Source organism: Leiobunum rupestre, chromosome 8 (assembly GCF_980474605.1).
Source record: "Leiobunum rupestre chromosome 8, qqLeiRupe1.1.hap1, whole genome shotgun sequence".
Classification (NCBI taxonomy): Eukaryota; Metazoa; Arthropoda; class Arachnida; order Opiliones; family Sclerosomatidae; genus Leiobunum; species Leiobunum rupestre.
Genome location: NC_143391.1, coordinates 53,947,954 through 54,010,516, shown reverse-complemented (window position 1 = coordinate 54,010,516; position 62,563 = coordinate 53,947,954). Strand labels below are relative to the sequence as shown.

The window sequence follows — 62,563 nt, the reverse complement described above, 5'->3', positions numbered from 1 at the left end:
TCTCTCTCTTCAAAGCTGCAGTAACCAATTTTCAATAATGTTTTAAGGGCTGCTGTCATTTCGGGTTGGAAAAATTGAATGGCTCTTAAAACATTCATTTTTTCTATATTTGTTGGGAACACCATCTTTCTTGTTAGGTATCGCACTGCTTTTATAAGTGAACCCTTCTGGAGGTCATATAATCTCTTTACAAATTTTGCGGAGACAAAGAGTCCAGCAAACATAAAATCGCGTAGTAGGAACTGGTTTCTGAGATTCTTTAATAAATGGCATTGGTCGAAAGCTAAGAATAATTTCCGACTGCTGTCCACAGGGTGAATGACTTCATGCTGAAGCTGATTATTTGAGAATAATTTGTAAGAAGCCACATTTGATTTGGCATTGTCTCCAACTAGGCGAACAACACTAAACCCAGCTTTCTCAACTTCTTGAATTACTTCTAGAGTAAATTTGTGAAGATTTGCTCCACCCAATCTTGTGACGAAGAAATACGCAACAGGAATTCTTATATCCTTTGCGAGGCCTTGGAATATGAAGCATAGAAGGTGCGTAGCTAACAAGGATGAGACTCCAACTTCTTCTGGGGTGATATCGTTCTCCCCAAAAAACATATCCAAGCGCCTATCGTAGAAGTATTGGGCTTTGATTGCCATTTCATCGATTACCAACGAACCTACTTTTTCATATTCATTTGATAATTGGTTGAATTCAGCTTTCAACCTGCATTTTATAAGAGACGTTATACCGCTTTCTCCGGTAGTACACCCAAGATAGCGTTTCAAGGTTTTCGGATGGGGTAAATTAAGGACCCCTAAATCTCTAATGCACCTATAGGCAGAAGGTGACTTCTGGTTCCACATAACACTGACTTTAAGGGTTGACTCTTCATATTTTTTAATCTTCTGTCCAAATGACTTCAGTTGTTCAATTAAGAAAATAGCTTTTAAATTTTCATCGTCGCATGCTGTTTTCAATTTGGTTAGCTGAGATTGAAGATTACTTCCATTAATGGTTGTCTGCGCTTTTAAATCCAATATTTTTATACGTAACTTGGCAACTTGCTCCTTTGTTTTTTCCAATTTCTTCTTTAATTTGGTTATTAATCTTCCCTGCTTGCGGGTTGAAAGTGATATTTTCTTAGAGTTATATTTAATTCTCTCTACTGACACTTGGATATTTTTATCTTGGAACCGAGGAGTATACGTGTTGCAGTTTGAGTTTTTTTCCAATTCTTCGTCAAACGGTATAGAATTAGTAGACCAGTTTTCCAGAGGTAAACCGTCTCTAAAATTTTGATCATAATTCGTTTGATTATCTTCATAATGGGTACTTTTGATATCTTTAAGAATATTTTGGAGTTTAGGTGTTTCTGTGGATATATTTATGTCAACATTGGCTTTAATTCGTTTTAAACTCGGCGGGCTTAAAACAATTTCACTTTTTTCCACTAAGACTTTCTGAAATAATCGCCTTTTCCTGGGCAATGTTTGGATTGATTTAGCCTGATTTCCTATTAACTGTAATGGGCTTCTTGGAGTTGATGTCTGTAGGGGGCTTCTTTGTAGAGTCGGTGACTCTAGTGGGCTTCTACGTAGAGTTGACAACTTTACCAATACGTTGCTAGTTGATGCTGCAGCTGTTATCTTTGATGTAATGCACCGTCTCTTTTGTGGACTGTCGACGCGTATATTTGATATGTTACCATGACTACATGTATTAGAAATAGTAGGCACTACTTCCGGAAGTAGTCGTTTCAAGTTATTTGTACTTATTGAGTAGTCAGACTCTTTGAAATGAAGGCTGCAAATACGAGCAGACTCTGGAAACTTCACTCCAAAAAAGTCTTCCCATTTTTTCCTTATGTGAGGGGTTTTTGGTTTGTATGAAGGGTCACTTTACTTCCTTCCTTTTCCTTTAAACATGCTTTAATATAGCAGACTTTAACCATAGTGAATGTCGTTTAAATTAGTTGTTTTCCTAGCATCCTAAATGGAAAACCACGATTTATTATAGCAAAGGCCTAAAGAAACAGGTGAATAATCTCACTACAAAGCTAACATTACAAATTTAAAGTTAAATAAATTAAAGCCACAAGATTTATAATATGTATAACGTTACAATAAATGTATTTTGTAACTAAATAAAAGAATTAACATACCTTTCGTGACGAAGTTCCCAGTAAACAATCCACCAACTCCTCTCCGCTACCACAGCAAAATATTGCAAAAAAAACGGCCAAGGACGAAAAAAATTGTCTAGTCCGTAGCCTTAGTGTCATATATAGTCTTTGGTATACCCCAGTTGAGCGCCATCTAGCGTACAACGCCCGCAGATCCAAAATGTCGAATAAAAACCGTTTTCCCCTGTTGTCTAGGCATAGATTTTAGAAGGCTATGGTTTACCAGTTTCAATTTTCAATCTGTCAAAATTCTGTAGGGTGGAAAAAGACATTTTACGACGAAGTAGGGTACGCGACGGAAGCTAATTTATATATGATTATGAATATTAACGGAACGGTTTAATTGTTTGGTCTAATTTATTTAGAATGTATTATAACAATGCATAATGTTTTATATAATTTATATTTCATTAAATTGAATGATATTAGGGTCGCGTTTTGGACTTTTGGTTTTTCGAGTGGTCATAATTTACCCACATAAAGGCCTAGTACTAGAGAATGCACAGTATGCCTATGCTGACATTTCAACCCTTCAATGTGTGTTTTTTAGGAAATTAGAGTGTAGGAAAAACTACACCGTCATGCAATGCCTTCTTGCTAGGGTTTTGGATATTTATCGTCGGTCTTACAGAAAGACGTTTTACATTTCTAAAAAAATGCAGGAAAGATACTGAGGTCTATATTTAGTACATTAAGTTTAGAACCTCACTGGCTTTCAACATGGTTTCCGAGACTGTCTGGTTTAAACAGGGGCGGCGATAAGCATTTTTCCCAAGTGTTGGAGGAATAGTCGCTGGTTCTTTTCAATTACACGACTCCCTCGAAACTCTAAATCATTGTTATAGATTTTCTTATTTGCCGCCCCCTCCCCCTTCGATCCCTAGAAGCGGATTGAAATGTTGTTGATTCCCACCCCTCTTTCTATCCCTTGGAGCGGATTAGAAATGGGGTTGATTAGCACCCCTACTTCCAGCCTTTTATGTTTTTTTTTTTCATAAATTTACAATTTTCAACCTCCCCCCTCCCCTTGCGACTCGTCTGCATGGCCCGGACTATTCGTATTGCTTTTATGGAACACGTGCATTGAAGAATTTTATGGGTGCTCCTTTAATTTTGAGCGGTTTTTAAGCATTTAAAATATCACAAATCGAAAATGAGAGGAGCGCAAATTTAAGCGATCCAGAAAGAGTGAAATGTTAGGATCAACGATTTAGGCGCTAAAAAATCTGCGAGAATCAGCAGATCTCAAGCTAGTGAAGTGAGCGAGCGAGATATAGCATAAGTAACATAGTAAAATAAGTATGACACTTCCCATTCATTCAGTGCAAAATTATTAAATGATAGTCGGTTTCGCCAATGCAAGGTAAATCATTATGTGACAAACATTGTAAGGACTAACGCTCGGGACTAACAAGCTTCTGAGAATTGCTCCTTGTGTTCGGAAACTGCCAAGTAACGAAATCGCGGCTTGATGCAGCTAAGGCTCAATGAAAATTTAAATGCTTTTAAAACTGTAATGATGCATTATTCGCTGAAGTTTTCACGCCACTTCTTGAGTGTGTAGCGTCTGCTAGAATCAAAAATGTGTAAAGCTGGCACTCAATGCTGTTCTGTTTTGAATTGTAATAATAAAGCAATTACCTCTTAATGTTTTCTTCTGCCGTTAAAGAGGTCGTACCCGTAGTTTTCGGTTGCGAATTGAATCGTAATATAAAAAATAACTAAACATTCGTTTAATTTCAAAAGGTACAGGAAAAATAGGTTTAGACCCGCAACAAATTAACACAAAGCTGAAAGTTTCCTACTTTATAGATTTTGGGACGCTCTTTCACATGGTGTGGTCTCCGGTGTTCTTCCATTGGTGTTATTTCCGCCATCTTAGAAAATGGCGGCCAAAATTCAGTAAAAATTCAATATCTCTCGTATGGCTTATCTGATTTACATGAATAAATACTTAAAATGTTCAAGGTATTTAGTCATATTATGCACCGGAGGTGCGTAGTTATGCTTGATATGTTAGGCCACTTGGAAAGAATTGTGATTTATTACTTTTTAGAAGTTACGTAAACTATCAAATTGCACTTATTATTTTTAGGCACAATCCTGGCAGTATGGAATTATTTACATATAATGCTAGGGTATAATTTTGTGCATTGCTCACACGTCACGTGTAGTCCGACCCGCCTTACTCGCGAATCGCGATTACGCTTCAACCGATCGTACTTTATAATCGGAGCCTATTTTCGATTAGGACCACTGTTAATTGAAAACTATCTTTTAAATAGTTTGGCATAATTTTATTTCCGGTTGTGTAATTACTTCGTGTGACCCTACGCAAGGGAGAAATACTTGAATTTCTCAGCTGTTCAAAAAAAACCCCCTTTTGACAAATATGGACACGACGACCTATCTCCGAGCTGTTACGACCTACGGCTTTTTTCAATCTTCGTACGGGTGTTCGCCGAAACGACCTTGGAGGTGAGAGGGCATCGAAACACTGAAATTGGACCTCGTACCATAAAGAAAACAAAAATAATTGAGTTCATTTTTACCTAAGCATGTGTCAGTCGCGATCGAGTTTTAGCAGAAGAAATATGTTAAAACGATAAAATATTTCGTATTTTTCTTCATTAAAAATGGATAATAAATGTATAATCTGTGACGAGTTATTAAATAGAAGAAAACCTACATTAGTTACGAGCGGATTACCAACCCTCGTTAGTGCAAGTTTAAGAAGGAAAGACGGGCTGCATGAAAAACTCCAAAATCTGTCCAAGGTTCGGTTACATGACAACTGCAGAAGGGAATATACTCGTGACGATAATATTAAAAAAATAGAAGAGGCCAGTACGTCTACTGAAAATGAGGAAACACATTTAAGATCGAAGACTTCAACTTTTGACTTTAAACAATATTGCTTGTTATGTGGTGAAGATGTATCTAGATCAGTTCGAAAACCATTGGGAAATAAAGGAAAAGTACATTTGGTTGAAACTTTTCAAATAAAAACAACTCTAGAAAATCGTACAGCAATTCGAAGTGATGAATGGTTAAGAGCAGTGAAATTACGATTGGATAGCACCATAGATTGGAAAGCTTATACTCGATACTATGCCCACAATAGATGAAAGTCTAGAGGAAAATATCAAGCGTAAGCACACGGAGTAAATGTTCAATGTAATAACTACTGAGGAGATGCAGGAGTGTTATGAAGTACGAAAAATATCTTCAATTTTTGAGACTCTGAAAGAAAACATAAGCAAGACAAGTTGAATAGCTAAATTATGGGTATTGTGATTGTTTGTTAGAGCCGAGCGGAGTGGACATTGGTCTTTACACTTATACTGTGTTAAAAAAATGTTGCCTTATTTACACGCTTCGGGACATTTAGCTTACGCCAAATCAGCTCACCTATACCTACAGCAAATTTCTAAGCTCGAAAACTCAATGTCGTTGGAAGAGTTTAACAATTTCACTAAAAATGGGTATTTTACCGTTAGACGCTCAAATGAATATTGGTCCGGAATCTGGTCTGACATGACTATCGAACAAGTTCTGACGCGATCTATGAAGGTGGTGGGTGGGCTTACATGTGGACGTGGTTTAACTGAAAGTACAATTGCTAGATTGGTGTTAACAACTCCAGTATGTGCCCTTATAAGTAAGGCCCTAGAAGATTATTGTGACGTCACTGCAACTACATCTGAACAACACGTCAAAGTTAGAGACTCTAGACAAGCACGTGACGTGAAAGACTCGTCAAAACTTTATGGATGGTTAAGAGACGACTCGCCATTTAAGATAGAGTCTTCCCTGGTGTCTCTTGCTTCAGGTTTAATTAATAAATAGTGATTCAGCTTTAGAAGTAGATAGTGAATCCATAAAGCGAATGGTAGGAAGGACGTTTATTGAAGTGAAGCTACGAAGAAATGACAAAGTAAAACCATTAGCAGCTATGAAAAATTCCGTTCGATTTGACGAAGACGAGGTAATTGTAAACCCACAGCAACTTTTTGGTAGAATTGCCAGTGCCTTACAACGTGGAGAAAATTTAGAGACATATCTTCAATTTGAGCTGTCATCAATCGCCCCGGCACTCTTTGACGAAATTTCGTTTAGGAAAACCAACATAGCTACTCTAGCCAACATACTAGAAGAAAATAGTTCATCAAACCAATCGAACTCAGGATTCAATCATTTAGTCGTAGACGGTGGGTTTCTACTTCAACGAGTAGTGTGACCTCATCCATTCACGGTGAAGTTCTTTCCCTGTATTTAGAATTTGTTAAAACACATTATGGTGCTAATGCCACTATAGATTTTGGTGGATACAACGAAACACTAACGACAAAAGGTGAGGAGCAACGTAGGAGATATTCTAAAATTATGGCTACTGACATGAAAATAGAGGACAATATTCAAGTGTCGACATCTCAAGAAACATTCGTGAAAAATCCTCTAAACAAGCAGTCTTTTATTGAGAACTGGTTAATCAAGTTCCAGAAACACAGATTCACAGTAAAGCAAGCGAAAGATGCCGATACCCTTATTGTTAATACTACAGTTGAATTAGCGCTTGAAGAAATTCACGAAAATATAGCGCTGGTCGGAGAAGACACTGACTTACTGGTTTTGCTAATTAAGCTTTCGCGTCCCACGTTTAAAAGTAATATTTATTTCGTAAAGCCAAAACACTCAAATAAATCCGATAAAATTATTAAAAGAAAAGACGTTCAAGAGACATTAGTTGATGACTGGCTGCGACACAACATCAGCACTTTATCGACAAGGAAAGAAAAGGGCGTTTAATATTTTAAAGAAGAACGAAGAGCTTCGACAAGCAGTAAAAATATTTTGCTTGCCTAGCTCAACCCATGACGAAGTATCTAGAGTCGGTGAAATGTTTTTGTTGAGACTTTATGGAGCAAATGAAACGGATACATTGGACGGACAACGGTTCCACGCATTTACAAAAGCAACCGCTAGGTCTTCTATTATTTCCAATTTTGAGCTAGCATCACTACCACTAAATAGCGCAGCTGCGAAACAACACTCATACCGTGCGTGTCTTTCACCAAGTTCAAACTTGGCTAGTTAACGGCCTCAACGCAAGAGATAGGAGTTGGAAACAGGTGGGTAGTGAACTTCGTCCCATCATAACCAATCTTGAACCAGCACCGGCCGAGATTCTTCAGATGATATCTTGTAAATGCGAAGACGTCTGCGATTTGAAATGTGAATGCCGAAAGATTGGTCTAATCTGTTGCTCAATTTGTAGGCGATGCAAGGGAATATCTTGTATCAATGAACGTAGAGATTTCGATACGGAACTTTTAGACGAGGATGCCGATGAATAGATATTTTTCATAATATCTTTTAAAAAATAGTTTGTGCTTGATATGTAAGTTTTATTTTATAACGTTTTCTAGAATCTTTACTAGACAATATGAAAGTTAATTGTTCCAAAAATATTTCTTAAATTAATAAAACCAAAGTTGATGTCACATTTATTTTTCCCGCCATTATATAAAATGGAGGAAACTATAGACATGCTTATAACGTTATATTATGCTTATAACGTCGATAATTACCAAATTTGTGAAATTGGTCTTAGCTTCCGGCTCAAATTACACACTTCCGGTGCATAATATCACTAAATACCTAAGAACATAAAAGATGCGACATATTCATGTAAATTGGATAAGCCATACGGAAGATATTGAATTTTCACTGCATTTTGGCCACCATTTTCCAAGATGGCAGACATTCCACCAATGGGAGAACACCGGAGACCACACCACGTGAAAGAGCGCCCCAAAATCTATAAAGTAGGAAACTTTCAGCTTTGTTTTAATTTGTTGCAGGTTCACCTAAATTTTGAGCTAACTTTCCTGTACTAATAAACGTGTTTTTGCTCGTATGGATAACGATCTGAAATCGGCAGCTATTTTGCTAACGGAAAGTACGCAAAAACGTACCTGACAGACTATCATTAAAGGGAGTACCTAGTAAATAAAAAAATCGTCTGCTTAAACTCGTTTTTGGGTAACTAGCGCCAAGCACTCCTAGCTTTGTTAAACCTGGTGGCAGACATGCAAAATTCGTTGATCAACCATAAACATGGAACTACGTACTCCCTTTAAAAACAATGTTCAGTGCGACTTTTAGCTCTCACTATATTTATGTTTATTCAGAAAACAATTAATTTATTTCATATTCAGTAAGAATAATAATAATAATAATCAGCTAGGCTAATACCCAAGGCACCACCTTAGGCCTAAGTCATCATGCGACTTTTGAAGCCCTTAATTCAGGTGGCCGGGTTACAATGCGTAGGAGGGTGGTGGCAAGCCCTGCATGTCACGAGATCGAGCCAACAGCTCTCTACACTAACTATTACCGTTAGCCTTGACAAGTTTTTATGGAAGGGGAAACGGAAGAACTCGGGGGAAAACCCCTTAAACCAGTGGGGAGAGAACTTGCAAACTCATTATTAGAAACATAACGATTCCAAAACGGGTGTAGTGTAATCCAAACTAAAACTTTTATTCGTCTGTCCCGGATTACCGGAAGAGTAATATTATTCGAGATAAAGTTCGTTGGGAATTTATCGCTTCATGTCTCTACTCTCTAAGGTGAAAACGAAAAATAATAATTTGCAAAAAGTCAGTTAAATGGTTAGTATTAATGGTTCGATAAGTTTGCTTCTTTTTCTCAATAATACACGATTTACCATTAAAATTAAGGTTTAGTAATTTTTTTATAAAAGGAAAGTTTTGGCCGGATTAGACGACTCTCACTGGGCTGGATAAATCGGCCGAAACTTTTACTACGTACGGGAAAATGTCGGCCGAATTAGCTGGTTGCTGATGGACGACTATTCCGGCCGGAATAGCCTCCAACAATTCGTCAGCTATTCCGGCCGGAATAATCTGGGGATAATGCGACCGGAATTTTCGGCCGGTATAGCTTTGGCCTTAATAAATACATATTATTTCTAAGTAATAGTTAATTTCAAAGTAAATCAAAAAGTCAGTCAGCGCCACATGATAATGTACAATTCAAAAATGGCGCATTTAATTTACCAAAACAGTCTTAGATGGCGACAACATAAATAGACTAAAAATAAGCTCTTGAAAAAAATTCAACTGAACCGAACAGAGCTGAACTAGCTCCTTCAGCGTAGCCTAGATGGCGATAGAATTCATAGGGCCAAAAATAAGCCGAACCTAGGTAGCAAAACACGAGCTGTACTGAACAGAACTGATCTAGCTCCATTGGGGTTGCACATATGGCAGATACAACGAGTACATGTTGATCAGTTTAAACCGAATGAAACCACTAAGAAAAAGTCTATTCAGTTATCATTGGGACAATTTTTTTTGAGATTAGAAGCGAAGCACGGACTTAGTAAAACTACACTTAATCATATAGCTACTGAATTGGAACTGTTACTGAATGAAGTAGGATATATTTTGCGAGAGGAAGTTTGCAAAACATTAAAAGTTAATCCAGATACTGACTTCTCAGATGCACTCCATAATTCAACTTTTGATTTTAGCTCAGTGGTGAAAGAAATGTTAAGTGACCCCAAAAGATTAAACTTTTTCAAAGATAACTTCAATCTTTTAGATGTTAACCCAATCTATTTTGGTAAAACATTGAAAAAAGTTAAGGGTAAACTGTGCCAAAAAAGTTCTTATGGTTATAGTGTTCCATTTTTGGACAACTTGAGATCCCTTGTTAAAACACCTGATGTTGATTTCTGGTTACTGAATAACCACAGTAGTGGAAATATGGTAATGAAAGACTGGTGTGATGGTTCTTATTATAAAGAACATCAAATATCTCGTTCAGATATTTGTTTACAAATAGTGTTACATGTTGACGATATAGAGACTGTAAACCCAATTGGAGTGCATCGAAAAATACATAAGTTAACAATTTTTTCGTACGAGCTTGCGAATGTACCTCCTCAATTTAGGTCACGATTACATACAAAACAGTTATTAGCTATAGCGAAGTCTAAAGATGTGAAACAATTTGGAATTAAGCCTATCTTAATGGAGTTTATAGAGGGTGTTAATGAGTTAAAAAGGGGAATGCATTTACTTGGTGATGAAAAGAAATATAATGGAATGATTGTTGGAACACCTGCTGACACTCCGGCTTCTAATCAACTCTGGGGTTTCAAGAAGGTGTTTCTTTCGCTAAGAAAAAGTGCAGGACATGTCTGGCCGAAGAACCCAAAATTTTTGAAAGTTTTAAGGAAAATGATTTTGTTAGAAGAACTACAGAAGAACATTTAGATATGTGGGAAATTCTTGAAGAGATAGAAACCCCTTCTACGAGAAGAACGTGGAGCACCAAATACGGTGTAAATAACCGTAGTCCCCTTTTTATGATTGACGGTATTTCCATAGATGTCGCTGTACATGATCCAATGCATGTGCTCTTAGAAGGAATTGTTTTATTTGAACTCAAAGAAGTTCTCTATAATTTTATTTGCGTTGAGAAGTTTTTCAATTTATCTTGGCTGAATACCCAAATCGATTTATTCGATTATACTTATTTAGAAACTAATAGTAAAACAACTCCAATAGATTCTGTAGTTTTTTCTAAAGGTGGGAGTATTTCGATATCAGCTTCGGCGTGTCTAACTCTTCTTGATATTTTACCGTTTATATTATCAACTAAAGTACCCCATGACAATCCAAAACTTTTAAACTTTATTCTTCTTATTAAAATTGTTTTACTTTCAACATCACCATATGTGGTTGAGAAAAGTGCGACAGAGCTTGCGGAAGCAATTAGTATTCATCATGAATGTTTCTTGCGTGAATATCCAGATGTCACTCTCAGTGGTGCATGAGGTTTGAAGCCAATTTTAACGTTCTTAAAGGTAGAAAATGGGGATCCTTCAAAAATATTGCATTAAGCATGAGTCAGTTTCATCTTCTGAGGAGCTGTTTTTTTTTGAAAATAATATCTTGGGATTGCCTAATGAGAATTTCTTATACAGTTGCGATAAAACTAAGCCTCTTAAAGAAATTTCAGTATCGTCACTAGACCCAGAAATTAAAAGGATACTTCGCCCGTATCTCATCGAAGAAAATTTGAGTGCGGAAAATGATACTTTTTGGATTTTAAAAGAACTCAAATCTCATGGTCATTTGTACAGACCTGGACTGACGTGTCTTGATGTATCAGCTATTCTAGAACCAAAACCAGAATTTGCACTGATCGAATTAATTATAGTTTTGAAAAATCGACATATATTTGTCCTAAAGAATACAAACTCTTCATATATTAATTATTTAAACTCATTTATGGTAACATTTGACACGGGTTGACAGGCAATAGATAAAATAATGTTAGAAAATCCTTGGCCACTTTCTTTGAGATATTTCCATGGTTATTATTATATCGCAAATAAATATTCGTGTTATATATCTACCGTTTAAAGTGACAATGTGAACCTTATTTTTACGTTTTAGTTTGTGTCTCCATGTTAAATAATTTGATAGTCGATTTACAAGTGTATATAATTTCATTATTTTGATAATTTATCAGCAATATGCTGGATAAGAGAGGTATTTTGAGAGGTGCGTGCAAAGAATGTATTGGAGAATGTGAAGAGTATGAAATTTCAACAAATCCTGATGACAGCAAGTGCGTCCACCAACAAAACATGAAAAAGGTATATAGTCAAGTTAATTATGCCTTTATATATTTCATATATTGATAGTCAGTTTATTTTAGTTTTAAGTTTAAATTTTTTAAGTTATATTATTTTTTAAAGATCGTCACATTTTGGAAAATGTTAAAATATTTTCTACGCAAAAAACAAATCTATATAGTCGAGGTATAGTGATAACATAGATTTCAACTTTAATTTATCTCGATTGTAAGTCGTTAACGAAACATAACTGGGTTCACGTGGTAAATTTATGACTAAGCTACTGCATATATTAATAAAAATATATATCCTTTATGCGTATATGTGTATTACTCAATCTGAGCTACAATTAATATACCTTATCAAATGATTATATTTAAGGCCTAATTGCGAATAAGCCCATGGATGCGGAAAAGACATCTGATTCCATCAAAGAAAATCAAAATGCATCAGTAAAAGTTACTTCAAATGAAAGAGACACAGAGAATTCAATATCTAATTCTGAAATAGTCAGTTGTAAGTATACTAATGTAAACTTTTTGATTGAATTTACTCGCATAAGGTTTAAAAATTGGTACATAAATAATTGAACCTATATAGTTCTTATTTCATTTCAGCAGATTTGGAAATTTATGGTTCTTTAAGTTACTCAAATCTGATTGTTAAACAGGACCATGATATAGAGGTGGGTAAATTTGTTTTTACACTTTGTTCGAATTCTATAGTGTGCTCTGTTTCAGTCTCCGGAAATACCATATCCAAAGTTTTCTCCGCTTGTTTTGAGTGCCCTACAAAATGGATCCTTAGTAACTAAAGGTTACTGGAATACATTTGTGAAAGAGTGTGCATTGCATTATGTTAATTATTCAATTCGCACTCAATGTGATTACGCGCGGGTTGGTCAGTCTTTGATTTACAAATTCCCTTGTTTAAAAATGTCTGGAAATACTGAATGGGTAAGTTAAAAACATTTTCTCATCATAATCTTTACATCAATTTCTTCATTATTATAGCGTGAGTTAACCAAATGTCTAAGTCTTCGAATTAGAAAGTTACGAATGAAATCAAAAGTTCAGAAGAATGACCCCAAAGGATTATATTCTATTGCTCACGTCATGGTTATTCCTGATAAGTCCAGCAGTTCTAAGGCAATTAATGATTCTGAAAAACTGGGTGATTCAGAAACCACCATTGGTTCTAAAACCTCAAGTGGTTTAGATCCGAAGACATCTGCTAAAAGAAATGCCAAAGGATCATTGTTGAATGTCAAACAGATCAAGTGAGTATGAAAATAGTATATATAGCCATAAATTGAGCAAAAGCGTTTTGAAAGTAAATTAAAATTAAAGACAGAACCATGAAATAAGGGGTGAAAGTTAAATGGAACCATATAGGGAATGTTGAACACTGTTCATATATTACATGTAATAACGGTACGTTACGAAATTTAGGGGAAGAGGTTCGTCTCCAAGTGACGAAGGGGAGGGAAGGTTTGCGTTTGGTGTTAAATGAGGGTACATTTCATTAACCTAAAGTATGGAAAAATGTTAAGCAAAATGTTAAAATTGGACAGACGAAAAAATTAAGGTATTGTACGATAGGCATAATAACAATTGTGTACGTCACATTAAAAGGCGTTTTCCAGGGGAATGCATATTTTCGAATGACGTATATGAATGCTCTCAATTTCTAAAAACTAAAATCGCCTTGTTATATTCATTTTTGTTTTTATAGTTTTTCAAGATCAAGCTATAGCGGTCGAAAGGTTAGTGAAGATGAAGAAATTGAAATTATTGAAAAATTGAAGAAACAATGGACTAAACCAAAGAAAGACTGGGGTCAGATTAAAGCATTTTTGAAAGAAACTTATTGTAACAGGACTGACTTATTTGACAATATTGGGAATGATTTACTTCCTCTTATTGAAAAATATCCCTGTTTTGAAAGTGCACAAGCAGTAAGTAGTATACTTGTATATTTAGGAATATCAGTCTCTACGTTTCGTTTATCTATAATAATGATAATTTATATAGTATAGAAATATCTATATTAGATAAAGTATTTTTTCAATTAGATAAAATTATGCATGCATATAACTATATAATGATATTTTAAATCGTTTTTGAAAATGCTTTTATTTTTATTTTTAGTGGCTTTATGAACTTCGATTAACAATCAGCACTCCTCTTTATAACTTTATCAAAAATATTTCGAAATTTATTGGGGCGATTTTAAGTGTTTTTGAAGAGCAAATTAAAAATCAGGTTCTTTTTCAATTTAACTTTTCAACCTGTGTAGTAAATTTATGATTATGTAAGGTGAAAAGAGGAAATTTGAAGCCTGGCAAATTATGGTAACGAAAATTGGTGTGGGGAAATCTGAGGTGATCAAGCATGTTGAAGTAGGACTTTATTTGCGATTCAAAAATCAAAATTACTTTCTTATATATATTTGATTTGTAGAAGGACAATTTTCAAGAAGAAGTTAGTAAAGTTGGTTTTGGACACCCAATGGCTCTAGTGTCATTTAGAGGAGATGAGCTCAAAGAAGCAGCCATAACTGGCCTGAACCACATAATATTTTTACCAAAGAGTCATTTGGACCTTGAAAGCATATTATCAATCATTATAGCAATTTACTATTCTATGGAAATAAATTACCCCAAAGAATACATCCAGCCCATTGGTTTATTTGCAAAATGGGTTCTTGACCATAAATATTATAAATTGTCATCCAAAACTGTAAAAGTGGATTATCAAATCGCTCAAAATTTTTAAGAAAATATTTTGCGAAAGAGTTTCTAGTATTTCCTTTTTTAAAACAAAAACGTATAAAACAAGTGCTATGTTAAAAAAATGTTAAAAATTAAATAAAAACGATGTTTTAAAATTGAATTGTTTATAATTTTCATAAAAAAGTGTTTTGTTTTAACAAATGGTCAAAATGTAATAAAGTTTTACATTTATCTGAAACTAAACCTGGATATTGATAAATTTTACTGAACACTGAAAATTAGAATCTATAACAGCTCTTTTCGTGCTTGACCAAAATAATTCTCTAAATCAGCCCAATAAAGTGCTGTTTAATATTAGAGCACTAAAAGATCACCAGCGCAACAAAATTGGCTCACCTGTTCACTTAAAGAAATAAGGGCACACTGCTATTTAAGTGTTTACTATGTTTCTTTAATTGAACATGTGAGCCAATTTTGTTGCGCAGGTGATCTTTTAGTGCTCTATTTTGAACTATTTCTGAAACACCTTTAGAATGTCAAAAAAGCACTACAAGATCACTCAGGAACACTAAAAACACACCTAAGAGCACTTAAACAGTAGTGTTCTCTTATGTGTTTCCTAAGTGTGCTTTACGTGAGCAAGTGAGCCAATTTTGTTGCCCAGGTGATCTTTTAGTGCTCTATTTTGAACTATTTCTGAAACACTTTTAGAATGTCAAAAAAGCACTACAAGATCACTCAGGAACACTAAAAACACACCTAAGAACACTTAAACAGTAGTGTTCTCTTATGTGTTTCCTAAGTGTGCTTTAAGTGAGCAAGTGAGCCAATTTTGTTGCGCTGGTGATCTTTTAGTGCTCTATTTTGAACTACTCCCGAAACACTTTCAGAATGCCAAAAAGCACTACAAGATCACTCAGGAACACTAAAAACACACCTAAGAACACTTAAACAGTAGTGTTCTCTTATGTGTTTCCTAAGTGTGCTTTAAGTGAGCAAGTGAGCCAATTTTGTTGCGCTGGTGATCTTTTAGTGCTCTATTTTGAACTATTTCTGAAACACTTTTAGAATGCCAAAAAAGCACTACAAGATCACTCAGGAACACTAAAAACCCACATAAGAACACTTAAACGGTAGTGTTCTCTTTATGTTTCCTAAGTGTGCTTTAAGTGAGCAACTGAGCCAATTTTGTTGCGCTGGTGATCTTTTAGTGATCCACCTGTACACACTTTTGAATTGCTTAAGAACGTATTATTCACGCTTGTAGATCACTATAGTACACTAGTTACACACACGAAGTACTATGTTCCAAATGTGACCTCTTGGTGTATAGTGATCCGATTTTGTTGCGCACTTTTAGCGTGCTTTTAGTGATTTACTAGTGAACGATTTATTTGCAGTGTAATGTTGTAAAACACCAGTCTGTGCTAAGGGAATCAATCAACCGCATTAACAGGGCAAACCAAAATAAGGTCGATGAGACAAATATCTGCCCAACTTTTTCTTGGATAAAGATATCCCCACGCTTTTAGGGGTACACATTGAACTGAAGGCTTGGGATAATACCGTAGGCCAACACCAAATAGTAAGGTGGGAAAGTAAATGTTTTAAGGTCGGCGACGTAAAGGTCTACTGGTGGTAAATTTTTATACTGCAATAGGAAGATGAATAACAGTAGGGCTGACTAAAAAAATTACCAGCTGTCCGACACGCAAATTATTAGTTGGAAACGAGGTCAATTTGCTGTCGGCCAGTTTATGTAACTTTTCTTAGTCGGGCCAACCAAGGCTGGGTTAGTACATCCCGACTGTTCGCCAAGCATTGGAAAGACACCACACCCAATTTAGCCCTACCAGTCGTCCCTACCAAAATCGTAGCGTTCGGGCCGACTATAAAATTTCTAGCTGATCGACCAACAGATTACAAGTCGGAAATGAGTCGAATATGCTGTCGGCCAGTTTGTGTTACTTTATTTAGTCGGGCCAACCATGGCTGGGTAAGGACATCCCGACTGTTCGCCTAGTAGTGGAAAGACACTACCCTTGACTTAGCCCCGACCAGTCGTCCCTACCAAAATCGAAGCGTTAGGGCCGACTACTTTGTGCTACATGGGCTATAACACTTTTGTATATTTTGTATAGTCTTCGCATTTATTCTAGCCACTGTTTCCGCTACCAAAACAATCTATGGTGGGTTCGGAGTTACAGCATATACAAACAATTTTGAAATTTTCCTAAAAAAATCTAAATTCTTGCAGCGGCCAGATAATATTTTAACTATTTATTTTCAACTCCCTATGGTCTAACTTGACGAAATCCCATGTTTTTATGGGCGTAACGTAAACTGACCGTTTTGGACCATATTGACCACTCCCATCGCAAACTGAAAATTCTGTACCATATTGACCACTCCCATCGCAAAATGACCATTTTGAATCGAATTGACCACACCCATCGCAAACTTACCAGTTTGTACCATATTGACCACTCCTATCACAAACTGACCATTTCGGACCATATTGACCACTCCCATCGCAAACTGACCATTTTGGACCATCTTGACCACTCTCTTCGGAAACTGACCATGTTGGAGCATATTGACCACTCCCATCGCAAACTGACCCTTTTTTATCGTATTGACCACTCCCATCGCAAACTGACCAGTTTGTACCATATTGACCACTCCTATCACAAACTGACCATTTCGGACCATATTGACCACTCCCATCGCAAACTGACCATTTTGGACCATCTTGACCACTCTCTTCGGAAACTGACCATGTTGGAGCATATTGACCACTCCCATCGCAAACTGACCATTTTGTGTCTGTGTGTGAAAGAAAAAATATTAAAATGCCGTTAAAAATTTTTGGTAAAAATTTACAAATTCTAAATTCTAAATAATTTATAATTTTGTGGCAAACGACTTTTGAAGTCTTTGTTCACTAGAAAACAATATCAACATGCGTTTTGTTCGATATGGAAATCTCTGCCTGTGTTAACCGAAAATCGCCGTTTTTTCGGAAGAAGTAAAAAATATGCAGTTCGCGATAACCTGATCCAACAAACTTAACCTCAGGCGGACAACTTCGTTGAACTCTACTTAATCTCTTAAATATCATTTTAATAATCTCAATATTTAAAGGCGATTTGTCGCTACTTCCTCACTAACCATAAACTATGGTGAACTGTGCGTAAAGAATTTCATTCAACTGGTACTAAGGTACCAGAAACTTTCAAAGGCCTTCAGGCGTAGAACGTTGTTAATCTTAATCTAGTAATAGATAATTCTGGTCAGCTTTTAAACAAAAGGATTAATTACCTTTTCGATATGCCTCTGGCCTTCAACCTCTAGTCTAGATTTGATTCAGACCTCCGGCCTCTTTTCCTTTTTTACTGGTTTTACCAATACTTGTTTTGTATAAGATAACAATTGATTTCTCAATATTAATATTAAATTTATCCATGGTAATTCTCAATGAGTAAATAGTTCTTTAATTTAGTAGTTAAGTCGAAACACATCCCTGAACATTTATGAGCCAATTATCAAAAAATATCTTGTTTACTCCAATAGTGACAGTTATGCGAGTGTCCGGGACAAAAATAACTTTTTATTGTATCTATGCATATTCACATTAATTATCCTGCACTTACTCCAAAGCATAAAAAAGTCTGCTACAATTAATAGCGCACTAAAGATATACCGCAAAGGTAGTTTTCTTCAGTAAGAAACTTAGCCTTAATTTTAATCAACTTGGAAAAGTCAACCCCCTTAAACGCGGCAAACGGAAATATAATTTGAGATGCAGCGCCATCTTTCGAATAATGATAGAACTATAATGTAATCGTATGTGGAGCGCTTTTGTAATTTGTTTTTGATCAATTAGCCTTTAGGTGATAGGTCTCTGATTAATTATATTATGTTATGTAGCTTCTATTATGTATTAAAATATTTAAGTGTACATAAAGGAAAAAAAAACAACTATGTAATTTTTTATCAGGGTGAGTTGAACTAAATATCTAAAAAAAATTGAACTCTTTTTATGTGTCTACATTTCTTGTAAAAGTGATACACGTTATCATTATAAAGACTGCATAAAAGGCGTGTGGTTTATTCCTCTTCCAAAACCTGGAAGAACATTGAGTACTAGTTTAACATTTCGGCCAAGGCCGTAATATTACCTCTCCTCGTATGAGTGCGAGCTCATCGCCGGTTCCCTATCCACACTTCATCGATTACATTACCAACATTCCTACTCTCGAAATTCAATCGGTTAATATTCTTAAATTTTTCTCATTTAAGTTATAAACGTCGGTGGTTCAATGTTTCAATACTCGCCCGCAACGCAAGTGATCCGGGTTCGAATCTCAGCTCATGCAAGCAACATATTCATTTCTGCTTGAATGCAATCCGTTCATATTGTCGAATTTTTCTCAACTAAATAAAAAGCTTCGGTTGTATTTCAAATCGATAGAGATCAGGTGTATAAAATTCAATTTCCTATTAAATTAAAAAAAAACTTTAAGTAAACTCTTCAGCTTAAAATCGTCCCGCCACCTCAGCACCCCTTACAATCCGAAACGAACGCCACTTGTCTTTCTTTGACCCAAAATTCACATACGATAATTGTAATCATTTTAATTTATATATAATTAAAATATAATCAATTTCTTGCGATAAATTTTCAAATTGTTCATGCTACTTTTTATGATCGACATCCTTAAAGAGACATGATAGTTAGTTTTACTATGGCATAATAGTAATTGAACCGGAGAGAAACGAAAATCCTCTTTGAAAGTTTAAAACCCAAAATTACAAATCAATTAATTAATTAACTTTGGAAAAGTTAAAAAGCACCCCAAATGTGGTTTACGAACAATAAGATTCAATACTAGATATTTTGTTTCAGAATAATCCCAAGCGTCGGGAGAAGGGGAAGGGAGAATAAACAAAAATACACTCATGCCGTTTTCCATCGGGCTGCTCCGAGTTCTCGCCGAGCGCTCCAATTTGTATTTGGTTTTATTTTCCATTCGGAAAAACGAAAGAGAAAAGGGATGTCCTTCTGGTGAATGAGAATTTCATTCTCAATCACCGGAAGGACACAAAGAGCTTGGCTCCCGCCGTTCACCCGCGCCTATCCCGTTCCTCCCCCACCCGCGCCTCTCCTCCCTTGATCACCAGAATTTCTAATCACCAGAATTTCTAATCACCAGAATTTCTATTCACCAGATTCTCCCGTTCACGGGTTGCTTTCCCCCCAACCCCCATTCACTGGATACTTTATCTCTCGTTCACCAGCTCCTTTCCCCCATTGCTTTCACCCCTTCTAATCACCAGTTGCTTTCCCCCAACCCCCATTCACTGGATACTTTATCTCTCGTTCACCAGCTCCTTTCCCCTATTGCTTTCACCCCTTCTAATCACCAGTTGCTTTCCCCCATCCCCATTCTCCAGAATTAGTTTTCCTCGTGCAGATATCTGGAGATTAGATTTTTACCCGTTTGCTTATCACTTCTGAACCCCTTAATTTCTAATCTCTAGGTAATAAAAACAAGAAATATACATTTCCAATTTTATTTTACTTTTAATTACATGATTGCGTAAAACAGGTTCTAATATTAGACCGACAATATAAATAACGCGTTTAAATCGCATTAGATTTTTACCCGTTTGCTTATCGCTTTCGAACCCCTTAATTTCTAATCTCTAGGCAATAAAAACAAGTTATTTACATTTAATTTTTTATTTTAGAACTTTGTTTACATGTTAGTAGGTACTATCAGATATTCCATTAGATGGTTATCTTGTGCATTACACAATGAAAACAAATTAAAGTAGCTAAGTTTACAGGTTAATTGATTATCTACGAGTAAATTAGTAAAATCTTGTAGTACTTCCGAGGGTGCTTTAAAACAGCCAAAATAAGATTTTACTTGATGGTACGAATTAAATTGATCTGGGTACAAAAATAAACCCTCGAAAGGTTTTCCATATAATAATTCGTGAATTTTTTTAAGGTTTTTAACAATAGCTAAGTACATGCATTCGATAACATTTTTATGTTCGTTTAAAAGATTTATTTGAAACCGAATAAAATCAATTTTTTTTTGGAACTCACCGATTTCGCGAGCTCCCAGATCCAGAACATGACCGTAGGCAGAGTTCAATTTGATGTTGTTGCTCGTGGCGACGACGGATACGTTGTTGTCGTGATAGTCGATGATGTTGTGGGTTAGAGAGGATGCTCCGGTTTGCGTAGCGGTGAAAAGATCTCCCCAAAGAGAGAGTAGATTGGTGAAAGCTTCGGAGGTCAGGAACAGAATATTTTCGTTCGATTTTTTGAAGAAGAGAACTTGTAATTTTGATCCGTCGAAACCAAAAGAAATGTAGACTGATCCTCCTAACGTGATTTTTATGTTGATACGTCTTTCTTTGCCCCTGCGTTTGGATACGGTATGCGTCTCGGCTATAGTAAATGAAAATGTTAAGCCTTTGTCTATTGAAATAGTAATAGTATTAATAAAATAATGCTTACCAATAGATCGTTTTTCCATGTTTACGGTAGATGACGAGAGCAAAGCGGATGCACTTCTTTTCAGTTCAGCGTCTCAGAGAGAAATGACGCATGGGAGATTAATCAGTTCCTATCTTGTTGAGATTAATTCATCACGTGATCTAAACTTCAAATAACCCTCAAATTCTATCGGCTCTCTCTCTCTGAGATAACAGTTCTAGACCCTCGAAATTAAACCGTCCCGTGCTCGAAACTGCCTCTAATTATTCCCATTGACGTCACATATTAATCCACTTGGAAGAAGAAAAAAACCCATTGTAGTTTCCTCTCGAGAGCTTGTGATGCAATCATATCCTAGAAAACAATACAATTAATAGAAATTAACATAAAATTAGTATACTTTTAATACCATTTTGTGAACTACAGTGAAAAAAGTTACAATTTTACGGTAGAAACGTTTTCAAAATACCACAAAATGAACTCAAATAAGAAAATTGTAATTAAAATAATCACTACGGCTATAATTTTAGAAGGTTGATTCAGGACGGTGATTATGGCTGATGTTTGTACTTCAGTGTCCATATCGGAAATGAAGTTAAATGGAATATTTTGCGTAAATAAGTATAAATTTTAGCATAACCCTAATATATTCTCGAGAACTGAACAAGTTCTTTGGGAATAAGAGATAAGCTTACTATCTTCCCCTAGGCCCTATATAAGGGGGTGCCTGAACCGGGGGAACGTCACTCTATTGTTGTTCTTTGTGCGTCTAGTACCAGGATTTTTTTTTGAAGCGCGCCCTCTCTCTCTACGTAAGTTTATTTTGATTTTTTTTATAGTAATTTTTTGAATAAGGTTTAAGTAAATTGGCATAAAAATGAAAGGTGTACAATACCCAGAAATTAATTTAGTTGATACCCCGGAAATGATTATAATCGACTCCCCAGAATTGATTGATATAACTGATAACGAGCTCCCGGAAGTACCCATAGTAACTTTACCCGATTCTCCAGAAATGGAAATAATAGATTTAACTGATACCCAAGATCCTACCCTTTCCTTAACTACAGTAACTGATTCGCAATTGGAACGTTTAAAAGAAATGACAATGGTACGAGATTATCTTAGAGAATATCAACTAACCCATCAAATTTGTTCGCCCCCTATCGTTAATTTACCTTCACCCCTTTTAAGACCTAGTTCTATCACACCTGACGAAGTACGTTATTCGCCCTCGTATACGCCTATGGATACTCCCTCACCCTTTCTAGAATCAGATGACACGTGCCACTCTTTATCTTTGGAAGATAATTTTATTACGTCGCCCCCCAGTACGGACAGCATTCAGCGTTTAGCTGAGAACGTACAAGTCGCCCGACGGGACGCGGAGGAACTTGCAGCCGCAGCAGCAAGAGCAGCCGAAATGTTCGAGGAAGCTAAAGCGTTGTTAGCTGCTCTTACGGCTAGTAGTAGCAGGCCACATCATAATATTTCCCCTCAGCGAAATAATGACCCTATAGCGGTCGCTGGCCCCTCACGAGCTCCGCAGTATTCACCTCCACCGTCTCAGACTGCTGAGAAAAACGCGAACTCCGAGAACGCAAATTTGGCTGCCCCCACTTCGTCTCCTCCTCAAGTTGGAGGTGGGCTGGTTAACGTTCCAATAACGCCTCCATCCTTTCCTAATTTACCAGGTTCTATTAAAATATTAAATAATAATATCCAAAATTTCCCAAATTTCGGACTAACGGGACGAACTTTAAATGTCAGACTAGAAGATAATATAGAAAACGGTATTTATATATTGATGGAAACCCTATTGGAGGACTGTTTGCCTTCAGATATGGTTTCGGTTTCATTCGTGAACGTCACTAACCACGGCTTTCAAATTCACGTCAGTTTCAGGCGTCGGGACCAATTAGACTTGCAATGGTTGATGATGTATATCGAAGAAAAAAGCTATAGATCCGAGAACGATGGTAGTTTTTTTGAAGGAATAGTTACGGTTACGTTTAATCGAGTCAGATTACCGCAAGGAGGAACTAGATCAGTTGGGTTAGGAATTTCCCTTGAAAAAGAGTTTTCTTTTTATAAAAAATGCACCATAACGATAAATAACCCTGATAAAATTTGTTTAGCACGCGCTCTTGTAGTAGCCATAGCTCATAGAGAATACATGGATAATAAAAATGATGTAGAACTTAAAAGAAAATATACTACTATAAGACAGTGTAGAGGAAAAAATATTGAAACGCAATTACAGACCCGCGAAGCTAGGAACCTTTTGGTATATTCTGCATTAACAGACGAAGAATGCGCTGGTCCGGACGCTTTAACTCGCTTCCAAGAAATCTTGCCTGAATACAGTATTATCGTTTTTCGATTACACGATCCCGTACCCTTAGTTATTTTCGGCGACATCGAAGAAGAGAGGGAACTAGAAGGGCCTCTCCGCAAACGTCTTTATCTTCTAAATATTGACAGACATTTCAACGTAATTACTAACCCCAAACCCCTTTTCGCGTTTAATTACTTTTGTGAAAAATGTTTAGTAGGTTTTAATAATCTCAGTGAGCATAAATGCATTCTTTTCTGTCACGCTTGTTGTAGAAAACAAGATTGCAGGAAGGATGTAGATAAAATAACTTGCCAAACATGTTTAAGAGTTTTCCCTAATAAAAATTGTTACGATTACCATTTATCAGGACCTGAGCCCTTATGTAATAAAATTTACGTTTGTAATCTTTGCGGAAAATTTATCAGTATGTTTAAGCGTAAGGCAGTACACGTTTGTGGAGAGACCTATTGTCTTTCGTGTAGTGAGTTTAACCCCGCAGGTCATCTATGTTACATGCAACCTTTAAAGACCGTCCGTAAAGATTCTGCCGATAAAACTACTCGTTCTCGAATAAATAGCAATAATAAACGGGTCCACGACTCCGACAATGAACAATCACCACTGACCAAGAGAAGTACTCCAAAAACGGAAGTCTTTGTTTTTTATGACTTGGAATGTAAACAAACAAATCGTACTGACGCCAATGCTTTGATTCACGAACCAATTTTATGCGTTTCGCAAAAAGCGTGTAAATTCTGTTTCGAAGAAAAAGATAGTCAGTACGCATGCGCTAAATGCGGTAGTGGTCCTCGGGAGAAAATATTTCTCTCAAAAGACCCCGTCGGCGACTTTCTAGAGTATCTTCGTACGCTTAACAGAGTGGCTGATAAGATAATATGTATTGCCCATAATGCTAAAGGTTACGACGCGCAATTTATAGTACGTAAAATGATCGATTTAAAGTGGACCCCTAAAGTCTTGACAGACGGGACCAAATTCATGTATGTACAGTATAAAAAATTAAAATTCTTAGATTCCTTAAATTTTATGCCCTTTGCCCTTTCTCAATTCGTTTCCACATTTGGTTTAGATAATAATTTAAATAAGGGACATTTTCCGCATTTACTGTTTAATACCGTAGACCATGAATTTGATCCAGCCCGTTCGACCGAAACCAATTACGTACTACATAATGACATGCCTCCGATGGACGCGTACGACCCTAATCGTTTAAGCGGTAAGGCCTACGATGAATTTATCCAGTGGTATAACGATTCCCGGTCCGAAGCTTGCGGTAATTCGGACCCCAACTTTAATTATTTTGATTATAAAAGAGATTTAATCCGGTACTGTCGCCAGGACGTAAACATTCTTTTGCAAGGCTGTTTATCATATCGTTCTATTTTCATGGAAAAATTCGAAATAGACCCGTTCTTAACTGCGATAACGATTGCTGGAGTATGCAGTTTTATCTTTAGGAAACACTTTTTACAGTCCGATACGATTGGTGTAGTGCCCCCTTTCGGCTATCGTATGAACTGCAACCAGAGTTTTGTAGCGATCGAATGGCTTGAATGGATGTCTCACTTACGAGGGAAGGAAATTCAGTCTACTTTTAATGGATTTGAACCTAGAATTCTTAACATTAACGTGGACGGACTTCTCGATAACGAAGTGTTTCAATATCACGGATGTTATTTTCACGGGTGTAAAAAGTGTTTTCCTATCAATAGAAACTTAGCGTTATACGGCGACCACACTCAGACCCATAATTCGCGATACGCGTCAACCATTGCTACCACTAACCGCTTGAAACAATTGGGATACACTGTCCATGAAAAATGGGGATGTACCTTCAAAGCTGAAAGGAGTACTAACCCCGCCATCAACGCATATCTTTCTACCGAAAATTTAAAATTAAAAATTAAAGAACCAATCCGCCCCCGCGAAGCCTTTTTCGGAGGACGTACGTCAGCCTTGAAATTACATCACAAGTGTAAAGAGGGGGAGGAAATTAAATACATTGATATTTGTTCACTCTATCCGTGGTGTAACAAGTATTGCAAGTTACCCGTGGGACACCCTAAAATACATGTAAAAGCTCCTTTCCCTGACATTTCTACCGTAAACGGATTAATAAAAGCCACAATGTTACCGCCTCAAGCTCTCTACCATCCCGTTTTACCCCAAAGAATAGGATCGAAACTAGTGTTTGCCAACTGCCAAAAATGTAGTGAGTCTCGAAACCAGCAGGATTGTCCCCACGAAGACTCAGAGCGACAAATAACAGGTACTTGGGTTGCAGACGAGGTACAGTTGGCAATCGAAATGGGTTACAAGGTCATTTCTATTCACGAAATTTGGGAATACGAGGTAGTAAAATACGACCCGATATCGAAAGAGGGCGGTCTTTTCTCCGAGTACGTCAACGCGTTTCTTAAACTCAAACAGGAATCCAGCGGCTTACCCGTGGGAATAGAGACCGATGACGAGATTAAGAAATACGTTGACGAATATTACGAAAAGGAAGGAGTAAAACTTGATCCTACCAATATTAAAAAGAACCCTGGTCTTCGTACCATCGCGAAGCTTTGTCTTAACTCTTTTTGGGGTCGTTTTGGTTTAAACCCTCGCAAAGACCAATCGGCTATTATTAGCGATCCCAAAAAGTTTTTTGATTTATTCTTAGACCCTGACATAGAAGTTAAATCGGTTATTCCCTTAAGTCAAACGCATTGCGTGATCAAGTGGGCGTTTTTGAAAGATATTGATCTTGTTTACCCAAACACGAACGTAGTAATTGCAGCCTATACGACCGCAATGGCTAGGATCAAGTTATACTCTTATTTAAGGAGATTAGGCCAGCTTACGTATTATTATGATACGGATAGTTGCATTTATCTAAAAGAACGAGATGGAATAGAGATTGATACGGGCAACTATCTCGGAGACATGACCAATGAGTTGGCAAAGTACGGAAAAGGCTCGTACATCCAAGAATTGGCAACAGGTGGCGCAAAAAATTACGCCTTTAAAGTACTGAACCCTACGACCGGTAAAGTCTCCTACGAAATGAAAGTCAAAGGGTTCCGTATAAATCAAGGCATTAAAGATTTGGTTAATATGGACACGCTTAAAAGATTAATAGGTGTCGACGGAGAAACGAACGAGCCAGTAACCGTACCCCAGCCGAGGCAGATTTTGCGTCTACCTGATCATACGGTCGTTTCCGTCGACCGTACTAAAATCTATAGACCCGTCGTAGACAAGGTACGGTTACTGGACGACTTCACTACGGTACCCTACGGCTATAAAGCGAATCTAATTGCTCCTGAGGACGGGGACGTAGAGCCCTCCAATCGCTAATTCTCGTTTAAAATTAGTCTCACCACTCTAAAGTGAATATAGGTTTCAGTCTTACGACTCTAAAGTAAATATAGTCTTGCGACTCTAATGTGAATATCAAACCTATACGGGGTAAGGGACGAAATAGGTTATTCGATTATATTTTTCCTCCGCTGAAGAGTCCCATAAATTTAACCGAATTTTAATTTACATTTTCATTTGTACGCTAGTACTCGAAGAGAGATAACCATGCAATTTATTCATCCGTTTAATTGCGTAACGGCAGGCCCGAGTCAGAGTGGCAAAAGCTATTTAATTGAATCTATAATTAATCACGAAGAGGAAATGTTTGTTCCGGGTTTCAAAGAAATACATTGGTATTACGGAGAATGGCAAGCTCTATACGATAAAATGAAGCACAGGGTAGTTTTTAAAGAAGGATTGCCTGTTTTATCTGATTATGACGGAAAAGATCCTATATTATTAGTTATCGACGACCAGATGAGCGAGAGTAAAGGTCAAATTGGTGAATTATTCGTGAAAGGGACCCATCACCGTTCTCTAAGCGTTATTTTTATTACACAGAACTTATTCCATCAATCAAAAGATAGCAGATCCATATCCCTGAATTCGCATTACATAATTTTATTGAAAAGTCCCCGAGACCGTCAGCAAGTGGCTTATCTCGCTAGACAAATGTTCCCTGATAAGTGGCGTTTTGTAGTTGACGCTTACGAAGACGCGACTTCGAGACCTCACGGTTACCTAGTATTCAATTTAACTCAAACTTGTCCCGAAGATCAAAGAGTCTTGACTAATATTTTACCGGGAGAAACGTGCTACGGTTATCTCCCTAAATAAATAAATAAATAGAACTTACATTTCGTAACTTCAATCAGTTATGAATCATGTCTCGTAGAGTACGTATCGAGAGAGACGCTCTCCGATATCTCGGTCGTTGCAAACCCGTTCAAAGAAAAGCCATTTTAGCTAAAGCCGACAAATCCCTCATAGACGCTATCAGTGAATGTATTCATAACACTTTAATTGGTAACGTAAAACTATCAAATACCCAAAAAACCAGGTTATCTCGTCATAAAAATACCCTTCGAAAACTAGCTAGTAAGCGGGTAGCTTGGAAAAGTAAAAAGAAATTGTTAGTTCAGTCTGGGGGCGGATTTTTCTCGTTTCTTCTACCCGTCGTTTCAACCCTTCTTGGTTCTATATTTGGTAGTAAACAATGAAACACGCCAGAAAAATGATTCTCGTCCCTAGCGGCGTTTTAAAGCCAGACCCGTTCCCGCACCCCCTCGCTCTGACAGTCTCTGAATTAGACGTTAAGATGGACCAAATATTAAATATGAAAGATTTAGACGACGCCTCGAAATGGATTTTATACGAACAAGCTTTAATGACACACGGAAATCTACGTAAGCAAGCATCGGCTCCTAAAGAAATCGAAATTGCCCCCGCATTCGACTCGCTAAGTAGGGACTGGATAGACGATTTGCCTTTGATATATTACCAAAAAGCGCAAAGCATGGTGGATCAGTTGGAAACTGTACCCGAAAGAATACGGTGGGATGAAAACGGGGAGCTCGTAATAAACGGTCGACCTATTAAAGGTTCCAATATTAGCGAAATTACCAAAGCGTATTTAAATCCTAAAACCCACCCAAAACCTATCGGATATTTCGCGTTTATTTCCAATTTAACCCAATTTAACTCTTCACCGGCAATCCAAGGCTTTCCCTCCCCGCTAGCTCCGAGAACCCGACAACGACGTTCTCCCGTTAAGCGCGAGTATCCGGTTCCTCAAAGTGGGCGTGCGCGCAGGAGAGATAAGCCCCGTCCCCCTCGTAGCCTCGACCGAGATCACTCCTCCACGTCTGACTCTTCTCTTCACTCTTATAAACAAACAAGGAGTCGCGCGCAAAAGTCTAAAGTATGGGCGAAGCTATTTTAGAAAAAATATATTTTAACCCGAAGCATCCGGCTTCTTTCGGAGGCGCTGAAAGGTTATTCCAGTCCGTAAAGTCTCACGGCTTAAGTAGGGAAACTGTAGAAAAATGGTTAAGAGGAATCGACGCTTTTACGATGCATAGGCCGAAATATAAAAAGTTTCAACGAAATAAAATAGTAATTAGTAATATAAGGGAACAATACCAGGCTGATATTAACGATATGCGCTCGTTAGAGGCAGATAATGACGGATACAAATACATTTTAACAATTATAGACTGTTTTAGTAGAAAAGCGTGGGGGTTACCTCTTAAAACTAAATCGGGGAAAGAGGTTTTGAAAAATATAAAAATTGTTTTTAAAGACGGAATTCCATATAAATTTCAATCGGACAAGGGCACGGAATTTAGGAATAAAGAAGTACAAGGATATTTCAAAAAGAATAAAGTTAAATTTTTTAGTACCGAAAATGACGAAATAAAAGCCTCTATCGTAGAAAGGTTTAATAGAACGTTAAAAACAAAAATGTATAGATATTTTACCCATCACTCCACAAATAGATATTTGGAAGTCTTACAGGACTTGGTCGAAGCGTACAATTCCTCTTATCATAGCTCAATTAAAATGGCCCCTAATGACGTTTCGGAAAATAACGTATTACGTGTGTACAATAATATCTACTCTAAATATTATGCCGAGAAACTGAAAATGAAACCGCAATTCTAAGTAGGGGATTTGGTTAGAATAAATACAACTAAAATGATATTTCAAAAGGGTTTCGAAGCTAATTATACCGAAGAAATATTTAAAGTCGTAGCTATAGTTAAAAGACATCCCCCCGTTTATAAAATAAAAGACTTGGCAGAAACCGATATAAAAGGAACGTTCTATTTTCGAGAGCTTCAAAAGGTCAGTGCGCCTCGTTCGTTCAAGTTAAACAAGATTTTACGTCAGAGAACTAAAAACGGATTAAAACAATTGTACGTTAGTTGGCTAGGATATCCTCCATCGTTTAATAGTTGGGTTAATCAAGATGACGTCTGGGATTTACATAACTCTTCCTAGTAATACTAGAGATAAGAATAAGAATAATTCAGAAAATACTCTAGCCTCGTATTCTACAACGTTGGCCAAACCCATTAGTTTACGCGGAGATTGGGAAATTGCTCTGGTAGAAATTATTTATCCTTTATCTTTTTATAACGTAAGCGAGCCAATGGGATGTGGAATAGAAATTAAGGAATTACTATCGAAACCTCCAGCCCACATAGTAGATTACAAATATACCTACGACTTCCGCGAGATACCTCAGGGCTACTACAAAAATCCTCATGAACTTTTGACAGTACTTAATGAAAGTATTAAAAGTTTGAACCTTGATTTAAAGGAAAGCGCTAATTCAGAGTTCGATAATGATTCATTAGGAAAATTTGAATATAGTTTAGAAAGTGGACACGTACAATACACTTCCTATAGTAAACATTATTATCAACTCGAGTTAACGCCAAAGTTGAGGAAAATTTTAGGATTTAGAGATAATGTTACTGATATTTCACCTAAGGTAGCATTCAGATCAGATTCCCCTATGCAATTAAACTTATTCATCCCCGATCTTATGTTCGTGTATTCCGATTTGGTAGGAAATGAAATGGTTGGGGATACATTAGCCCCCCTTTTGCGAACAATTGTTGTAGACCAAAACGCCCCCAATGGATCAACCGTTTCAAAAACTTTCGATTCTCCGCATTACCTTAAACTGAGTAGAAATTATTTTGACTGTATCGACATTAATATAAGAACTAGTTTAGGTGAATTCCTGCCATTTCAGTTTGGTTCAGTCACGTGTAAAGTACATTTACGACGAGCTCAGTAAAAAAAAAAAAAATGGCTTATCAGTACGTTGATAGAAATTGTCCCTACATGCAATATTATTTAAATCAGGCGGGGGGAGGAGTAGATTTACCTTATTTCTCTGGGTTTGCGGGACAAAAAGGACACGGAATTGGTAGCTTTTTTTCAGGGCTAGCTAGGTTTGTATTCCCATTCCTAAAACAGTCTGCCAAATACGTGGGAAAAAGGGCTCTTTCTACAGGAAAGAAAGTACTCGGAGACGTCTTGCAAGGTCAGGACTTAAAAACGTCAGCCAATAAACGAATGACAGAAACTGTGGACGAAATGGCAGCGCAAGAAGGTTCGGGTCGTCGCAAGAGAAGAAAAACTACTAAGAAACCATTGAAGAAAAAGAAAAAGAGTTCAGTTAAACGCCGCAAGTTCACGCGTACGGTTCGCGATATTTTTGCTCTCTAAAAAAATGGAAGTACTTAAAAGCGAATTAAATATTTTCAACGAACTACCAACTCAACTCAGCGTTGAAAAAGGTCAAACGGTATGGTGTAAGCCAATTTCATCTATCGACAGCAGTTCTATCATCGAATTCGTGGTACCGGGTACGGGAGACTCTTACACAGATTTGGCAATGACAATGATATATTGTAAAGTAAAAATCGTCAAAACCAACGGTGACAACTTGGATGCTGGGTCTAACGTTTCGCTCGTGAACAATTCTCTGCATTCGCTATTCAAACAATGCGAAGTGAAACTCAATGATACGACGGTTTCACCATCGGCCTCAAATTACCCCTATAGGGCCTATATCGAAACCTTGCTCAACTTTGGGTACGATGCAAAAAACACTCACCTTGCGACATCTGGATGGTACGATGACACGGCTGGAAGTATGGATCTGATAACAAACGCCGGATTCATAAAACGTCAGGTTCTAGCTGCTGAATCAAAAGAAATTGAACTTTACGGGAACATTTTTTGTGACATTTTTAATTTCAACAAATATTTAATTAATGGCGTACAACTTAAGGTTTCACTCACTAGAAATAGCGATAATTTTACCCTTTTTAGCGACACTGTCGACGCGTATAAAGTCGAATTTATAGACGCTGCTCTAATTGTACGTAAAGTTAAAATTATGCCTAAAATTTTATTAGCCCATCAGCAAGGATTATTACGTAGCAATGCCAAATATCCCTTTACTCGTACTGAAATTAAAGTTAAAACATTAGCTAGTTCTATTCAGAACGATAGTTTTGACAATATATTCTTAGGTCCGATGCCCAACAGAGTCATTATTGGTTTAGCCAGCAACAAAGCGTATAAGGGCTCCGTTAAGTCTAATCCTTATAATTTTGAAAATTTCGACCTAAATTATCTGGCTCTATACGTTGATAACGAACAAATCCCTTCGAAAGCGTTGACCCCTAATTTTAATAGTAAACAATTTACGCTGGCCTATCATTCGCTATTCTCGGGATCTGGGATACTCTACCAAGACGAGGGAAATCACATTGCGCTGGCTCACTTTCCTCTAGGCTTTGCCCTATATGCTTTTGATTTAACCCCCGACAATTCGGCCAGTGACGTCACGTTTTGGAACCCCGTAAAGAGAGGGCAACTACGTTTAGATTTAGGATTTGGTACCCCTTTAAAAGATTCTACGGTCGTTATCGTGTACGCTGAATTTCAATCTTGTTTACAGATAGATAAAAATAGGAACATTATTCGAGACTATTAAAATGACTACGACAAACGTGGACTTATCTCAGGCACTGTATAAAACACCGAACTTTTTAGGCGTGTTTTCTTCAGATAATTTAAAACCCATGGTGAAATATCCGCAATCGCTTATCATTAATTTTGATAAAAGGGGCGAAACAGGTTCTCATTGGATTTGCGTCTACGTCGATGGCCGAAAACGGGGATTCTATTTTGATTCAATGGGGCTTCCCCCATTTTTACCCACAATCAGAAAATATTTAAATTCAATGTGTAAGACGTGGACATTTAGCAAAAGACGATTGCAAGGACTAACTAGTAACGTTTGCGGCGAATATTGCGTAATGTATATTTTGCATAGAACTAAAGGACAGAGTACAAAAACGTACTACCAAAAGTTTTCCAAAAATTGGGAAAAAAACGACAGCAAGATATTTTTATCTTTCGCAAATCATGCTAGAAAAATCATCACATCGAATTTAGCGAATCCATTAGCTAGAGAGAGAGGTATGGTGACTGACTGGAAAAAATCCGGTTCCAGAGGATAAAACAATATATTCCCACGCTATCTGGTATCTTTTAGAGATATGACCCGACCTCTCTCGAAAACATGCGCGCACTTCTATGAGTGCCAAACCATTTACTTTCGAATAAAATAAACCATCCAAAAACAAAAAAATTAAAATAGAATCAGAAAGTATTGGTTAACTAGTTAGGACAACGTGGGTGGTTTACGCAATCTAGCATGAAAACAAAACATTGGTAGAAATATATTATTGCATTATTCCTGTACGTTCTATTTAAAGTACTTTCTAAAAGTCATTGAAATCTGTTACCGTCTTGAACCATTGAAATATGTTTTCTACCCGTCATTAACAAAATATCTTTAGTACACGCAAAATAAGATTGGTGAAAAAAACATTGCCTTAGATAATTTAACAGGGATTTAGTTAGCTTTGGGTCTTGTAATGATAAAAAAGATTGAAATTTGACTCTGCCATTTTATTTAATAATATAAACTCATGTACGCGAGAAAAACCATTGTAAACAATTTTTCCTATGTAACTTTTTTCACTCTTAATAAATACTTTAAAAAACGTAATAAAAAAAAAAGACTCTTTATTGAAAATCGCTTACCCTTTTTTTTCCAGAATTTCGTTAAGCCAACCAGTCCAATGCAAGAACGTACTACAATGCGGACTCTTATCTGTAAATTTGTTAGACTTTGCACGAACCTAAACCATCTTCTCGTGACGTACGCTAAGAGGAAGATGGTGGAAATTCCCAGTCTCACGAAATTAATTATCTACGAACACTATTTAACCAATGGAAAAATTTACAGACTTTACCCACACTGAATAGATTCCACACTCAATCACTAACTTAGATTTCATCACGGAAAAGAAGGAGATAGGATATAGGGGCTAGGAAATGGTGGGGATGGAAAATGGTATAAAAAGGGAGTAAATCAATTAGAACAAATTATTCTGATCTGGACCGATGCAAAAAGAAATCAAAATGCGGTAAATATTATTTTAACATTTAAATAACTTTTGGGACAAAAAAATTAAAGATTTTAATTTTCTTCATGTAGAATTGAAGAGATTATAAATAGAATTTTATGGACGAGCCGAAATGACGATAGTATAAAATATGAGCTTAGATTAAGGTAATAAATTAAATTTCACGAATTATATATGCTGTACTAAAGTTAAAATTTTATGTATTGTTCTGTTAGGATTGAGGAGAGAGAAGATGTAGCAGGAAATCGGATGTTCCTACAATTTGTAGAACATCAGCTATACTGGGATGATAGGAGCTCCATACATAGTAGTATGGTTCTACTATCCATACCTATTAATATGGAATAAAAAAATTAACTTTTATCACGATTCTTTTATTTTCCTATCCAACAATAATCATTTCAGTATATATCAAACATTACAATAACAAGGATTATATGCAATTGCAATTGCTAAAATAGTGTATTCTACCGAGTTAATAGTCTCTAAGCGCAATGTATTTTCAGCTATTCTAATCTGCCTAATTTAACACGTGACGAATTTTTTATCGCTAACCGATGAGCAGTAACCTCTATTTTTGGTTACATTTTACATTCTCCCGTGACATCAATTGGTTTCAACCAATGAGAAATCAGGATTTACTTGAAGTTTCGAGTGTTATTTGATCTCTAGATATACGACTCAGCGTTCTTTTAGTTCCTGGACCTCATCGAGAAGAGACACGTAGATTTTCGCGCTCCGTTCCCGCCTTCTCGACTCTATTTACTGGCAAAGGCTTAAGGATTTCCGTAAAAGTAAGTGACTTTATTATTTTACTGTAGAGGGAAATTAGGCCTTGTTTAAATTGAAGTAAATAGACTTAGATTCTAGTCAAATAGTCTTAGAGTCTAACCAAAATAAATAGAAAAAACATTTATTGAAATTTAGGCTTAACCAATTAGGCTTAAGAATGTTGACAATAGCTTATAGAAACTATCAGTTTACAGTATGGACATCGAAGCGTATCGACTTGAAACTTTTCGTCACTGGAGAAACCCCCACGTTACTAAGGAACAACTAGCGAAGGCTGGATTCTACTATATTCAGCGGGGCGATGAAGTACGATGTTACAAGTGCCATGGCGTATTAGAAGGATGGGAATCAGGAGACGTACCAGAATGGGAACATGCTAGATTCTTTCCACACTGTCCGTCGAGGGATAATTCACCATCGGAAAAAAAGTACCTTTCGCAAGAATGGGAGATCCCGGCACCACCAAGGGCAGCGGCACTGGAGGATGACGATTTCATATCTATTCCGGTCAGACGTGGTGAGGTAGAACTTTTATTAAAATTATTTATACAATCCGCACTTGCAGAAGGTAGTTCGTTTCAGCCCATTAAATGAAATTGTACATATTCCTTACGAAGATCGAGTTAATTTTTTTTATATTGATAAAATGCGATTTAAACGCGTTATTTATAATGTCGGTCTAATATTAGAACCTGTTTTACGCAATCATGTAATTAAAAGTAAAATAAAATTGGAAATTAATTAAATTGAAAATAACTTGTTATTATTGCCTAGAGATTAGAAATTAAGGAGGTCTGAAGCGATAAGCAAACGGGGTAAAAATCTAATCTCCAGATATCTGCGCGAGGAAAACAAATTCTGGAGAATGGGGATGGGGGAAAGCAACTGGTGATTAGAAGGGGTGAAAGCAATAGGGGAAAGGAGCTGGTGAACGAGAGATAAAGTATCCAGTGAATGGGGGTTGGGGGAAAGCAACTGGTGATTAGAAGGGGTGAAAGCAATGGGGGAAAGGAGCTGGTGAACGAGAGATAAAGTATCCAGTGAATGGGGGTTGGGGGAAAGCAACTGGTGATTAGAAGGGGTGAAAGCAATGGGGGAAAGGAGCTGGTGAACGAGAGATAAAGTATCCAGTGAATGGGGGTTGGGGGGAAAGCAACCCGTGAACGGGAGAATCTGGTGAATAGAAATTCTGGTGATTAGAAATTCTGGTGATTAGAAATTCTGGTGATCAAGGGAGGAGAGGCGCGGGTGGGGGAGGAACGGGATAGGCGCGGGTGAACGGCGGGAGCCAAGCTCTTTGTGTCCTTCCGGTGATTGAGAATGAAATTCTCATTCACCAGAAGGACATCCCTTTTCTCTCACGAAACTGCTTCGACGCTGATTTTCGTCTTCCATTTGACGGGTTTTGGTCGCTGCCGTACTGCTTCTGCCCGGGGAGCGGGCGAAATCGCTAATGAACAGCGTTAATGTGCCTCCAAGCGCTCATGCACGGCCAACTTCGACCATCAATGTCGGGCGTGTGGTCAATGTAACAATAAAAATGATTACTGTAGGAGTTAACGTCACTGCTGGATCTCGAGACGAGAGCAATCAATTTCCTATGGTTGCTCTGAAACATGGCATCAAGTCAGTCTCCTTCGTGCGAAGAAAACATAATATTTAATTCTCTCTTTTTGAACAATAATAATGAAATTTAAAGATGCGTTATTGTGCTCTGTTATTAAAAATGGTAAGACGCGTGTTTTTAATTTCGGCCAAGCAAAATCTGGATTAATTTTATTTATTACTATATAAGGCTTTATTGACGTGATCTTCTCTACCCTAGACTTCGGGAGACACTCCTTGGGTAGAAATAATTTAGTTTGGTTACGTTACAGCCTTATTGCCAATAATAAACATGAATACGGTGTAATATAATTTTATCTCAATGTTGATAGGTGAAAAACAAATAATTACTTTCACCGAAGAACAGTTAGCAAGTTGTGGGTTACTGCAGTACCAAACCAAAGAATGTCACGAAAAATCTAATCAAAGTGCACCTTTAACACCAAGTCCAGCAAGGAAACCAACTAGTTCTACCCAAGCACCACTAACCGAGCCAAATGAAATCTTGCACTCGCCACAAAATGAGCAAATGAAACGCTACACTCAAATGTTACAGCTAAAACACACATCTCCACAAAATATAAGATGAAAAACTAAGAATGTTTTGACTCACAAAGCTGTTCAATAATTATTCTAACACTGTTTTTCAATTTAGAATGGGGTGATCCTGAGACAAAGGTTTTGTTGGACAAATATGAACGATACTTGCCATAAGTTGGCCCTATGAAAAAATTCAGAAGTAAAAAAACCATGTGGGCCAGAATTTCAATTGACATAGATGACATCCTTAGAATTAAGAGATCGGGCGAGCAATTTGAAATCCGCTACAAGCCAGTGATGAAAAGAAAAACCGAAGCAGAGAAAAACAACAAAACTTGACGAGAAAGGTTGTTGAATATGGAGATCAAATTGAATCGCTCGATGATACTTTGAAACCGGAGGTATTACGCGGTGTGGGTGCTGTTGAAATTAATCAGAAAAGGTCTCTATGTTCTGCACCCAAAGCATAGTCAAAGAAAAAGCCAAAAAATCCTGGTGAAATTCTACTTGAAATTAGTAAATTTAAAGAAGACTCAAGAAAACGTTGTCACAAAGAGAAGATGGATCTTCTGAAGTCTCTGTTCGCTAAAGCATCTGATTAATTTGGTAATGTGATGAAAATTGTCGTAATTAATTATTTGCTCAATTGTTTTTGAAACTAGATAACTATAACTATGCAATCAATAGTTCCTATTTTCGCTTTTAACTGATCTCATGGTTTTCCAAACTAATGGTATTGTGTAGTACAATAAATATTTTTGTACATGAAATATATCGTATAAATAAATTGAAAACTAATTGCATTATATTTTGGAAATGTCATTTTTTTGCAAAAATAATTAAAATACTATTGTGCTAAATCGATTTAACGAAGGTTAAGCATTCAGCATTAAATCAAGTCCCACCTTTGAAATGAACAATTTATAGCAAGTGGGAAATAGACATTTCTGTCAAATGAGAAATGGAGGAGACCGAAAACAAGGAAAACAAATAGATTTCTTATTGTAGTTTTGCATTAAATTTTGAATTTATTTTTGAACAATTGTAATTTGCATTTCGATACATAGTTCAAATTATGAATTAATCATCATGAAACAAATCACAATTTATGTTTGTTTTCAACTCCCCAAGTCCGCAAAAGTTATCTAACCGGTCGGTTCTGATTTGGTCCACTCTCAATTCGTTTTCCCTGTCACTACTATCGCCTTCATTGTCAGATTGGACGTCTTCCCAAATGTCATCATTGTCAATGCATAAATTGTGCAAAACTCAACAACAGAGAACTTATTTTGACATAGACCTGGTTAACACTTTTTAAGTCAATTCGCATTAGCTGCCTGAATCGTTGATTTAAAATACCAGATGTGTTTTCTTTAAGCACTCTAGTTTCACAAAACCGCTTTTTGGTTAAATTTCCGTAGTCCTTGAATGGCTTCATGAGCCATTCCCGCAAAGGATAAGCCACATCTCCAATAATGTGGTAACCATCCGCGCACAAATTCGGTAATTCTTTTTTGATAAATGATAAACTAAGTACCTGGAATCGTGTATTTCGCTGAATACTCCAGTTGAAACACCTAGAAATTTCCTTTGTGAATCGCATATTCCTTGTAAAGTAATGGATGTCGTATCATGTTGGTTTACGTACGTCGATTTAATTTTGTGAGCCGGTGTTCGAATATTAATGTAGCTGCAATCTACACAGCCCAGTATTCCCGGAAAACCAGCTACCTATTCAAGATGTAAATGTTAATTTATTTCGAAAATAAATTTTGGAAATAGTCAAAGTATATTTAGTTTGCTAAAACCCTCTTCTACCTTACATTTTTACCTCTCCGAGGTGACAAAGTCCCCTAGGAGGGGTTATACAATCACCATGTCCGTCTGTCTGTGGGTCTGTCTGTCAGGCCTGCGAACGCGTTCGCATTTTCGGTGCAAAGTGTAATCACTGCGTACCCAGTTTCTCGAGATCTCTGCGTTCGCAGTTTCTCGAAAGGTTGGCAAAACCACCGTGTTACGGTGAGCGTTAACGAATCATTTGCGGTTTGGTTTTGATGGTGTTTTTTCGCTCACTGTCGTGACGGTTTGGTGTATTACGTTTTTGTAATGTTTATGCGTAGGTTGTGAGTGTTGAGTTTGTTGTGTTTGTGTTCTGATGGTTGTACACGTTGAGTCTGTTGTGTTTGTATGCGCGTTTTTTCTCCAACTTCTTCTTAATGACTTTGGGACGGACTGAGTGCTGAGTGTAAAGCTACCTCTCACCGACCAATGGCAGGGTTTCCACCAGTTGTACACGGTATTCGTCTTAGTATCAATTTGCGATCGCATCGGGCGGGATTTGAACCCGAGACCTCCTGCTTGACAGGCGGACGTTCTACCACAGAACCACCGACACTTGTTACGCTTTATTGAAAATTAGACCTTCAGCTTTATCGGAAGCGTATTTAATAGAGTAAGAAATTTTGGTTTAATTGAAATAGAATTGAAATTGAAATTATTGCATCGAAGAAATTCTAATTTAGCGTTTCTCTATTGATTAAAAACAAATGCGCCACCCAGGTTTCGAACCCAGGCCATTCGGCTTGGCAGTCGAGCGCTCTACCACAGAACCACCGATAGCTGCTTAGATTAACTGAAATTAAGACACGCATCGTAAGTCTTTTTTTATTAATGAATTTATGAAGGCCTAATCTGGTTTTTTTACGAATGAAATTTTAAAGGTTAAATCTTGTTTTAGCGCAGTCAGCCGACATAAGAGGGTTAAAGGGTAGACCCTGTAGGTGGTCTACTTTGTTAGTTTTTTTGTTATTTATTTACGGGTATTATTAACGACCTATATATAGTTGTGTTAATTCAAAGGCGATAATTTAACGTTAATTGCTTTAAGAGCTGGCGGTTAGTCAAGTGACTCTCTGTGCTTTGTTGATGGTAAGGTTTTTGCTTCTTGTAAATATATTTGGTGTGGATATTTGGATATCTATGATTTCTAACGCAGTTAATGATTTCTTGGGTGTGCGAGTCATTATATGATATTGGAAATTGGACGGCATTGGTCTTTTTCATGCGGTATGTGTCACAACGTCAACTGGAAGTCTACGAGTGTTGAAATAAAATGAGCGTTAAAGATGCGGCAAGTATTTCGTAAGCGAGAAAAATACAAATACCATTTGTAGATATTTATTTCATTAAAATTTGCTAAGTATTATATTCAACTGATAAACATGTACTGTAAAAAGGGTTAAATTCAATTGTGCATTGTTTTAGTAAGTCTAACTCGCTGTTGTAACTACTTAATTTATAATATTCTGAATAAATTAAACTCGATTGTTTCGTCTCAATTATTTAAATTAAAATAAAAATTTTATACCGGGCAGGGTTTGAACCGAGAATACGTTTATCGTAAATAACTCTGAATTGCGGAGATATCTTTGGGGGTCGTGTCGAGAAATTAATACCACTAAGGACCATTCTTCCGAGGAGAGGTATATTTTGGCTTGCCAACTTGTCACTTTGGGTGGTTGGGAACTGAACCACTGTTGGCGCTCTCTCCACAAAAATAAATTCAGTACCCTCTGTAGTATTCTATGGAACAATCTTTCGGACGCATCAAAGCGACCGGCAACATCACACATGCTTGATTTATTTCCAGCAAACCTATAGATTTACCGTAAAATATTCTCAAAGTTAACAATTTTTGCGTTATGAAATGTCCAAAATCAAAACTTAGCCAACCATAATAATGATAAAACATGTGTTGCTGTGGATATCGCTTCTCGATCAGTAAATGTTGTTTGTTTTTGGGGAAGAACATGCTGTCTTCAAACCATGATTCAATTAATGAACACATATCCCTCTTTAAGCGAAATTTTTTCGAAACCGCAAATATGTTAGGTTAAACTGCATACTTACTTCTTCATCGAAGTAAAGAGGAACAACGATGCCAAGGTAATTATCGAGTTTTGGGCGTTTTAACTTGCGTTTTTGAAACCAAAACACAATTTTTGTACTGAATCACCTCTAAAGAATACACAAAAAATCGTTAGAAGATATGCTTTATGAAATCATGAAGCGATTTTTTTGGGTTTTTCTGGTGATATTAGTCATACACTTGCGACAAATCCTTTCACCTTAAAATTTATATCTCTACGCTGTAGAGCCCGCATTCACGCTCTTGTTTCCGGAATGCGACCTTACCAGTCGAATCTTTTTGTATTCTATCTTCCAGATGAATTTACTTAGTAGCCAAGCCTAGTAACAATTGGTAATAATATATATATATATATATATATATATATATATATATATACAGGGTCTTTTTTTGCTCGGAAAAGTGTTTTTTTTCAAAAACTATTTATAGTACCGATTTCAAATTTGGAAGGTCAATTCTCTATACCGGGGGACATCAGTTTGAGAAATTTGAGCGTTTTCGGTAATGTTTTTCACCAATTTTGAAAAATTATTTTTCGACCACTAGGTGCGAGATAAAAAATTTCTATTATAAAGTTGTAGGCCGTCATCGAAAACCCTTAAAAATTGTTCACTCGACGAAAAACAATTTATTTATCAGTGAAAATTCGAGCTTGAAAAATTTACAAGTTGGTGAAGCCAAATTACGATTGTTTGAAACGATAATTGAAACCGAATTACCTAATCCAGTTGAAACTTTGGTTAAAAAAACGACCGGATTTAAAAAACACGAGGCTATAGGTCAATCCTAAACATGCATTGGGTATTTAAAGGAAAACTTTGGGAGATTATTATCAGTGTTTGATAATATTTCGAACAATGCCTCGTTATTCAGTAGCTGAGCGTACCGAGATAGTTGCCATTTACTATGGAGAAGCAGCGCAAAACCTTAGAAGAGTGACTGAAATCTTCGCAGAAAGACATCCAAATGGAGCACCATCTGTAAATACAGTAAGACGAGCAATTCACGATTTCAATCAATTTGGTAACTTGCAACCTAGGTTTCGCGGATTGGGTCAACCGGATTTAGACTTCGAGAACAATGTACTCGCGTACTTTGTGGCATATCCTCGTCACAGTTGCGCTAACGCCGCTGCTGATTTGGGTTGTTCTGCAAATCGTGTGTGGAAAATTCTTCGTAAGAATCGCTATCACCCATACAGAGCTACGCTCCACCAAGGACTAATTGACGGAGACCATCAAAGACGTTATGAATTTAGCAACTGGTTACTAAATGCTGTCCAAGAAGATAGACAATTTTTGCGCCATGTTTTGTTCTCAAAACAGCCATCTTTGGTCTGACATCAACCCACATTGGGGTTTTGAATATCATCACTAGGTTCAATTTGAACGGGTCAATGTTTGGGTTGGACTTGTTGGAAACCGTTTGATTGGTCCCTTTTCCCTGCCGACGAACCTCAACGGCCAAAGGTATTTACATTTTCTACAGAACGAACTGAGTGACGCAATCGACGACCTTCCATTGGCTGAAAGACGTCAGTTGTGGTTTCAGCAAGATGACGCCCCTCCGCATTTTTCCCGGCAAGTAACTGAGCACCTCAACAACGAGTTTCCTGAAAGGTGGATAGGGAGTAATGGTCCAGTGCATTGGCCAGCAAGGTCACCTGACCTAACACCGCTGGATTATTTTCTCTGGGGATTCGTTAAAGCAAAGGTATACGCCACGCCCATTGAAACTAGGGAGGAACTCATTAGACGAATAATCAGTGCTTGCCGAGACGTCACACCAGAAATGGTAGAGAAAGCGTTTGAGAACTTAATTGTCCGCGCACAAACCTGTGTTGCAGCCAATGGTGATATTATTGAAAATGTTTTGTAAAAATTTATGTGAATAAAATATCTGCATTTAAAAACCAAACGTGTACATTTTTTCAAGTGTGAAAACTCTACTACGTTTGTATTAGACTTGTTCCCTTTTCAATTATCGTTTCAAACAATCGTAATTTGGCTTCACCAACTTGTAAATTTTTCAAGCTCGAATTTTCACTGATAAATAAGTTGTTTTTCGTCGAGTGAACAATTTTTAAGGGTTTTCGATGACGGCCTACAACTTTATAATAGAAATTTTTTATCTCGCACCTAGTGGTCGAAAAATAATTTTTCAAAATTGGTGAACAACATTACCGAAAACGCTCAAATTTCTCAAACTGATGTCCCCCGGTATAGAGAATTGACCTTCCAAATTTGAAATCGGTACTATAAATAGTTTTTGAAAAAAAAAACACTTTTCCGAGCAAAAAAAAGACCCTGTATATATATATATATATATATATATATATATATATATATATATATTTTATTTATTTATTTATTTATTTATTATTAAAAATTAAAGATTATTTTACAGTTTAACTCTCATACATGGTTTGAACATAAGCCGACAATTTAATTTCCAGGCTTCACAACGCGTAGTCCAAAATTTTAATATCTTCAAAAAATATAAAGTCTCAACCAATCCCCTGTAGCAAATTAGAGTCGGGCCGACGTAGGCAAAAGGTACTAAACACTAAGGTCGGCCGACCTTTGGATTGAGGGTCGAAATGTCCTAGGAGTAAAAGGGTCGGCCGACTACAAAACGTCGACTCTTTACCGCCTTTTAATAGACCTAAGAACCGACTCCGAAACGACGTTATCCCGACTTAGCATGTACTGTATTATTACGTCGAAACGACTTACTTTTTGATATTATAAGTGGCTGAAAATGACCACATAAAACCGTAAATATAGCTATATTCATGTATACAGTTGGTCAAGTCCCATGAACGGGAGTGAAACAATGAGTTTATTTCCGTCAATCTAGAGTTTCTTGGGGCTTAATCAAAGTAACGAAAAAATCTACATTAATAATATCTTAGCCTAACATATTTAGCTATACGAATGTAACCTACTTGAGCTGAGAGATTTTTCATAAGGAAACATTCTCAGATTGAATATATAATCTTTTTCGAAAAAATATAATAGAGAAAGGAAGTTATTTTAAAAATATTTCAATTTGTTTTATTAAATCGTCAAAGTTTCATAGTTTTGAGCGATTGATTGGCAAAGCTCGACCTTAAATCGACTCTTTGTGCTACAGGGGTAATAATTAAATGTAAGGTCTATTTTAAGTCGGATAATGGTCGGCATACCGACCATAAATAGTCCCAAAAAAGGATTTACGGTTTTAGTGTCGGAAAACGTTCGGACGTTTTTAGGTCGGCATTTGGTCGTCGACTATAAAGCGACTTTTCGACCGTACCCCGACCCTAATACGACTTCATGTGCTACAGGGGATATAGAAAACTATTGTTTAAAACTGTTAAAGTATTGTTTTATACGTGTAAATTGTTATTAGATCCTCATAAAAAAATATTTTCGCATGTCCATTTTTTAAAATCCGAGTGCGTTTATTGACCCTTATTTTGAAAATATTTGTGGCAATGGCTTTTTTCCCTCCATTCGGAAAATTTAGTTATGAAATCTTGAGATTAATTTGTAAACACATGAGTGTATGGCAACCAGAACAAGATTTTATGGTGGCTCCATAATAAGAATCGTAGAAACCTCCAGCATGAACCTTAAATCTTATACCAATTTCAACAACTGTCCTTCTTCCGCCAAAAATAGCGGTTAATTACCGCCGATTTTTGGCTAATAAATGTGTATATTTTGGGAGCTCGATGTCATTGTTTTAAACTTTTTAAACCACGTAGTTCATCAAGAAATTAATTTTATGAATCAACCATGGGCCAAATAATATTAAATCTAGGACATGACTCTATGCGAAAAACCCGTCCAACAGCGCTTACACCCGACCACTATTGCCCCTTATTAGGAAAAACGTGCGATCCACCTACATCATTTTTGGGGCTAATTTTTTAGGGACAGTTTTCAAAAATAATACACGTGGTCGTCTTAGTTAGTATCCTGGGATATTTATTCACAGTTATCATATAGTGTGGTGATTTAAGTACTTATATTTATACGTATCAAGATCATAATTAGTATAATATATATAAATATATAATTTTAAACCTATACTTTCCTAGAATCGTTAAAACGAATCTAAAAATGAGGGGCCAAATATGGCAGGATTTTCGAATTACAACCGCGACTTAGTTCCGAATTCCGACTTAGTCAACCGAAACTTTCTGCTTGATTTTGCTCCCAATTTATTTTATGCGCCCCCCCCCTTCTTAAATTGCCGCCTGTATCTTTTGGTGAAGGTACCAGAGTCATGCCCTCCATTTATCAATATTTGGCCCAAGAATAAACTAAGGTAAAAAAAATTATATGTAAATAACTAAAGTAACTTAACTTTTTTTTCAAAACTTTAGGGCCAAATTACAACTTGATCCTTCACTGGGTCTAAACCGAAAAAAATCTACGTATTAAGGTATTCATAATATTGATATTTTAATTTTTAATTATAATGAACCTAGAAGTGAAGAGAAGCACATTGTGAAAAACTAAATGAAAAGAGACTTAAAACGGTTTTAAAATTCACAATTTATTTAAAAATCCAACGTTTCGGAGGATTGTGAATTTTAAAACCGTTTTAAGTATCTTTTCATATAATGAACTTAATTTTTTTTATCCTTCCAACAGACAACAAATTTACTTCTTTATTCATTCTTTTGATTATTTTATCTCTATATTGCCCTTAATTCAGATTCTCCATACAGATAATGGTACGGAATATTGCGCTGGATATTTTGAAGATAATTATAGAAAGAACGGGATTCTTCTAGAGCGAACAAATAGCTATAGATCTGAAACGAATGTACACTCTTAAAACAGTTGGGTTAAATATTTTGGGTTGTTTTAGTTTCAACCCAAAAATGGCTAAAATTGACTAGTTTTGGGTTATGGTTTTTCTTACATTTTGTTCTGGGTCAAAAAACTGGGTCGAAATGTCTAACCCAAAATTTTGGTTATTTTTTAAACCCATTCTGGGTTGTTATTAACCAATTTTGGGTCACATGTTCTTACAACCCAAAATTGTGTTAAAAATTCGCGGGAAAATTAATTATGACGTCACTATCGTAACGATGCGTCAATAAGTCGCGCGACGCCATATTTTTCGCGCGAAAGCAGCGTTTCTTCGAGTGAGTGAATGTTGATTTCATTCTTTTTACCTTTTCAATTATACGGTGAAGGTAATTAGTTTAATGACTTTATTGTGCAGCATCTTCATAATAAATATTTAGGGTAAAAGTCATCCATGAACAGGTCCATTCAAGGTTATTTCCCCAATAAGCCTAAACATGCATGCTTCAAAGTGTTAGGCTTAAGTGTTGCCAGAATAACAAAAAGTAGTAATAATAATAAATAGACCCATGCACAATTGCAAAAGCAGATTGCGTTCTATAATATATGTTTAAGTAAACTATTACATATACCAAATGCGCCTAGATCGTGGAATTAGATGTATGGTCTTCCTAAAATTATTGAATATGATAATCTACCATAACCAAATTAACTTAAAAATCCTAGATGAAATATATTATCCAACCATTGGGAAAAATTTAATTTTTGTAAGCTCAATAGCGAACGGGGCTGAATATCTATGGATTTGAAGAAAGTTGGAAGTACGCTGTAAAGTACACTATATCGAACAAAAAACTCTACTTGGTAAATACAAAAATATTTCATACAATATTTCTTTGTTTATGACCTCTTTGCGATAAACTGCCCAAGTGGTCAAACACAAAGAGATTTATATCCAATCTAATTACTCATAGAAGTGAAGAGAAGCACATTGTGAAAAAACTTAATTAAAAGAGACTTAAACAGTTTTAAATTCACAATATATTTATTTATAACATATAACGTTTCGGAGGCACTCTTCCACCTTCTTCAGGGATTTTTACAAGTCTGACGATATAATGGTAAAACTTCTAACTATTAAGCGCACAAATGTTTTTCGTCTCAAAGTTTTACCATTATATCGTCAGACTTGTAAAAATCCCTGAAGAGTTAGTAATATATTTATAAATTAAAATATTGTGAATTTAAAACCGTTGAAGTCTTTTTAATTTATTTACTCATACATATCAAAATTTTTATCTATTAAACCTGATACTTTGTATATATAAATTAATTTTCAAATTTAATAGGTCTCTTATAATATGAAGTTTAGTAAAAAAATTCACTTTCGCTTAACCGAATTTACAGCCATTGGGTTAATTAAAATATATTACTAACTCCAAGTCATTTTACCAGTTGTACCTTTTAAGTGGGAACATTCAAAGATGTAATTTCTACTACATAGCTTAATAGAAAATTTATCTGATTGTAATATTTCAGTTGGTTAATGGCCTCTTTGCGATGAAACTGCCCGAATCATGAAACACAGTTTATGGGTAATTCCCACGCTAACACTTTTATAATTTTTTAAAAATCAAATCAGTACCATAGTATGGTACTGAATTGATTTTAAAAAAATTTATAAAAGTTTTAGTGTCAGAAATATCCATAAAAGTGCTAGTCTGTGAAAGTTTCATAAATGTTTCGTAAATCCTGTTGATTTAACAAGGGATGAAGATCAAAAACCTCCTTTTTAAGAGCAAGATTTGACTAATTATTTTATAAATAGCCACAATGAGTCTGAAATAGGTCAGAAATAGAGGTATGATATAGAAATTATTTTTCAAAAACATTTATAAAAGTGTTATTGTTTGCAATATCCATAAAAGTACCAAAACCTCAGTTACTTTTGCAAGGGAAAGTAACTAAAAATCCTCATTTTTAAGAGCAGGATTTAACTAGTGATTTTACTAATAGTAAAAATCAGTTTGAAATTGGTCAGAAATATAGGTATGATATAGAAATTATTTTTCAAAAACATTTATAGAAGTGCTAGTCTGTGAAAGATTCATAAATGTTTCGTATCACCCGTTGATTTAACAAGGGATGAAGACCAAAAACCTCCTTTTTATAAGCAGGATTTGACTAATTATTATATAAATACCCACAATGAGTCTGAAATAGGTCAGAAATAGAGGTATGGTACTGAATTTATTTAAAAAAAATTATAAAAGTGTTAGTGTGGACAATATCCATAAAAGTACCAAAACCTCTGTTACTTTCACAAGGGTAAGAAATCAAAAATTGTCATTTTTAAGAGCAGGATTTAACTAATAATTAATTTAATAGCCACAATGAGTCTGAGATAGGTCAGAAATAGAGTTATGGTTTCAGTCTCATTGTTGCTATTTATAAAATAATTAGTTAAATCCTGCTCTTAAATATGAGGATTTTTGGTCTTCATCCCTTATTATACAACGAAACATTTATGAAACTTTCACAGACTAGCACTTCTATAAATGTTTTTGAAAAATCATTTTTTATCATACCTATATTTCTGACCTATTTCAAACTTATTTTTACTATTTGTAAAATTATTAGTTAAATCCTGCTCTTAAAAATTAGGATTTTTGGTTACTTACTATTGTAAAAGTAACTGAGGTTTTGGTACTTTTATGGTTATTGCCCACACTAACACTTTTATAATTGTTTTTTAAATCAACTCAGTACCATAGCTCTATTTCTGACCTATTTCAGACTCATTGTTGCAATGCTGCTCTTAAAAATTAGAATTTTTGGTTACTTTCCCTTGTAAAAGTAACTGAGGTTTTGGTACTTTTATGGATATTTCCCACACTAACACTTTTATAAATGTTTTTGAAAACTAATTTCTATATCATACCTCTATTTCTGACCTAATTCAGACTCATTGTTGCTATTTATAAAATAATTAGTCAAATCTTGCTCTCAAAAATTAGGATTTTTGGTTTCTTTCCTTTGTAAAAGTAACTGAGGTTTTGGTACTTGTTGCCCATTGTGAACATCAGTTTATTTATGAGATTTAACTTTTAAGTAATTAAATTAACGAAAATTACTAAATTTGTGAGACTGAATTTTCGTGAATCTAAGATGTATTCAGCCAAAATGTGTAATAATTATATTTTTCACATAAGTTGAACAACTTGTTAAAATTTTTCGTAATTATAGTTTCATTTTTTTTTAATCCTAATTTCACTGAACTTTAAAATCTAGTCTTTCATTGTTATTTTTTAAGATAATATACTTCTATATAGCGAGGCTGAACTTTTTATAATTTGTGAAGCGAAAAGCAGTTTTAAGTCAAATTCCTTTTCATATGGTTTGTATGTTTTTAAAGTTTTGTAATAAACAATTTTTAATTTGTTTTACCACAGTTTAATATTAGTATTTTGCTGACAGTTGTGGTAAAATACAGGTATCTTAAAAATTTGTAACATAATAGTTCTGTTGAGTTAAAATTTTAACTTAAAAAAACCAAGGAACAATATAATTTTTAAAATACAATAATGTCATAATTTAACTATTTACAACAACATTTCGAAAATAAAAAAAATTCCTAAGTGATTGAGTTTGGTATTTATTGATTGTATTCACAAAGGGTAGATGAACGGGCTAGGTTATACCTGCTTAGGCTAGAAAGGATTCTTTTAGGTGAATCAGAGATAGTTTTGATTCTTTTACTAAGAATGTTACGAAGTTTCGGTATATATAAACTAAATGAATGTATTTTTAAGCTAAATGTCAGTAAATACAGGTCCAGTATTAGGACTATTTTATATATAGTCTGGAAACCAACTATTTTTGTGTCCCTTTGTAACCCAAATATGGATTTCTTCAGAGTTTTGTTTTGTAAGGCAACCAAAATTGGGCTGTTATTGATGGGATATTAACCCAGTTATGGATTAAAATTTAAAAAACACCTCAAATAGGACTATTATTGTAACCAATAATGGGTGGTTTGGGTAAATAAAAGCCGAAAATGGGTTACTATTGCAACTAAAAATGGGGTGTTTCAGTTTAAAAAAGAGCCCAAATTGGGTTATTATTTCAACCAAAAATGGGGTGTTTCAGTTTAAAAAATAGCCCAAATTGGGTTATTATTGCAACCAAAAATGGGGTGTTTCAGTTTAAAAAATAGCCCAAATTGGGTTATTATTGCAACCAAAAATGGGGTGTTTCAGTTTAAAAAAGAGCCCAAAATGGGTTTTTATTGCAACCAAAAATGGGTTGTTTCAGTTTAAAAAAGAGCCCAAATTGGGTTATTATTGCAACCCAAAATGGGGGTTTCAGTTTAAAAAAGAGCCCAAAATGGGTTATTATTGCAACCCAAAATGGGTTGTTTTAGATATTAACACAGTTTTGGGTTACAAAAAATAACCCAGTTTATGTAATTCTTGTAACCCAACTGTGGGTTAAAACGTTACAACCCAACTTTGGGTTGCAAGTTCTAACCATTTCTGGGTTGAAATTTAAATAACCCAAAAAAGGGTAGGGTAAATACTGACCCAGCGTTGGGTTACAAAAATAACCTATTTTGGGTCGATTTTAACCCAACTGTTTTAAGAGTGTAGCAGCCGAAAGATATAACGGAGCTAGAATGGATAGAACTCGTACCTTAGTGGAAGATGCTCGGTTACCTCAAGAGTTTTATGGGGAAGCCCTTCATGCAAGCGTATATATGTTAAATCGCTAACCACATTCCAAAATTTCTGATATCGTACCAGAAGAAAAATGATCGGGATATAAACCATCTGTAAAGTGCATGCAGAGATATGGATTTAAAAGTCGCTTGATGATTTAGGCCTAAGGTGGTGCCATGGGTATTAGCCTAGCGGTTAATTATTATTATTATATGGTTTCTTGGCGTTTATTTACTTTCCAAAACCTTACAGAAGTAAATTATCCAACAGAGCTAAATTCAAAATCATGACAAGAAAGCTGATAAAGAAGTAAATGATCTAAAAGAAGTAGTTGTTGAGAGGGAGATTGAGTCAGTTATATTAGAGCCAGTTGAAACACCAAATACTGATCACAGAAATACTGATGGTCCCAGAGGGTGGAGAAGGGAAGAAAAAACTAGTGAGAAGGGAGCAACAAATGTTAGAATTCGTTCCGAAGCCGAATTATTAGATTATTTTGAAGTCTAGAAGTTCATATTTCAAGTTTTACATTTAAGCCATTACCAAAACCTCAAGTTAATGTATCGATTGGGAACGTAGAGGTCCATTGCGTGGAAGTTCCAGATTTATTTGAAGAGGCCGTAAATAGTCCCGAAGCATAAAATTTAAATAAAGCGATGACGTCTGAATTGAATACAATTGAAGAACGAGGAGTATATGAATTAGTTCCAAAATAAGAAAATAAGAAAATAGGAAAATAGTCGGTTTTCGCTGGGGTTTTTGATTTAAAGAAGAACTCGGATGGCGATATAGTAAAATATAAAGCACGTCTAGTAGCTCACGGTTTTTCGCAGTAATATGGCTTAGATTAGCATCATGTTTATGCACCAGTAGTTAGCTTCAGTCTTATATGCCTATTTATGTCTATTTTGGCTGTTTGTATGGGTTGGCACCACCGACATTTCGATGTGAAATATGCTCATTTATACGGTGAGCTGGAAGAGAAAATATAAATATGGCCAAACCAAAAGGATTCATGTTTCCCGGTAAAGAAGGTCATGTTTGGTTACTCAGAAAAGCGGGCCTCAGGGGTTTCCTGAACTTGATAAGATTTTAAATGGTGGTGCAATGAAGGAGCTACTCGGATGAAATTGAATATACCATTTCGGACTGGATGGAATAATTATAGTGTATGTTGATGGTATTTTTGTTTTAACCCGTAATCAGGATATTATGGCTAACATACGTAAAATACTTCAAGAAAAATTTGAAATAGTAGATCTCGGAGAATTACGAAATTTCTTAGGTGTGGAGTTTTATTTTCCGGACAAAAGAACATTAAGTATTCATCAGAAAAGTGATATTGAGAAGATCCCTATAAATTATTTATCATAGAAAATGATCGATTGGGAACACCACTACCCCTGGTATAATCTTAACAAATAAAGATGTGTCAAATAGCCAGGAAATTGAGAATAGATGCTTTTAGCGATGCCTCATGGGGCTCTAATATTGATGACCGGGAGTCAACTGCAGAACTAAACATATAGACATTAGGACATTAGGTATCATTGTGTTAGAGATTATATTTCTAAAAAATTATTCAAGATAGAGTTTATATGAACTGATTTACTAAAATACTACCAAGAAGAAAATTTAGTATTTTCCTAATTATGTTAAGATTGAAATAATCAAGTTAATCAAAGAATATCTAAGTAAGAGAGAGTGTTGAATAATTTTAGCTATTTGTCTAATGGGAAATATTTAACGGCTAATCAGGCAGCACTGTTACGATTTTTTTTCTGGATTTAAATTATGGGCAGTTGTTTTGTCTGCGACTAGCCTCTCTGATGTAATGTAATTTTATTTTAATACCATTATATTTATTAAACAGTTTTATTATAAAAATATTGTAAGTTTGTTTAATCATTCTTTAACTAGTTTAGTATTGTTCAAAGTAAAAGTTAATCAGATTAACAGTTATAGATATAAGAAAATTTAAAAAAAGGCGAGCTATGAACTTACTTTATTAAACAAAACAGACCATCGTATTGGACCTATTTTGCACCATTGAGCATCCCAATTTTTAATATTGGCACCAAACTGGAGATAATTAAATTCGCCATGCACGTATTTGACTTAACAAAATAGCCCATCGTTTTGGGCCTATTTGGCACCATCGAGCACCGCAATTTTGAAATTAGACACCATACAGGTTAGGAGATAATTAAATTTTAAAAATGGCGAGCCAAGTTAATGAAGGTTCGCCATGAATATACAGGGTCTTTTTTTTTGCTCGGAAAAGTGTTTTTTTTTCAAAAACTATTTATAGTACCGATTTCAAATTTGGAAGGTCAATTCTCTATACCGGGGGACATCAGTTTGAGAAATTTGAGCGTTTTCGGTAATGTTTTTCACCAATTTTGAAAAATTATTTTTCGACCACTAGGTGCGAGATAAAAAATTTCTATTATAAAGTTGTAGGCCGTCATCGAAAACCCTTAAAAATTGTTCACTCGACGAAAAAAAAATTATTTATCAGTGAAAATTCGAGCTTGAAAAATTTACAAGTTGGTGAAGCCAAATTACGATTGTTTGAAACGATAATTGAAACCGAATTACCTAATCCAGTTGAAACTTTGGTTAAAAAAACGACCGGATTTAAAAAACACGAGGCTATAGGTCAATCCTAAACATGTATTGGGTATTTAAAGGAAAACTTTGGGAGATTATTATCAGTGTTTGATAATATTTCGAACAATGCCTCGTTATTCAGTAGCTCAGCGTACCGAGATAGTTGCCATTTACTATGGAGAAGCAGCGCAAAACCTTAGAAGAGTGACTGAAATCTTCGCAGAAAGACATCCAAATGGAGCACCATCTGTAAATACAGTAAGACGAGCAATTCACGATTTCAATCAATTTGGTAACTTGCAACCTAGGTTTCGCGGATTGGGTCAACCGGATTTAGACTTCGAGAACAATGTACTCGCGTACTTTGTGGCATATCCTCGTCACAGTTGCGCTAACGCCGCTGCTGATTTGGGTTGTTCTGCAAATCGTGTGTGGAAAATTCTTCGTAAGAATCGCTATCACCCATACAGAGCTACGCTCCACCAAGGACTAATTGACGGAGACCATCAAAGACGTTATGAATTTAGCAACTGGTTACTAAATGCTGTCCAAGAAGATAGACAATTTTTGCGCCATGTTTTGTTCTCCGACGAAGCGTCATTTTCTTGAGATGGGCCCTTTAATCATCAAAACAGCCATCTTTGGTCTGACATCAACCCACATTGGGGTTTTGAATATCATCACCAGGTTCAATTTGAACGGGTCAATGTTTGGGTTGGACTTGTTGGAAACCGTTTGATTGGTCCCTTTTTCCTGCCGACGAACCTCAACGGCCAAAGGTATTTACATTTTCTACAGAACGAACTGAGTGACGCAATCGACGACCTTCCATTGGCTGAAAGACGTCAGTTGTGGTTTCAGCAAGATGGCGCCCCTCCGCATTTTTCCCGGCAAGTAACTGAGCACCTCAACAACGAGTTTCCTGAAAGGTGGATAGGGAGAAATGGTCCAGTGCATTGGCCAGCAAGGTCACCTGACCTAACACCGCTGGATTATTTTCTCTGGGGATTCGTTAAAGCAAAGGTATACGCCACGCCCATTGAAACTAGGGAGGAACTCATTAGACGAATAATCAGTGCTTGCCGAGACGTCACACCAGAAATGGTAGAGAAAGCGTTTGAGAACTTAATTGTCCGCGCACAAACCTGTGTTGCAGCCAATGGTGATATTATTGAAAATGTTTTGTAAAAATTTATGTGAATAAAATATCTGCATTTAAAAACCAAACGTGTACATTTTTTCAAGTGTGAAAACTCTACTACGTTTGTATTAGACTTGTTCCCTTTTCAATTATCGTTTCAAACAATCGTAATTTGGCTTCGCCAACTTGTAAATTTTTCAAGCTCGAATTTTCACTGATAAATAAGTTGTTTTTCGTCGAGTGAACAATTTTTAAGGGTTTTCGATGACGGCCTACAACTTTATAATAGAAATTTTTTATCTCGCACCTAGTGGTCGAAAAATAATTTTTCAAAATTGGTGAAAAACATTACCGAAAACGCTCAAATTTCTCAAACTGATGTCCCCCGGTATAGAGAATTGACCTTCCAAATTTGAAATCGGTACTATAAATAGTTTTTGAAAAAAAACACTTTTCCGAGCAAAAAAAAAGACCCTGTATATCTCAAAATTTGAACCTATCGTATTGCGCGTATTTCTAACCATTGAGCACCACAATTTTTAATTTTGACACCATTTCGGCTATCGAGATAATTAAATTTAAAAAGGCAAGCCAAGTTAATAGCGGTTCACTAAGAACGCTATAAATCTTAAGGTTTGTCCTTTTATTTATTTATTTGAATGTCCGGTTCCTAAAAACCCGAGAATGGTTCAGGGGCGTACCGAAGAGAGTACGTTTGGGGGGGGGGAGGTAGTGAAATTTGCCAAGTAAAAACCAAGTTTGTCAAGTCGTCTAAGTTTGGATTGTTGCGGTAGATTTCAATTTAAATGTTTCATTAAAATTATAATCGGTGACGTCATCTGCTGTTAGCGGCGGGAACTACATACTATACTTTTGAATAAATAGTACTAATGTACCTTGAAAGTTATAGATGGCGCCACCCGTATAATGATAGAGTTGACGGCTGAAATTTCAGAATTTGTTTCGCGAAACCACGACTACCGAACGCGCCTATGTCATTCTAGCGGTACTATTCCCAATTCAATGGCGAAAACGGCTTGGCACCTAGCTATAGTGAGTGAAGCATTTGCGTACCAGGGTGAGAAATAAGGAATTTTTTTAAACTGGACCTGCGGCCAGTAGAGCCTAGGTAGTTTAATGTCTAACATTTTGCCGAATGAAAATATTAAATATTCTTAAAAGCTCAAATGTCAGCATAAATTTTTTTAAATATAAAACCGACAAAAAAGTTAATTGAATAGAAAAATCTACAGATAAGGAATATTATACCACCTTAAATAAAGAGTGTCTCAAAGTGCTCAATCGAGCTATTTTTCTCAGAAAATATTTATCTAAAATTTTGGAATTTTCAGGGTTTTATTATTGATAAGGAAACTCTCTATTTTGTAATTTTCCGCAAAATTGAACTAGTTTTAACAGATTTGAAAAATGTACACTTTTAACGGTAGACGTCAGACACAAGGTAATATAATAATAATAATAAGGCTTTATTATGGATATCCATTTCAGTATGACTATACTGATTTCCAGTTGAGTCCAGTGTACATTAAGTTTTAAAATACAAACATTTGAATAATAATAACAATAAAATACAAAGTTAAGCAAATGTTAAAATAAAGTCATTAACAAGATCTTTAAATTTTTGAAAGTGAAGGGTTGCTGGAGATGAGTTTAGGCGGAAGAGCATTCCATAACGATATTCCACGACATCTTGGACTAACTTTGGCAAACGTTGGTAAAATGATGTATCGCTGTTCATAGTACTATAATTATGTATCGACGAAACACGCGTAAATCGTCGAGCCACATACTCCGGAACTTGATTGTAATAGATTTTGTACATTAAAAAGAGTATGTGCAGGACGTATCCAGGCCCCTCTTTCCCATTGGGCACTCTGGGCACGTGCCCCGGGCCCCGCGATCGATAGGGGCCCCCTAGTTCCTGCCAGATCATCAAACGATAACCGTTATTTATTACCGAAAAACATATTTATTTCGAAAAAAACAAACGATAATGACTGACTACAATACCAACTTGCTTATTAGCTTTTTGCATGCGCGAAGCTGCTATACTCTCGCCCGAAAATCAGGCTTTCCGATTTAAGTTTAAGTGATCTTTCAAGGTCATAGGGGCCTCATTATCCTTATGTGCCCAGGGCCCCCAATAGGTTAAAGACGGCCCTGGACGTATCGTTGCTTAATGGTTAGCCACTTAACGGTGGAGCGCGCGTAAGTAGACAAAGATCGACTTTTGGCTCCAATAACAGTTTTTGCAGCTCTGTTTTGCAAAATCTGAAGTGGCTTTAAACGATAATTGGGAGCAGCATGGTAAAATGGTCCCCGTAGTCGAACAAAGGTTGTACAAGGGCTTTATAGAGCGTGTTCAAGAGGTGGATGTCGAGGGCGGGCTTAAGGGTGCGAATGCACCACAGTCTTTGATTCAGTTTCTTGGAAAGATAGACGGTATGCGGGCCAAATGAAAGTCCTTCATCAATTAACACGCCAGGATACTTCATAGAGCTGACTCGTGAGACGCCACTCAATGGTAATTCCGATACATTTGTAAAGTCGGCGAGCATTTTAGGAGTGCCAAAAACCATGAACGTTGATTTTGATGTTTGGAGAGACAAGTGAATGTCATCATATCCTTGTTCTATGTTCAACACATCGGCGTCCATCGACTCAATTAGGGCCTGAGGAGATAGAGCTTTACACAAAGAGGCGGCATCGTCCGCAAAAAGGTGAGCAGTGCTGTGCTTTAGTGATTTCGCAATTTCGTTAATGTAGAGCGAAAATAACAACGGACCCAAGACACTTCCTTGAGGCACACCAATCTCCGACTGGCTATATTGAGAAGAGACACCGTCTATTACGACAAATTGAGTGGGATCAGTCAAATATGATTCAAGCCACGAAAGATACTCCGAGGAAAAACCATATTTCTCTAGCGTATGTAATAAAATCTTGTGGTCAACTGAGTCGAAGGCTTTCGCAATATCGATGAAGACTACACCAACGTAGTAGCCTTGAGAAAGAGCGTCCAGTATGTCTTCAAGCAGATTAAAGATACAAGTTTCAGTAGAGTGTCGAGGGCGAAATCCAGACTGTAAATGATATAAAATTATCTGGTCCGAGAGATATTGGAGAATCTGCACTTGAGATTAACGTTCGGGAACTTTAGTCACAGATTGTAATATGGCAATTTGCCGATACATCTGAGGATCGTCCTTTGCGCCTTTGCCCTTCTAAATCGGAGAGATACGCCCTATTTTCCAGTCGGACGGGAAATGGCCAGTACTAAAGCTCAAGTTTATCAGTTTGGTTAGTGGAGCGGCTAACAAGATTGCAGCTCTTTTTAAAAATTTTCGGAGGAGTACCATCCGGGCCTGTCGCCTTGTTCGTGGACAAAATCTTCAACTAAGAGAACACTTCCGGAACTGAGACTTCTTGGAAAACGAAAGGCTCAACTGTGGTTGGTACTATGCTCGGAAGGACACTGGGCCAAGGCTTCATGTTCGTGAACCTATTATTAAGAGTACAGGCTATATCCTAAGGGTTGTCTACAATCGATTGACCAGCTGCCATATGAGTATTAGAGAGAAAATTCTAGGGCATACTGGAAAACGTTTAAATAAAGTTGCTTCGATCGACAATGGTATTAAGGGTGCTTCAAAGGGTTATTAAAAAATTTTAAGGAGTTGTATGGGGTGAGTTATTTTTTCCCCATTTTCCTACGATGTGTTAAAAGAGCGTGAGAGAGCTTCAAAGTGTGGCCTTCTAACCCCTGGCAGTAGGCTGAAACAAGCACAAAACCAAGCCACCGGGACATTAAATAGTGTTTGAGTTTACATTTTTTACGCTGGTTAACACGATTTGTTTACCAAATCCTTTTACACATATCACACGAGCCCAAACCTTAATGTTCGCCTTTCCTTGTTGCAGCCTACTTTGAGGGGTTAATAGACCCCAGTTGGAAGCTCTCTGGCGCTCTTTTAACTCATTGTAGGAAACAGGCATACTTCTTAACTCACCCCCTATAACTCCTTAAATGTTTTGCATAACCTTTTGAAACACGCTGTGTTTTCGATTTATTTTTCAAGTAATGAAAAAACAAGCTGTTTCTACAAAAATAACTTGATTTGAAATGATATATCAGTTCATTTTTCCATACAAACCAGTATTAATGAGATTATAGGTTCAAATAATTTATTGCCTAATAGTTAATACGATCGTGGTTCAATTATTCCTCTCCTGGTCGCAATGAAGGTTTCAGAACGATGAAGCACATTATGAAACGCACTCTGTAAAATATCTGGAGTGACCAGATGGAAAGCTTGATTGATTATCTAGAGCAAGTCTGCTAGGTTCTTTCTTTGATTAAACGCTAGAGAAAAATATCCCTCGCCTGTTTTCAGTGTCAACCGTATGATTTGCGGACCAAATACCAGCTACTGGGCTGAGGCGGGGCTAAAACGCACCCTTAACAGTGGAAGAATTTACCAGTTATAGAAAATTGATTAAACCGCCCTCCACGCCAACAGTCTACTGAACCAGTGACCTAGTTCAAAAAGGACAAATAAATTGTTTTTCACCTTCGACTGCTCCTCAGCCGAACCAAACCCGAGAGATGATCGAACTCCGGGTGAAGCTCGCCAGTTTCAATATTGAAGTATGGTCCAATTAAACAGAGTACGCTCGCGGCTTCTTCCGTCGAACTCTCACTATGCAAAATTTAACTTGTAAAACCAGCCCCCTCAAAGAAAACAGCTTGCGTAGACTGAGACAAATCGCCTAACCAGACGTTCAAGTGCCGCATCCGACGCTACTACACGCTCGCTATCTCGACTTAAGTTCGCCATCACGATCCGGGCATCCATACCGCACGCGAAACTAATTGTTAATCATGAAAAACGCAGATCCCAGTTCAGTGAAGAGCGCTTGTACGCGACCTTTTTATACGGTAATTGCAACATCTTCCTCCAAAGTGACACTTTCCGTTCCTTCCTCATTTCTATCCCCTCCTGTAGAAAGCCCAAGGTCCAAAACTGAAACAGTCAGTTAATAGCGCAATAAAGCCTTTCCATTATCCAGGGACTGGGTAAAGGTTTAGCAAGCGATTCTGAGTGTGAGAGCTCATTTCACTTCACAATTTATCACTCTAGCTCAGTGGCGTAGCCAGGATTTTGTTTCGGGGGGGGGGGGCACACCATTGAAAAAAAAGTAAAAAAATAAAAATATTTGTACGTACGACCATACGTTTCGGGGGAGGGCATGTATGCCCCCCTGTGCCCCCTGGCTACGCTACTGCTCTAGCTATTTATATCTAATAGATGTAGCTACTGATCGAATAAAAAATTGTAAGTCAAAATAATAATTGGACTAAGATCTTACTAGAGTATCAATTTCATAAGAATTCTAAAAATTTTATCAATTAAAGGTAGGAGCTACAGAGATATCATAAATTTCACAATAATAATTCTTGATTCGTGCCTTTCCAAATGTGTAGTTATCAAAATTCTTTAAATTTAGTAAATTTCACTTTGCACAACCAAATCATTAACTTCAATACTTGATTCGTGCATTTCCCAGCTAAAATTAACCAGATTCGGTCTTGATGTCTTTAAAGAACAATTTAAAGAATTCAGTTACATTTCCAGTTGGAAAAAACACAATTTAATCAAGTAATTTTTTCAGTCTCTAAATTAGTTAATTAAAGAACGAGTGGAATTTAAAAAAAAAATAAAGCATTTTGTGGGCCACAGTGTACATGTACTTTGCTTCCTTAGCAATGGTACTATCCATTAGTATCACTCGTTCACTAAATAACTTCATTTCTACTATAAAATCAATTTTAACTGAAGAATGATCTCGGCTCGTTGTTTTTCTAATATAAATTTACCAGAAATCCTGAAATTAGAAACAAACTACTGAGACCGTGAGACCGCACACTGTTAACAAAAATGGGGTCAAATTGATCAGTGCCCACAATAATTTTAACCATTGCTGTCACTCCTTCATTTCCAGTCTAAAATATATTAAAACTGAAGAAAAAGACTGGCTTTTCAACTGCAAATTTAACAGAATTATTTTCACAAAATACCTTAACACTTCTTCACTTATAGTCACAGTTTTATATTCTAAATTTGGAACTCTTTTTAATTCAATAGCAAGCTAGTCAGAGTTTCTACTTTTCAACAAATTACAAGGCACCTGAGCTGAAATAATGTATATCCTACTACATCCTAGGTGGCCATCTAATGGCGTATAACTCTACAATCTTTGTTGCGCGAATTTCAAATTATTATTAAAACTTACTCTAAATTTCTAAATATTAGTTAAAATTTTAAATAATTAACGTTAATACAATTGTTTAGTAATAATAATTTTCAATTAAACAAATACATCTCAACCAAATTTATTTATAAATAATACGTTTTTAAAAACCGAAAAGTTTTAACACTAGTTTAAGGCGACATCGTTTTCCGCCATTTTATTTTGGAATTTTGTAACAGGGTTGCTAGCTCAGGAACTTCCAAGCCAATGAAAGCAGACTTATGTCAGAAATGATAATATGAAGGAAAGCTATTGGTATACTCTTATTTACTGCCGAGTAAACCTTGTAAAGTATTTCAATTTTATTGAGTTGACAATAAGAATAATGCCGCTAGCCTTCCTAATGCTGAATCTTGGGCATGAAAAACCTTGAAAATAATTGTCTTTTTCAAAAAGTGAACAAAAAGTTATATTTTTTCCTGCCTTCCAGTGTACTATCGATTCCCAAAGGAAAGCATGTTCGGCCCATAAATAACTCTGGCCTATCGGCCAGAGTTAATAATAATATAGGTATACCAGCTGAGTTAAGGCAAGAGTTATATATATATATATATATATATATGAGTTCTAGTATACACTTAATAAAAATTAATACAATAATAAAATTATCAATCAAAAATAACAAAATTCCCAATTAAAAATAATAAAATGTTAACAGCTGAAATAGACTATTACAACACAATAATTTGTTTATTTGATAACTTTTTCCCAGAGAACAGATCAACATTATTGCCAGACTTGTTAAAATTGTTCATTAATCTCTTAAATACAGTACTAGCGTGCTTGGTCGAATAGAGAAGCGAGGGATTCCGCGAAGTCCTGTTATTACAGTGAAAGTTTATGCAGTCTAATATATCAAAACTGTCAATTGTTTATTAATTACACTGTGGCGGTCCGTCTTGTTACCCTGGTTTTTAGTATATTCATCCGTAGACATCTTCATCTTATAGGCCCACCGTCACGTGGTTAGGGTTTTTCCCACTATGGTGGTACCATGTTGCTTTAATAGAAGCTAGTGAAGAAGATAGTTGGCCCGTTGTAGTAAAGTTACATCAGAGTGACAAGATAGCCGCCACGTCCGCCCCTCGACGGGACGACTCCTTCATTGTTCCAATAGTAAGTGGTGGTGTTGTTTATTGAATAAGGCACATACGCTTTAGAGTGGTTCTTTATTGAATCTTAAATTACATATAAAACGTTATTTTAGCTAGGAGCACGTTACAACACATTGAAGAAATTTGATATCCATTTTAATTAAATTTGATTTAATTGAATCTAAGTTTAACTGGTTTAAAGATTCTTCGTAATTGTATTTTTTATAATTAGTATTTAACATTTTATAGAGGCAAACAACGGACATTAGTCACCTCGCCATTGACTTTGGTGTAATTAACTCTTTTATTTAAACACATACATACATATATATGTATGTATGTATGTATGTATGTATGTATGTATGTATGTATGTATGTATGCATGTATAAACACATATGTATCCATGTATAAACACATATGTATGCATGTATAAACAACGATATATATATACATGTATGTAGTTATAAACATATATATATATATTTATATTTATAAATACATATTTATATTTATAAATACATATTTATATTTATAAATACATATTTATATTTATAAATACATATTTATATTAATAAATACATATTTATATTTATAAATACATATTTATATTTATAAATACATATTTGTATTTATAAATACATATTTATATTTATAAATACATTTATATTTATAAATACATATTTATATTTATAAATACATATTTATATTTATAAATACATATTTATATTTATAAATACATATTTATATTTATAAATACATATTTATATTTATAAATACATATTTATATTTATAAATACATATTTATATTTATAAATACATATTTATATTTATAAATACATATTTATATTTATAAATACATATTTATATTTATAAATACATATTTATATTTATAAATACATATTTATATTTATAAATACATATTTATATTTATAAATACATATTTATATTTATAAATACATATTTATATTTATAAATACATATTTATATTTATAAATACATATTTATATTTATAAATACATATTTATATTTATAAATACATATTTATATTTATAAATACATATTTATATTTATAAATACATATTTATATTTATAAATACATATTTATATTTATAAATACATATTTATATTTATAAATACATATTTATA

General features: G+C 35.8%; 1 protein-coding gene across 1 annotated transcript; it reads right to left on the bottom strand.

Moving 5' to 3' along the window:
* Nucleotides 1-20,198: 20,198 nt before the first annotated feature.
* Nucleotides 20,199-21,463, bottom strand: LOC149933707 (uncharacterized). The gene is made up of 2 exons (XM_090156581.1): nt 21,131-21,463; nt 20,199-21,061 (listed from the first exon to the last, which is right to left on the bottom strand). The coding sequence occupies exons 1-2, from the start codon at nt 21,147-21,149 to the stop codon at nt 20,355-20,357; spliced, it is 726 nt and encodes a 241-aa protein (XP_090012707.1). The 5' UTR covers nt 21,150-21,463; the 3' UTR covers nt 20,199-20,354.
* Nucleotides 21,464-62,563: the final 41,100 nt, after the last annotated feature.